Source organism: Cryptomeria japonica, chromosome 3, assembly GCF_030272615.1.
Source record: "Cryptomeria japonica chromosome 3, Sugi_1.0, whole genome shotgun sequence".
Taxonomy (NCBI): Eukaryota; Viridiplantae; Streptophyta; class Pinopsida; order Cupressales; family Cupressaceae; genus Cryptomeria; species Cryptomeria japonica.
In genome coordinates, this window is record NC_081407.1 from 404,836,749 (window position 1) to 404,908,837 (window position 72,089).

The window sequence follows — 72,089 nt, forward strand, 5'->3', positions numbered from 1 at the left end:
TTATTTGATTCAGTGTTATTTGCAAAAAATGATTATCAATGATGTTTCCTTTCTCCAAGAATTGTCTAGGATCTTTCCATCAGATAATATGTAACATCGAATGACTAAATCTTTTCATTACAAATGCTTATTTTATTTAATTATTATCTAAGCATGAATTAAAATTTATATCTGTACGAAAGCAGAACATACAAGTTGAAGAGTCTCTTGCATGCAAATTTCCTAAAAGAAAGCAAGTAGACATTATCTTGAATGACATGGAAACAAGCTCATCAGCTGCCTAGAAGAGAGCAATTGGAGAATTGCAGAGGAAAGTGTTTAAGGGTGATAAATAGATAGATAGTATGCAATACAAACAAACAATGTCTGGAGTGTCTGATGTGACATCTCTAATTTATGTCTAAAGGGTCTAATTGGTTTTGGAGTTCCTGTGAAACCTATTGGGCCATGCTTGGAGGAAATCAATGTGTTCATGCAAGGAGCACCTTTTTTCTATTATGAGAATGATACTTTTGCTCCTAGGGATATTTGGAAGTCAATATCCAAAAATTTCTATAGTGTGGAACTAGAGTTGGCGGACTCGAAGTATAATTGTCAGCTTTCAGAAGACCAAGAGGTTATGTACACAATCTCCCAATAGAAGAGCGACCACAAGAATTACCTCTCCCCCCCATGACTATTCAGGAAGCACTTTCTCAAACAAAGGACTATTGGCCTCCATGGGATCAAAGAAAAAAATTAAAGCATAGACTCTAGACGATGTGGTGGTGTCCTCCGTGAAGAACTCTACACTATAATTGAAAATTCATGAGGGAAACTGCAAGATAGTGAAGAGAAATACAGTCTTGAAAAGTGGGAAGAATGGATCTTGGTTTGGGTGGGGCCAAGTCAGGTGGCTCCTCTAGAGGTTGACGAGATAGAAATCATATTAGGATTTGAAAAAGATCACACTCGTGGAACTTCGTGTGCGAGTGATCGATTGTGGTGTTTGGGTAATGCATTCCAAATAGATACAGTTGCATGCCATCAAGACATCACCCATTTGGACGAGTAGAGGTGGGTTGAAGCAGATCAAATTTATAGCGGAGTTTAGTCATAAGCGAAGGTGGTTCACTACCCAGCTATAGCAATCCGATCAACTGTTCGGATGTTGATGGTTCTACTGGGTCGATAATTGCAGGATCAACAACATTTTAATATCCAACTCGATCCGCTTCTGGCAGATCCGCTTGCCCCTCCGCCATTGGATATGGATATGCTCGATCAGCATCTGGGGGATATGAAACTGACTCTGCATCTGGATCTACAACTGGAGAATCTGCTGAATAGAGATCATATCTATTCGAAATCAACGCTCGAGTCCTACTAGAAATGAATGGTGATCCCGAGCAAAGCAAGATAAAAAGCCTTGAAATGGTGATCCCGAGCAAAGCTTCTAATTCTCCGTTGGCATGGGCGCAGGTGTAAAGCTCTGTCAACATCCCCTAGCCTATGCGAAAAATGGGAGCTTTGAAATGGCACGCCGACTGTTTGACAGACTGCCTCACAGAAATTGGAAGTTTTTGAACAAGGTATGAACACCTATCATAGGATAAATAATAGAGGAATTTTGTTACTCATCCAAAATAAAGCCATGTTAGAGTTATGATCTTCAATACTTTCTCTTAGACAAGAGATAAAATTAAAAAACCACATGATTACTACAATAAATTTATTTTCTTATTAAAAATATAAATAATTACATTAGATATATATTCCACATAAAGAAAAGAAATGATGAAAATCATTTGTGCCTTAAATAATGAGATCAACAATTAAAAATGGGAAAATAATATCCTAATTACGACTCCGTAATTAGTATAAGATACTATTTCCAATATTATACTAAGGATAAATATTCAAAAAGTATAATAATTACACTAATACATATATCACTCTCATGCCTTCCTTAATTTGATATAAGGTCCCTCTATCCTGTTAATGCATGAAAGCCTCGGTAAGATAAATGATTGAATGAGAGATAAATGAAGTCTCATTCAATCATCTATCCTATCGATAAACTATGATGAAGAATTCAAGCTATTGTTCCTTCATTTGATGATCATTCTTAAATTTGTATATATTCAACCATACTTGCAAAGTTCGATCAATGCTTAACTACCGATAATCATTGGTTGTAAATCTTGTAAATCTCATAGCACAGAATACCGATTCGTATCGGTTTATATTAAAACCAATGCACTCCGATTAATATCGGTTAACATATTAACTATGAACACCGATTGTTATCGGGCTTAACCAATGCACTCCGATTAATATCGATTAATATATTAACTGTGAATATTGATTGTTATCGAGCTTAACTAATACATACTGATTAGTATCGGTTATCTTGCATATGATAGACACATCGATTAAGTATCAGGTGGTTTGTTAAGTGATATACACCAATTGGTAAATACACGATAATTCAAAAGGTGCGATCAAGTAATATCTTGATCAGTCATGTCTAATAGACATGACCGGTCAAGGTATTGCTTGATCCTCCTTGCTTATATATATATATCAATCGGCATTTGTGAGAAGGACATTGAAATCGATAAATGTTCCTCTCATCTGCAACATACAAGACTATAATCAAATTTACCATATTAAAGATATAACACACATTTGAAAGAAAAGATAACCTTGAATATAAATTGCATCTTGAATTGAGAATTGAATAGCATTTACATATCCAAATATGAAGTCTCAAGGGAGTTGTATGTGTCAATTATTCAAGCTTCTTCTAAATCTATTCCAACCTCTTCTTCCAACACATGTCTTGATGATGGTTGAGGATCTTTAAACTTTGAAAATATGAATGAACACACTCCTCTAGTTATGATTTAAATACCACATTTAATTATACACATGGATGCAATGGACATGATTTAGGATGTGTGCAATGAAGTGTGGAGGTTCATGAGAAATATACATTACATTTTTCTAAAGAAGATTTAGGTTTCTATCCTCCTCTTTTGTTGAAATCCCCTCCCCCATTGTCTAATATATCTATGACTTTTCCAACAACTTTTAATATCACAACAAGAGATAATTTTGTATGAGTTTCTTAAAGCCAACTTTATTACCCTCCCCTTAAAAAATTGAAGAAAAAACCATAAACAAAATTAGGACAATCCTTTTTTCAAGCATCATCAACTATTCCACTAATGAATGTCATGATTTGGAGATTAAAATTTAACAACTTATTGTAGTTCTAGTAACATTTAAATAATAGGTGACAATGAGTTATACACTCATCATATCCCTTCTAAATGACATTTATAACCTATTATGCTTTTATCTTGCTATATGACATTGGTAGCTTAATTACCTATTAGGGGCTCATTGTCATTCATGGTACTACGATTCATGTGCAATCATACTTGGGAGGCAACGTAATAGCCTAGTTCTTCTTGTCTCTACATTGTGGAGCAAGAATAATAGTTGTCAATTGTTCCTCTTTTTTAAGGATCCACTTTACCTTTGTTGATTTTTATCTTTTATAACTTGATATCCTTTCTTGCATAGAATTGTCCTGAATCCAAATTCTCTCCTTGCTTGGATGTGTGTGTTCCTTGATTAGGATCTCTTTCATTTTTTTGTAGGCAAATAAACAAAGACATCGACCTCTCCTCTCTACTTATACACAAAATGGCTAATTGAAACCACTTCATATACACAAAATGTCTCCTTGCACTGATCGAGCCTCAAAAATGTGACACCCTTGTTCAACAAGGGTTGATACTCTACAACATGATGCCTATCATTCATGAGCTCAAGGTGGTTGCTTTCATGCTCAATAAAAATATTATCAAAACTTTTTTGTAGTTTCACCACCATCATAATATCAATTTGCCATTGTTAACATCATACATCCTCATGCTACGCTGGCAATTCATCGGGCTCTTCAATTTATTCACTCTTTATATGTTAGTGACTACCTTTAACTTATGAACCTTCAAATAAATCATCATAATGGCCACTTCACTATCTTGTGTTGAATGAAAATCCTTCAACTGGACTGCATTGTATAAGAATTTGGTGTGGGTCTTTCATTCTTTCCTTGATTTGCCATTTTTTTTGTTCCGCCCTACAATTTTGTATTTGAGGTATGTAAAATAGTTGCTCTATAGAGTTTTTTGATCTCTCTTCATTTTTTTGGTTGCCTTCATTTAAATTATGTTTAATGTTTCCATAATATCTCTATTAAAACTATCTCTTTCTTTCTTATAGCAATGAGGCATGTACAAGGATCTTTCTTCCTAGCTTGGAATGCATGTATGTTTATTAAGGGTATCTTCTTGGTGTTGAAGGTGCTTATCGGCCTTGATCGCTATCTACCTTAATATATCAACCTAGAGGTATGTTGACATCTTAAGGGGAGGCATATGAGCTCTCTCTTTTTCTCGTGTTAATTCATTTATTTTGTATCCTCAAACTAGAAGTGTTGTGGTACATAGCGCCCCCTAGGGCATGGTTATTATTTTTTTGAGATTCGTTACTTGGAATAGCATAGATTAATGCTAGTGTGACCATTGTTGTTGTTTACACCTTTGCAAGTGTTGCTTATTATTGTTGTTTGTGTTTTGTGTCACTACAACAACCATTTTGTAGTAGAGTTTTTGGATTGCCTTGCGAACAAATGGTTTTGTTTGTTAATCTTCTCTATCGTGGATCACCTAGCATAACACAACTTGCTAGCCAATGAAATCCATGATGTAACATGAATCACCCAATACTACATAACTTGTTATCTAGTAGTATTCACGTTTCTTCTATTTTCTCTTATCATATGACTAATAGTAAGTGTAGACGTATAAAAATGACCATGTTCCTAAATGAATATTTGAGGGACATTGTGAGATAGAGAACCATGGGACCAACCTTGGGAAGCTGAGTAATACTTCATTACTCCATAGCTTGCACCAAGAAGTCATGTGTGTGTGTGTGGACAGGTTTTTTTAGAATATTTTCACATATTGAGTTCTATCGACCCGCTTTTCCCGCATACAGTAAGCATCTCCTTAGTAGACCTAGAAGTCATATCTCTTCTCCCATGACAGAGTGTTCAAGTAGAATTGTTGGGACTAGGAGGTGTGGATCGACCAAATCCTCCACTTGTCGAATGTAGACAAAATGAATGCTTTTTGGATTAGGATGGTACACAGAATCTACTATCAAAAGGTTGTCAAAAATTCTTGGGACTAGGAGGTGTGAAATGGCCTACTCTTATGTTTTTCATGCCATCAAAATTTGAGTTTGATTGTCATCATTTACTTTTCCAGATTCTTCACATGTAACTCCTGAATCAATTTCCTACACACAAAATGATGAAAAATAGGTTTGTTGATGGGGGCTTTCCTAGGTCAAACCTCGAGTTGTGAATTAACCTTGAAGTATAATGTTTTCCTTTTGAGGGGAATGATAGATCTAATCTAAAAATGCTTAAAATTGAACATGATACCTTTATGAATCTTTCTTGAATCCTCACACAAGGTTTTAGGATGTCATGCAAAATGGTGTGCTTTAACTTGAATTCTCCTTCAATGCTTGATGAATGCTTGATTGCTTGTTCAGTTGGAATTGAATTGATTTTATAATTAAGAGATAAGTTGAATTGTAGGTAAACCCCTTCAAATGACAAGGTAGGCTTCCTTTTATACCTAATATATGTCTTGAAAGCATTTTATCCTGATGGCTTTAAATTAAAGTACTTTCTCTTCTATCTGGTATTGGTGGAGTAGAGGTTGCATTGCATCGACCTAGGATGTTAGAGTAATTGGGTCTTTACTTGATTAATTAAATAATATTTGTTTAATTCTTTAAGTTCCCTATTATCTCTTTTTACACTTAAGCTAACATTAGGTGCATAATAATTAATTCTTTTATTAATTATTATGTGCAAGCCTAGGGTTTTCCCTTTTAGGGTTTCTTGACCTATTAGAGGTTAATTTTCTTTTCTTTGTATTATTATCTCATTACACTTTTGGGTGAATATTGAGCTCTCATCTTTTGAGCATATTTTATGTGTTCTTTGATTTCCAGTTATTTTGCTTCCTTGCTTCTCCTTGTAACAGATTGTTTTAGCTTGCAAAAGATCTTTAGACTCCTGTGGTGTTGTGTTTCTCAACTCTCACATGGTATCAAAGCTTCAGATCTGCAGCTATTTGTTCTTGTTTTGAGAATTTTTGCATTGAAGCAGATCTGGGGTTTCAAGAAAAAATTTTGTACTTAAGGATAGGCCTCTTTTTATGAGCACTTTGGGCCTAAACAGACCTCACCATCGTGCTTAGAAGGCCCAAAAACCCTTATAGTCATATAAAATTTTCCTAGTTTTGACTCCTGAGCATCTAGGGGTAATTTTTTCTCCAAAACCATGTCGTACAGCACTGGCACGCAAATCGAGAAAAAAATCAAAAAAAAAATTTTGCCTTTTAACGGTATGCAGGTCGAAATTTTGATTTTTAAAAAAAAATTAAAAAAAATCATCAAAAAAATCAGAAGTAAAAAAAAAGGTGAAAAAAATCAAGGGCAAATTTTTTTTTTTGAGTTTGGGTTTGCGCAGGGTACCGTAGCCCTGACAGTCCAGTCGTTGTACGACGACCGGCCCTGTCAGTCCAACCCTACCTGCAGGCTCCCGCCGACCTGGCCCCTAGTGGCACACCCTCCGACTCCCGCCGGCCAAGGCCCCCGCTGGCCCTCCAATCACCGCCGCTCGGAAATCTCTACCGCCGCCCAGCCCAGCAACCTCTGTCGCCGCTCGGCCACCGCCGCCGCCGCCCGGCCAAGTCCTCCTGGCTCCTCCACCGGACCACCACCCTTTTCTTTTTTTGAGGGGGGGTTCATTTTTTGGTCATATCTTGAGCATCTGGAGTCGGTTTTTGGAAAACGAATAGGCGTCGGAAAGCAGGTTTCGAGCCAGACCTCGTGGTGTTGAATTTTTTTTTCGAATCTTCTATTTGACTGTACTTTTTTCTAGTAAAAGTCGGGACTCTTTTCTGAACCTTCGGGGCCGTAGAATGGGCAAACGGACTCCGTTTTTCGAAAACAAATAGGAGTTGGAAAGCTCTCAGCAAGCTCTATTCAAATTTGTGATATTTTTTCTCAAAATTTTCATCAGGTACATGAGATATCAGTTTGAAGTGTTTTTGCTTATGCACTACTTCCTTCTCATCAGTATGTACTAGGGTTTGGGTTTATCTATTGTGGGGGGTGTTTTTTCTCGCATTCTGTCATTTATATCAGAAATAAAGAACACCAAAACTCTCAAAACAAACAAACCCTTCTGCATCTTCTGTCTATTCTAAAAGATCACATAATAAAAAAAACCAATAAGCAGGTGCAGGTGCAGAGTTTTGTTTTCATGGTAGATCCTTCAGTTGAGTTGTTGACTTCACACAACTATCACACCTGGAAGCCCCGCATCACGAGGCTTCTTTGGGCACGAGGGTTGTGGTCTTGTTTGGATGAGGTTCAACCTATATTGCAACATCCTTATGAGCTTCTTCAGCACAGGAACAAAATGGATGAGGCCATGGGTTTGCTCTCCTTGCATGTCTCTAACAATCTTCTGTTTCACCTTGATGAGTTGCTCACTCCTCGGGCTATGTGGTTGAAGTTTGATTCTCTCTTCGGGAGGGTTAATGAGATTCAGGCATTACAGATTGAGGCAGAGTTGGTTTCCTTGTCACCTGATTCCTTTCCCACCATTGAGGATTTTTTGAACAAGTTCAAGACTACCAGATTTGTTCTTCATGGATGTGGCAAGATCAAGACAGACACAGAGTGCATTCATTTGATTCTTTCGAAGCTTCGAGGTCATTTTCAGTTTTTTGCCTATGCTTTCTACTCCACCATGGATGGCTTGGGTGCCCATTTCAACATGCCTACCTTTGATGTCTTTTGTGAGCATTTGTCTCGTGAGCAGTCTCAGGAGCAGTCTCAGGCTCATCTTTCTCAGCTGGATAAGCTCTCAGGCTCCAAGAACAAAGCATTGGTTGCTCAGTCCTCTAAGGAGAAGCAAAAGCAGAAACCAAAGCCCAAGAAGAATTCTGTCGGTAGTGAGTCTTCCTCCAAGCCACCTCCTAAGTCTGATTCTAAACCTCCATTTCCTCCAAAACAAGGGAAATCTTCACAGTCTGGTGAGTCTTCCTCCAAGACTAAGAAGAAATCAGGAGACACTTGCAGTTTTTGTGGCAAGGAAGGACATCCTGTTTCTAGGTGTTGGAAACATTTAGAGGCTTTAGAGGAAGCCATGCAGCAGCATCACATCTCCTTACCTCAGGCATCTTCTCCTTCCATAGGGAAAGGTCATTCTCTCACTGCTCAAGCTTCAACCTATGAGTTCACATGGATACTAAATTTTGGAGCTTCTCACCATATGTCACACACTCGGCAGTTGGTTACTTCTCTTGCCTCTTGTGGTATATCACAAATTGCAGTGGGTGACTCAGTTCATCTTTCAGTCTTAGGTTCAGGTTTTGTCTCTTTGGATGGGGGTACTCTATAGGATGTTCTGGTTGTCTCTGACATTGCGACGAACCTCTTGTTGCCACTTTGGCTCTGGTAAGATAGTTGAGTTCTCACCACATGATGTGGTTATTCGGGACCTCCATGATCCTAATTTGGTTGTGGCTACTGGGAGTGTTGATATTGCATCTCGTCTCTATAGATTTGATCAATTTGATCCCCCTTCGGGTACAGGTTCATCTCTTATAGCACATACAGATTCAGTGAGTCAGCTTTGGCATGAGTGCTTGGGCCATGTCAATTACAGATATCTTCAGCAGATGAGTACATAGGCACTTGTTCTTGGGCTCCCATAGATTTCCTGCACTGATGGTGTTTGTAATGGTTGTGTGCTTGGAAAACATCATAGAGATCCCTTTCCAAAGGGAAGAGCCTCTCGTGCTTTGGAACCCTTGGAGTTGATTCACAGTGATCTCATGTCATTTCCCACTCCTTTTTTTGGGGCCAAGTACGTACTCACTTTTATTGATGACTTCTCCAAACGCACATGGGTGTACTTTCTTAAGCACAAGTCTGATGTCTTTGATTCCTTTCGAATCTTCAAGACATTTGTAGAGAAGCAGTCTAGTTGTTCTATTCGGCGGATACGTATAGATAATGGGGGGAATATGTGAATCAGGCTTTCAGAGATTTTTGCACTGAGCATGGTTTGCAACATCACTTTAATGTTCCCTGCACCCCTCAGCAGAATGGTGTCGCTGAACGCAAGAACAGAACTTTACAGGAGATGGAAAATTGTATGATTCAGTCCAAGTCCATGGATTCGTCTTTTTGGGCTGAGGCTATCAATTGTGCCAACTATATTCAGAATCGGATGCCTCACAAGGCGATTCGACATATGACTCCGGAGGAGGCTTGGTCTCATGACAAGCCTGATGTTTTTCTTTTTTTCGAGTGTTTGGCAATCAGGCATGGGCTTTTATTTCTGATGCTCAGAGGAAAGCCATGGAGCAGAAGAGTCGACCACTTATTTTTGTTGGCTACTGTGAGGATGTTAAGGCATACAGGTTGTTTGATCCTGATTCCAAAGAGGTCTTGTTTCGACGATATGTTCAGTTTGATGAGTGCCTTCCCACAGTGGATACCCCGACTCCAGTGTCTACTCCTCTGCCTACTCCTTCCACTGCATCTCTTCAGGATATTTTTTAGGATGATTCTGATGATGGTGTTGATGATCCACCATCCCCACCTCCACCTGCTCCACCTCAGATGCCCAAGTGGGCTCGCCTTACTATTGAGGCGGCAGGTCCTATGGTCGATGATCCTTCAGATACTCGTCACACCCATTCTCATACTGTGGGTTCCAGTCTTTTGATTCATGCTATTTTAGATGATCCTCATAAGTTTCAGAGGCTACTGGACACCCTGAATGGGATTGTGCTATGGAGGAGGAGTATTCTTCTTTGATGAGGAATCATACTTGGGATCTTTTTCCTCTTCCTAAGGGTAGAAAGATGGTTAGGTGCCACTGGTTGTATCGCACTAAGTATGTTGTTGATGGTTCCATTGATAAGTACAAAGCACGTCTTTTTGCGAAGGGTTTCTCATAGGTTGAGGGTGTTGATTTCTCTGAGACTTTTGCCCCTGTCGCCAAGATGAACTCTATTCGCTTTGTACTATCTCTTGCAGCTTCTAGGGGATGGCCCATTTTTTAGATGGATGTGAAGAGTGCCTTTTTGCATGGGGACCTACAGGAGGAAATCTACATGGAGAAGCCTCAGGGATTTGTGCAGGAGAGTTCTTTGGTTTGCAGACTTCGACATTCACTGTATGGTCTCAAACAAGCCCCTCGAGCTTGGTATGAGAAGATGAATTCTTTCTTGTTTTCCACTAGGTTCACCCGCAGTCATTCTGATCCCACAGTGTACATTCAGCTTCTTGAGGGTACGATCCTAATTCTTGTGCTATATATTGATGATCTCCTCATCACAGGTAGCTCATCCTCTATGATTCAACATACTCAGCACGCCTTGATGGACCAGTTTGAGATGACAGATCTTGGTCTTCTGCACTATTTCCTTGGTCTTCAGGTGATTCAGTCTTTTGATGGGATCTACATATACTAGCAGAAGTATGCTATTGACATGCTTCGGCGCTTTGGCATGCTTGATTGCAAGCCTTCTCCCACTCCTTTTCAGTCAGGGGTTATTTTGATTACTGCTTGTCCCACTCCTTCAGTAGATTCTACACTTTACAGGCAGTTGGTTGGTAGTTTGTTGTACCTGACTCACACCCGTCCTGATATTTCCTTTGCGGTTGGCCTTGTCTCTCGATTCTCCCAGGATCCTCATGAGAGTCATTGGCAAGCTGCCAAACGTATTTTGAGGTACATTCGGGGCTCTAGTTTTCATGGCATTCACTACACATCAGGGGAACCTCACATTGTTGGCTAAACTGACTTAGATTGGGCTTCTGATGTCACTGATCGGAGGTCTACTTCTGGCTTTGTTTTCTGTCTTGGCTCTGGTCCTATCACATGGTCTTGCAAGAAGCAGACTGCTCATGCATTATCATCTACGGAGGCTAAGTACCGTGTTGGTGTGCTCGGCAGTCAGGAGATCTTATGGCTACGACAGTTGATGACTGAGTTTGGTTTTCCTCCTAATAGTCCCACTGTTCTTTGGTGTGACAATCAGAGTGCTATTCATATTTCCTGCAACCCGGTAGAGCATCAGCGGACGGAGCACATTGAGCTTCACATGCATTTCATCCGCCAGTTGATTCCGGATGGTGTTCTCATTCTGGAGTACATTCCCACTTTTGAGCAGGTTGCAGACATCTTCACGAAACCTTTTCCATCATTGCGCTATCTTCAGTTGCGCTCTATGCTTGGGGTGAAGGAAGTTGTCCTTGGGGGGTCTTTATGAGGCCTTCCTTCCTTCTTCTTCTTCTTTCAACATGTTCTTTTATCTCTTTTTGGAGAGGAGTTTTTTCCCACTAGGTTTTCTCCTTTGTCTCCGTTTCATAGAGATTTCATTGTATTTGGGTACCCGATTAGGCCTTGTTGTCGGGACCCATCTTTCCTGCTTTCAATAGTTGTTCTAGGTTTTAGCTTCTCCCTAAGTCTAGCTTAAGGGGGGCTGTTAGAGTAATTGGGTCTTTACTTGATTAATTAAACAATATTTGTTTAATTCTTTAAGTTCCCTATTATCTCTTTTTACACTTAAGCTAACATTAGGTGCATAATAATTAATTCTTTTATTAATTATTATGTGCAAGCCTAGGGTTTTCCCTTTTAGGGTTTCTTGACCTATTAGAGGTTAATTTTCTTTTCTTTGTATTATTATCTCATTACACTTTTGGGGTGAATATTGAGCTCTCATCTTTTGAGCATATTTTCTGTGTTCTTTGATTTCCAGTTATTTTGCTTCCTTTCTTCTCCTTGTAACAGATTGTTTTAGCTTGCAGAAGATCTTTAGGCTCATGTGGTGTTGTGTTTCTCAACTCTCACTTGGAATACATATTTCCGCAGATAAAACACAAGTTAAATGTATCCCAGGTCAATGCAAAGCAACCTTTGCTCTAGAGATCACCAGAAAATAAAGAACTTTAATTTAATGCCATCAGGATAAAAGGCTTTCAAGACAGATAAATGGTATGCAACTATATCTATTTGGAATGCATTACCCAAACAACGCAATCGATCAGTCGCCTTTGAAAAGAAAGTGGTATGATGAAATCTTTGGGCATAAAATAGATGAAATGCACTCTACTACTGTTGCACAATATTTTGGTCGATGATATTTTAAAAATAGTAAAGGAAGGTTTATGGAACTGGCCTACTCTTCTACTTTTCATGCCATCAAAATTTGAGTTTGATTGTCATCATTTACTTTGCCAAATTCTTCACACGTAACTCCTGAATCAATTTCCTACACACAAAATGACGAAAATAGGTTTGTTGATGGGGGCTTTCCTAGGTCAAATAGGTTTGAATATACCTTGAAGTGTGCAATATGGAAGGTTTGTATTCTTAATCTCCTGCCCATTTCTTAATTTAAAAGATGATATCTTTATTAAATATCTCCTCTATTTTTGGAGGTAGACATCTTTAGGAAAAGTTCTCTTCCTCCCTCTTTAAAATGATCCCTTTAGACCTAATCTAAAAATGCTTAAAGTTGAACATGATACCTTGATGAATCTTTCTTGAATCCTCACACAAGGTTTTAGGATGTCATGCAGACTGTTGATCATGAATGTTGTGCTTTAACTTGAGTTCTCCTTCAATGCTTGATGAATGTTTGATTGCTTGTTCACTTGGAATTGAATTGATTTTATAATTAAGAGATCACTTGAATTGTAGGTAGAGTACCCCTTCAAATGACAAGGTAGGCTTCTTTTTACACCTAATCATACATAAAGTGTTTGAATTTTTTCTCACCCATTCTACTCACAAGAATTTTATTAAGTCTCAAATATAGGGATCATAACTTATTAATGATGCAGTGAAAGTCCTTCAAGAAGGACTTCTAGAAGTATTTTTGGATGAGTCTTTGTCAAGTGAAGAGAAAAAACAATTGATGCTTAATGGATTTAAGGAACATTCTTTCAAATTGGAAGCCAAAGTTTAATTGAAGGATGTAGAGAAGAAGGTGGAAGAGAAAAGACTAGAAGTTTTGGTGATTAGATGTGCAACAACACATATCCAACTACAAGAAAGCATAATTTTCTTTTTAGAAAAGTGTAAAGGATGTAGTGGTGGCATACATGTTTTAAAGGCAATGGCCCAAATATACTAAGGATATTAAGGGTCACATAGATATTATAGCATCACAAATTGTACAACTATCCAATACTATAAACATGAAGAATGATGCAGAAGGAAACGAAAAGCTTCAAATAGAAAACTTGTACATGCAACTAAATCCATTGACTAATCAGAAGAACAAAATTAAGAAACGGTTCAATCATCTAAGAGATGTTGTAGACTTGCAACTCACCAGCTACTTAGTTTTTGCGGGTAAGAATTTTTTTTGTTTTGGTTATGGTTGTGGTGTTTGTAGGGAGACATTTACAAATTTATATCTATTTTCACTATTTAATGGTTTATGGGTTTGTAATGGTAATTTAATGTTCTTTCATATTTTTGTATAGATTCTTTATAATAGCCTATTATAGTGATTTGTTCTATTATGGATAATGTTGTGGGTCAGACGGCTTTGTCATTGGTGATGAAAGCATTGAACTAGTTCTACTTTTAAAAATTGTATAAAACATTTTTTATTTATTTGATTCAGTGTTATTTGCAAAAAAGGATTATCAATGATGTTTCCTTTCTCCAAGAATTGTCTAGTATCTTTCTGTCAGATAAAATGTAACATCCAATGACTAAATCTTTTCTTTACAAATGCTTATTTTATTTAATTATCATCTGAGTGTGAATTGTAATTTATATTTGTGCGGAAGCAGAAGATACAAGCTGAAGACTCGTGCACAAGTAAATTTCGTAAAAGAAAGCAAGCAGGCATTATCTTGAATGACATGGAAACAAGCTCATCAGCTGCCTAGAAGAGAGCAATTGGAGAAAAGAAGAGTAAAGTGTGAAAGGGTGATAAATACATAGAGAGTATTCAATACAAACAAACAATGTCTGGAGTGTGTGATGTGACGTCTCTAATTTATGACCGGAGGGACTAACTGGTTTTGGAGTTCCTGGGAAACCTGTTGGGCCATGCTTGGAGGAAATCAATGTGTTCATGCAAGGGCCGCCTTTTTTCTATTATGAGAGTGATGCTTTTGCACCAAATGATATTTGGAAGGCAATATCTGACAATTTCTATAGTGTGGAACCAGAGTTGGCGGACTCGAAGTACTTTTCGGATTCTAGAAGACCAAGAGGTTATGTACACAATCTTGCAATAGAAGGGCAATTTCAAGCATTACCTCTCCCCCCATGACTATTCAAGAAGCACTTTCTCAGACAAAGGACTATTTGCCTCCATGGATTCAAAGAAAAAAATTGAATTGCTAGACTGTAGACGATGTGGTGGTGTCCTTCGTGAAGAACTCTGCACTATAATTGAAAATTCACGAGGGAAATTGCAAGATAGTGAATAGAAATACATTCTTGAAAAGTGGGAAGAATGGATCTTGGTTTGAGTGGGGCCAGGTTAGGTGGCTCATCTAGAGGTTGACGTGATAGAAATCATATTAGGATTTGAAAAAGATCGCACTCGTGGAACTTCGTGTGGGACTGATCGATTGCGTTGTTTGGGTAATGCATTCCAAATAGATACAGTTGCATACCGGATGATTTGTGGCTTACTTAGAGATTTTAGAATATTTTGCAGATTGATTAAGAAGTTTGAGTTATTTTTGTTATACATTCATGGAAATTAATATGAAAAGTAGCTTGTAGATTGCTTGATCTACGTTTATATTCTACCAAATTGTTTTGTGTAATCTGGTAACGTCTATTATTTGGAGTTAACAACGTGGTTTAATCTTTTTGTCTATCACTTTATGAATCATATTGCGCACGTCAGTGGTGTATGAGAATCATTGTGATAGGTCATATTGTTGATGATTTTATTTCCATAGACTTGTGAAATTGATGATTTTGCAGGTTTTCTGGAGGTCCGTTGTTGAATGCCAACTTGGATAATATTTGATAATTGCTTAGATTGCAGGGAACTAATTGAGTAGTTCATTAAGTTGTCATTATATTGGTCTTTATTGTTATTTTCTTGTTTCCCTTTACACTTCGCATTTTATTTCCCAGAGAATCTTAAACCATAAAAATACAAAAAGAAAGGAAGTGCAGTTATCCATAACCAGCGAGGTTTAGTTCTAACCAGCAGGCCCCTTTACAGGTATAACCACATCAACCATTGGGCCACCCATCACCGTCGAGACCCGACTATAGAGACCTTGGAGTAGTGAGTTTTTCTAAACTCGTTACTTTTCAGGAGAGGTGGTGAGTGTTTGCATAAACTACTTGACTGTTGGTGAGTGTGTCAAAACACCCATCAACAGAAATATCTCTAAGTAGGTCCCAAATTTTAATGGTATGCAACTGTATCTATTTGGAATGCATTACCCAAATAGTCGATTGTGTTGTTTGGGTGATGCATTCCAAATAGATACTGCAACCGTATCTATTTGGAATGCATTACCCAAACAGTGCAATCAATCAGTCGCACACGAAGTTCCACGAGTGTGATCTTTTTCAAATCCTAATATGATTTCTATATCGTCAACCTCTAAAGGAGCCACCTGACCTGGCCCCACCCAAACCAAGATCCATTCTTCTCACTTTTCAAGAATGTATTTCTATTCACTATCTTGCAGTTTCCCTCATGAATTTTCAATTATAGTGCAGAGTTCTTCACGAAGGACACCACCACATTGTCTAGAGTCTATGCTTCAATTTTTTTCTTTGATCCCATGGAGGCCAATAGTCCTTTGTTTGAGGAAGTGCTTCTTGAATAGTCATGGGGGGGAGAGGTAATGCTTGAAATCGCCCTTCTAATGGGAGATTGTGTACATAACCTCTTGGTCTTCTGGAAGCCAAAAAGTACTTCGAGTCCGCCAACTCTGGTTCCACACTATAAAAAAAATTGGATATTGCCTTCCAAATATCCTTCGGTGCAAAAGCATCATTCTCATAATAGAAAAAAGGTGGCCCTTGCATGAACACATTGATTTCCTCCAAGCATGGCCCAATAGGTTTCCCAGGAACTCCAAAACTAGTTAGTCCCTCCGGACATAAATTAGAGACGTCACATCACACACTCCAGACATTGTTTGTTTGTATTGCATACTCTCTATGTATTTATCACCCTTTAACACTTTACTCTTCTTTTCTCCAATTGCTTTCTTCTAGGCAGCTGATGAGCTTGTTTCCATGTCATTCAAGATAATGCCTGCTTACTTTCTTTTACGAAATTTACTTGTGCACGAGTCTTCAGCTTGTATCTTCTACTTTCGCACAGATATAAATTATAATTCACACTTAGATGATAATTAAATAAAATAAGCATTTGTAAAGAAAAGATTTAGTCATTGGATGTTACATATTATCTGACGGAAAGATCCTAGACAATTATTGGAGAAAGGAAATATCATTGATAATCTTTTTTTGCAAATAACACTGAATCAAATAAATAAAAAATGTTTTATGCAATTTTTAAAAGTAGAACTAGTTCAATACTTTCATCACCGACGGCAAAGTCGTCTGACCCACATCGTCTACCATCGGAATTCCGACGAGAACTAAAGAAACATCCGACAAGGATGTTGTATATCCAATGTCACTTCCTTGTCGGACAGTCGTCGAGGAGCAAACATAGCATCCGTCGGAATTTCGACGGTAATTTATGTAATTTTTTGGCCGAGGGAGCAAATATAGCCGCCGTCGGAAGAGTTCATAACGTTGTCGGAATGTCGATACCAATGGCATCGTCAGAAAGACCGACGACGAGTTTTCGACAGTTAAATTTGTCAAAAATACGACGTGGTGTTGTCGAACTACCGACAATTGTCCGTCAGAAATTAGGCCCAAATGTACTAGTGTCTCTACTCTGTAAGATGGGAACCATCTTCATTGTTTAGTAAAGTTGAGTAATATGAGACTATTCCTCTCTTAATCCCTTCAGGGTCCACTATAGATTGGTTCTTATTCAAATCCAATTTTGAGATCCTATTCATGCTTTTGCGAATCTTTGTCACATTATGGAAGAACTTGGTATTCTTATCGCCCATCCGAAGCCAATATTCTTGAGACTTCTGCTTCCAGAAAATTTCTTCTTTGGATAGAATATCCTCATATTCCATGAGCAACCTCTTTTCTTATTCAAAGGAATCTTGATCCATGCCTTCAAAGATATTTTTTGCATTTAAATCAGCCAACCTCTCTTTTAAAGATTTTTTGGAAGAGAAAATGTTTTTGAAGTGTTGGGAGTTCCATTGCAGCAACTCTGCTTTACATACTTTAACTTTGAAATAAAGCAATAAAGTTTAGAGCCTTCAAATGTTTCTTCATTCTACCAGTCTTCTATCAAGGTTAGGAAGTTTGAATATTTCATCCACATGTTCTCAAATCTAAAAGGAGGTTTGGAGATGTCTGAGACCCCTTGAAGGGATAACATAATGGGAAAGTGATCAGACCTTGAGCAAGCTAGGACCTAGCACTCCAAAGAGAAGGGAAGGGAGTTGAGATCCCCCAACCAGAAAAATCTATCAATTTTGTCTAAAATGGCGCTAAAACCTTTTCTCCTATTTGTCCATGTAAAAGAACTGTCTCCTGAGTCAATATCTAAAAGCCCATTCCTATCTATCCAATCATTAAAATCTTGTTGAGATCTGCCTAGCCTGATAATGCCTCCCCTTTTATCTGATGAATTCCTAATACATTAAAGTCTCCTCCTATGATGAGTTGTTGATCCAAGAGTTGAGATATGACCCCATCAAAGGTTAACCAGAGGAGCCACCTGTTTTGAGGAGATGTTGGTCCATAAATGTTCATGATAAAGAAGGATGTATTTGTTTGCAAGTGTGTGATCTTTACTAGCATCCAGTTTCTGTTAGAGGCAACACCTTCCACTTGAACTTGAGAAGGCTTCCAAATTATCATTAGACCCCCCGAGGCCCCTTCTGTTGCAACTGATGATTGAAGAGAAGCCTGAAAAAGAGAGTTGATTCCCAAACCAAAGGAAACTGCTTGCTAACAATCTAACTTAGTTTCTTGAAGGAGGGTGACATCTGGACTGACCAAGAGAATCCTTCTCTTAATCACCCTCTGTTTGTTAGGGGCATTGAGGCCCCTAACATTCCAAGAAAGGATTTTCATTGTTGTTCAGGAAGGGTATTACCCTTCCCTACTTTCCAAAGGTCTGTGATTTTAGATCGGCTCTCTGTTGCCCCTTCTTGAGTTCTTACTTCATTCAAAGATTTGCTGCCCTTCTTGGGAGGAGAAAGGCCATAATCAAGTTTCACCTTTCCATCTATCAACTGGTTTAATCCCAGTTTCCTTTTCTCCTTGATCTTCGAATACATTACAACTAAGGGAGTATCCAGAACAAGATCCATATCCTCATCATCAATCATATAATCCTGGAGAAGACTCTGAGTCTTTTGGTTCATGTGCATTTCCAAATCAGGTGGCATCATAGAAGGCGACATCAGAAGAGGGTTTGAAAGTTTAGAGGAAAGATTAAAGCATTGTTTTGAAGATAGAGGCTCTTTAGTGGGGAATCTGAGCAATCAGGATGCACCTTTGAGGGGATCCTCTTGAAGGGAGGCAGAGGGATAAGAGGCAAAATGGCTTGAGCTCTATCTGAAGAAACCTTTCCATCTGAGAGAACGAGATCATTTGCATCCTCCATGTCTTCTACTATGTCATTAGCAATAATTTCCTCCTCCTATAAAATATTACTTAGGGATGTGAGTTTTCCTTTGCTTGTCTCTATTGAAGTTGGAGCACCCCCTTCTCGCTTTCACCTAACTCTGTTCCTTCTTTTTTAGGCCTTTCTAGGATTCTGAGCAAAAATATTGAAAACTCCCCGAGTCAGAGAAGGGGTTTTCTTTTGGCCAAACAGACTCCTCACAGTCTTGTTGCTTTGAATCTTAACAATCGGAGACAGGATAAGCGGGGGGATGGATGGAGGAGGTTGAGGGGAAGAGGGTGAAACGAAACCTGGAAGAGGCTAAGATTTCAAATTCTCAATCAAAGCATCAGAAAGCCGAGAGGGCCTTGGGGTTTGAATATGGCTTGGGACAGCAACTACAGGGGATTCTGATGGAGATGCCAATCCTTTGTTCCCCATCTCAAGGTTCTTATCATCGTTTTTTAGAACTGCAACTGTTTGATGGGGAGAGAGTGTGCCTCTAGCAGCAGCCATAGAGCAGTTAAGCACTATTTGGTTTCAGAGGATGCATTTGCCAGGAGTCTCCTTCCCCAGCCTCTGAACTTTTTGCTTCCATCTACGAACCTCTGAGATTATCTCTAATTCGCTATAAAAGCCCTATTTTAAATCTATTTCCACATAGATATTAGCCACATCACCCTTGAGCCCATTCAGGAAGTCTTCCTCAATGCCCACTAGAGAACCTAAAGCATTTCCTATCTTCAGAAGGGCCTCCAGACACCAAAACTTAGAAGGTAGACCAACTAAAGAAAGCCATACTAGAGATTTATGAAAGCTATGATTAGTAGGGCCGAAGCGTGGTTTCCAGTCTAAGAAATGGAAGGTCGAACCCCGAAAGAAGAGAGGGCTACCATTATTGATGGCTTCTTTCAGGGTGGAGTCCGCACATTCTAAAAAGAAAAAAAATCATTCTACAAAGGTCTGATTGAGATCATTCCTGGGAACGAGGAAGTCCACCAAGACATGATTTCATTGATATCCCCTCGACAGCCGCACCATTGAGTAAATAGGGCATTCTCCTTAAGGTGAGCAATGATTGGGTTTAAAGAATCTGAGGGAAGGACAAAAACCCGGCTCCCCATACCTTTCCTTTTCCATTTTTGGAGCTTATGATCGAAAGGAGGGACTTGTCGAGGAAAGGAATTTTTGAAACCCAAAGGCCCATGGTCTCTACGACTAGCCGACTCTCTCAGAACACTGAAATGAGTATGGAGGCGTTGAGATTGTGTCTTCTTTTGGGAGAGAAAAACCTCTTTGATCGAAACAAAGTTGGGCTTGCTTGTTTGAAGAGGAATGCTATTGGGACCAGTAGCCACTTTGCTTTGTTGGTGTTGGAAATAAGCCACACCCGGACCGACGATGGACTAGTCCAAGAGGGGCCAGTATCTCAGTGGTAGAGCACTCCAGTAGTGTATGGAAGGTCCTAGGTTCGAGTCCTAGCTGGTCCATGTCTCAACATGGTATCAGAGCCAAGTTCAGGCTAGGAGCCCCAAGCACACGAGAGGTGTGGCTTAAGGGGGGGTGTTGGTGTTGGAAATAAGCAACACCCAGACCTACGATGGACTGGTCCAAGAGGGGCCAGTAGCTCAGTGGTAGAGCACTCCAACAGCGTATGGAAGGTCCTAGGTTCGAGTCCTAGCTGGTCCATGTCTCAACATGCTTGCCCAAGAGTCCAAGTTAGAGAACTTGGAAGAAACAACATTCTGGTAAAGCTGAGACCTTGAGTGTCAAGAAAACCCAACATTACGAGGCATATCATGGTTCTGCCATTTCAAACTCCTTTTGTTTAGGCCTTTCGCATCTCTGTTTGTCCAAAGACTTTGATTATTTGCCCGCCAAGGGCGAGGAAATCTTCGACTCGGGGAGGAGCCCTTCCAATCCGAGCGTTGAGGAAGGCCTATCTCGTTCCATGCCTGTTGGTTTATATATAATATAATTTTATATTATTATAGTATAATTACGAATATTATTTTATTATATATTATATTATTTATAAAAAAATCATTGTGAATAGATATCCATTTTGTTACTATGGATATCAAAAAATGCAATACATGTAACACATCATTTTATTTGCAATTGCTTGCAAACACAACCCAAGAGAAGAGGAAAAGGAAAAGGAATGGATATCCATGTAAATCTTGTATTTCCTAATTGTTAGATCTTATGTGATTGCTTTATTGTGGTTATAAAATTTTAATGAATAGAACTTATATTGATTCACCCCCTCTCAATACAAGTGTGCACTCATCAACTCACACCCTTACAATAGTCTCAAGAAAAAAACAGCACTAACAAGAGTTTACACAAGTCATACAAGCACAAGATTTATCTAAACATAAAATAAAATAAATCCATTTCTAAAGGCAAAGGGTGTGTGTACCTAGTGAAATTTTACACAAGTCATACAAGCACAAGATTTATCTAAAAATAAAATATTTCTAAAGTCAAAGGGTGTGTACCTAGTGAAATTTCCCTTGGATCTCCAAGTAAAATTGACCACAAGGTCTCTAGTAAGTGCACACCCTATGAATGCTTTTCCAAAAGAGGCAGTAGGTACACTTCTTTACCACGCTCTACAAGACCCTTAGAAGAGGGACACTTCTTTAGCGTGCTGTACCTACCCGTGTTCATTTTTAAGTTGACATAATTAAGTTCTTAGATTCAAGAATTCATTACACGACGCACAATTCAATTGCCTCCAACCTAGTCCCCATTAGTTGGGTGCTTTGACATTCTTGATTACATATTTTAAGCAATGCTTCTTCAATATATTGCCTCCAAACTATGTCCACACTTTTGGAAATTGTCCAACCTAGTCCCCATTAGTTGGGTGCTTTGACATTCTTGATTACATATTTTAAGCAATGCTTCTTCAATATATTGCCTCCAAACTATGTCCACAATTTTGGAAATTGTCCATTTCAATTTTGGGTTGGAGACAATATAGGATCTTTCCAACAATTAAACAAACCCTTTTTAATATATCAATTGATTTTCTTTCATTGTTTGAACAATTCCTTTTCCTAGATAATTAATAACTTGAATATTCAAAAGAATTATTAAATCCATTCCCTCCATCAAACAAAATTATTAATTCCTTTTCCCACATAATTAATAACTTGTTCAAAAGAATTATTAAATCCATTCCCTCTATCAAACAAAATTATTAATAATGCATTCAGGTGTCTAACCCATGGGGATCCAATATAAAAATTCCATAAGTTTCATAACACAAGATTAATAAGGTGAGATGACTAGTAAAATCCATGTCAACATTCTCCATGCACCAACAATGGCAGTTATAATTATCATGCACACAGAGTTCACAATTTAATTAAATCATCCATTTACAAAATATAATCAACACATGATATCAACTAATCTCATCCAATTTGTAAAATGATCTATCTTAATGCATAGTCAAGAAACCGATACAAATATGAAACCTCATTGGAATTACCTTAATGATCATACAAAACATCCAGGACGATGGCACAAGCCTCAACGGAAAGTTTCGCACAATCGCTTGGAGCAAATGAATCATATAATACACTAAACAAAGACCCAATATAATATTAAACGAATCAAAAATTGCCTGCGTGCCTGCTTCAGAGATTTATTTGTAGACACTATGCATGACATTCAATAACGAGGGCCAAAAATCATCCTGAAAACTGCCAAATGAAGATTGACTTTTTTGAGTGGCAAATATTTTACCAACTTCTAAATGACATGCTCAGGTTAGTTCATAATTCCAGTCAAAATCTCCAGTTCAAATGCCAGAAGATCCGCTTGTTGCCCACTGATTACAAGGATGCAGCTGATTTCAAATAGGTCTAAAATTGTCCGTGCCAAAATTCTCTACAGTAGCAGAGAAACTAATACCACACCAAAAAAAATGGAGCAGAAAACCAATGTAATCAAATGTAAGACATTTCGATATATACTAAAGTCCATTTTAGATGCAAGGACTCAATAATGCATTCTCATTTCACACTGAATCTGATGGACCACAGATAATTGCAAACTGACCAACGGGGTGGTTTGTAGCAAAAGAAGGATGCAGATTTAACAAAAAAGAACCTAGTTTCGAAAAAAATGAGATTGCCTGAGGAGTAAGATGTGGCTTGTCTTATGCATGCCCATATCTGGTTTGTATAAATACTTCTTAGTGAGTATATTAATGGCGGGCCTAGCTTAATCAAATCAGTTTTAAATATTAATTATAAGATCAGTTAAACCATTTTACAAAGAGTAAATGGGAACAATCCAAGAAATTATGTTCTCTCCAAGATCTCCACATGAGAACTGCAAATGAAACCAAGGCAATTTTCAAGCTCAAAAAATTGCCCACTTACCTGTTCCATAGTTTTGTCGTTTAAACACCATGCATGACATCCCTTGATGAGAGGCAACAATCTAATTTGACAAAAAAGAATGCAATTTATTTCTTTGGCAAATCTGTAACCAATTTCTACATGACAGGCTCGAATCAATTTGTAAGTACACCAATATTTTTCTATTTAAAATGTGCATTTCTTTGTCTGTGTATTTCAAATAAAAAAAGCACAACGACATGCAACACATTGCACCTGTAGTCTTTAGAGATCAACTCGTAAAAGAAAGCAACTTCCCTTCACGCGTTATTAAATTTACACATATATTTTTCAAACTCATCTAGCTACCTATATGCTTCTCTGATTTCAAGTCATATAGATCTCATAACATTTTATCTGGTAAATACATATCTAACATTAATTTTTGATAAATTTAAAAGAACGTGACAATAAATTATTTAATGAGCTCTCTCATCAAGAGTGCCCTATCAGTCATGTTCAAAAAGCAAAAACCTCGGGATAATTAAAAAATGAAACGATATCTTGGCCTCTATTTTAGAAGAGGATATTTAAAACCACCAGTTGCTTCCTATTCAAACAAAAAATGCACAAGTAAAATACACCTCCTATTTAAATAAGATACAGTTCATTATGACCTCACAACTTTAAGACTAAAATCTCAGAGTAAGTGACGATTTCTTTATAATGCACGATCATTAGAGATAATTCATCACTTGATTTAGACATTTTTTTGAACACACAGGGAATACTTCACAATATCAATATCAACATGCAGTAACCAGAACTTATATAGCTTTATTCTTATTGTAGCTACCAAATTTTCACACAATCACAATAGAAATTGAGATATCCTAGACTACAGATCAATAAAAATTCTTAAGAGCTCAGCATATCTTATGCTTATTACAGCATATCTGATTGAACATTTCTCTAAGCATGTTCTTTAATGGAACGACATAGTGTCATTTACCCTTCAACAGATATCTTACTTAGTCCACCACATAAGAACATCCTTGCGCCGATGAATTTTCTTCTGCAACTGAAGCAGACCATAAAGCAAAGCCTCTGCAGTAGGAGGGCATCCTGGAACATATATATCAATAGGAACAATTCGATCACAGCCACGCACAACAGAATATGAATAGTGATAATAACCTCCACCATTGGCACAGCTACCCATAGAAATAACCCAACGTGGGTCTGGCATTTGATCATACACCCTGCAACAGAAAACAAATAGTCAAGAAAGCTCATCAGATGCAAGATATTAAGAGCTCTATTTATTGGTAATGAATTTGCTTGTTGATACCTGCTTGTCCGTGCAAGATTATTTTTTAACTTATCTATTTGTTTTTTTAATATTGCTAATTGTTTACGAATATTCTGCTTAAATGAGCATCAACATGAGATTAATATCATCTCCTTTTCAGGAACTACACTGGAGTGATATCAGCTCCTTTCAAGCAACCTACCTATTTGTTCAGTGATAGAAATGGAATGTGATTGATATATAAGGTGGCATTTGATAGCATCAAGTAATTTTTGACATCATGATAGTAGAACTAGAAACACTTAAATGAAATAAAAAAAATTCTCAGATCCAAGAACATATTCTCTGAAGATGAAAGAAATGTGATCCTGATGATGGTTCTCAGATCCATGAACATGTTCTCTAAGGCTGAAAGAAATGTGATCCAAAACGTTGATGCAAAAAATTAATGCAATCTAATCCAGAAGCAGCAACAGTTGTGAAATAAATGCTCCTAAAATAAAATCCAAAAATCATAAACAAATAGTCAAAGAAAATCATCAAAGCTGACTTACCTAAAACACAAAATGTAATCAACATGATTTACAGAAGTACCTTTCCGTGAAAGGTACAACAAACCATAGTTGGACTACTCGCAGAAAACTCGGCGAGTTTCGCAAGTTTTTTCTGCTGACGAGTAATTACACCATTGACTCGCCGAGTTTTTGCCGAAAACTTGCCCAGTTTTTGTCAAAAACTCGCCGAGCCCATATTAAAAACTCGCCCGCACTGCACTATATGCTGAAAATGTCAAAAGAAGTGTTCATTTCATCATTTTGTGTTTTCTAATTTGCTGCTAAGGGGAAAACACCCTCCCAAGCATTTCCAATCTGATTTCCAAGAGGGCTTTCCACAATGCAATATGTAACCAAACTAAGTTATGTCGCATGATCAGTATGATTATAACCAACAACCCAAATGGCGATCAAAGGCATTGAATAAAGGTTGCCGAGTTTCAAACTCCACATAATGCAAGTCGCCCAATTAGCGCAATCAACAAAGAGATGGTAACGACTTTGATAAATTCGAGTTTAAACATTTAATGACGTCACCTTAATTTTTGCCCGAGGCAACATCTGCGCCATGACCAATGAGGATTCTAGACTTCAATGAAATTAAGTCGAGTGATAAATGGAAGACGTTCGTTAAAGGTGGTCCCCCAATGCAAGCATCTAGTATCAATGACTCAGGCCGCCTTATGCAAATTGGCAGATGTGATGATGAGACTGTTCGATAGTTGCAATTTATTAAATGCAAGTGATTCCATAACAAAATTCGATGCCCATGTGAAGGTATTATTGGTTACGTTTAATGGTAATCACTCACCAATGCAATCAAGAGTGACGTAATTCGAAGTTAACGAGGTGCTATTATTTTCTAAAGGATGCCTTGATTTAACTGATCAGAATGATGGTATTAAGAGAGATGAGATCGACGAGTCCATTCCCTTGCACTCAAATTAAATCAAACACACTGAATACTTAAGATGGAGTATCGAACTTGGGTGAACGACTAATTCAAGTGTTGATCATTGCATTTGATCAACATTTGAATTCGATTTGTGATTTCACTCTCACAAACCTACGATTTCAGCTTCCAGAAATACAGCAAACTCTTTCATGTATAGTTGCGATTGGAACTGTGAGTTAATGTGATCAGTCAGGGCAACGATTTTCACTTTGTTTACACAGGCAGAATCGCTAGAGGCATCAAAACTAATCACCTTGGACAGCAATGCGACTTCAGTGCTGGCGATTTTGTTTATAGTTCAAGCCATGTGTAGACAGCCATTTTGAAGATATACCAGTAGTTTGACAGTGATTTCTATTTGAGACAGTGATCTTGACAGCGAACTGTGCCTATTTTGATCACTGTGTTTGACCAAACTATTTGGAGTGGGTGATCGAATTTTCATTTCTATCACATAAGATTGTTGTTTCTTTTTGTTTGATTATCCGATTATGTCTTGCGTCGATTTATTTTAGGATTCTTACATGATCTTAATTGTGACATCCTCTTTATGACATTTTAAAGAAGTTATGGTTAACTAAGGATGATTATGTTCAATCAATGGTTGAAGGAGTGACTTAGAATTACACGATTTTTTTTATTAAGGTTTTCATGTCTAGATAATCGATTACATATTCGCAAGCCACTACCATTGCATGACACTAACTTAGTCAATTTTTGCAGGTACGTAATGGTGGAATCGCGACAGGCGCTTATCAAGGAGGACTTGAAGAGCGTCATTGTCGAGTCAAAGATCAAGTCATATTGGAGCAATATAGGCGACGACACAAACCTCGGACGCATCGACATAAAGAAATTTCAAGGCATGCTCTACATCACCAAGCCAACAGGACCTGCGGATGGAAAGTGGCATCGTCAAGGCAGTCGACTTCTCTTTAGCAATGCAGTGCAATGAACTCATCATTGAATGCGCGAGACACTATGATCCAGATATATGAAAGTCGTGACAACACGAAGGCAGTCTACGACAACAATCCAGGTGTCTACAAAACAACTAATGGGATCGTCACGATCACAAGCTCATGCAAGGCAAGCATAGGAGTCACTCCAAGCGCGACATGCACTTTGAGGCGTGACGAGGATCATGTATAGGCAATGAGAGGGTTTAATGCAAGCAATCAATGTGACGAACAACTATCAACATCAAAGCAAAAGATATGCATCAGTGTCACACACTCAAGAAGATTTTTTACAATCTTGAATTTCCTTCGCAAATGCAAGAATCTTTGCCAGTATAGCAAGATGAAGGCTCGCGAATGTAGGTGATCGCGAATGCAGGTGATCAAGACATGCGATCGTTCCAGAAGAGTTAATCAAATTTAGAAGGTCGACATGAGCGGAGTCATCGCCACATCAAGCGCTCACACGTGTTGAGTATCAAGAGATTTGCCACATTCAATTGCACACTTGTGATGAGTTACAGAGATCAAACAAGTTGAGGTGGCACCTATTCATCATTACATCCAATCACATTATTTCAAGGGAAGGTGTCTAGATTCAATGAACCTAACAAGAAGATAATTACCACATGGGCACAAAGTTCGATGTACCTACCCTTGTCGCTTATTGGTCAGATTTTCCAATGACATGTGTCCTCTCAAATGTAATCATATCATTGGTCAAGCATTAAATGCTTTGTAATGGGTTCAACAAACCCTAATTAGGGTTTCTATCGTGTAATCTTGGCCATTGATCTCAAATTGATCTGAGCCATTGAAATGTAATGAGAGCACTATATAAGGCCTCACTTCTTCATTTGTAAGGTTAATAGTTAGAGAATAGTCAGTAGTCAGTAGTAGTAGTTCAAGAGCAATTAGCATTTTAGAGTAGAGTAGAAAGAGAAGACAAAGATTGTTGCCAAGACATTGTTGGAAGACATGTAAACTTCATTGAAGATATGGTGAAATTGAAATGTTGATTCAACAATTTGCATGGTCTCTACTTCTCAATTTTAATTTCATGTTATTAGATGAATGGAAGAAATTTGTATGATCAATGGTGAAATTTGTATATCCATACTACTAACACTTTGCCCATGGTAACATGCCTTGCGTAGTCAACTGGAATCATTCAGCTTAAGCTTAACTTCAATTATCTCTTCTTCATTGATATTCATCAACTTGAAGGTGTCTATGTTTGTAGTGGTGATTTGAACATCATAAAGCTATCCTTAGACGATCGCACTAGCCTTGTGGAGATGTTCATAGCATGTCAAAGCAAGACTTGTTGAATTTCATCAAAGATTGTACATTGCTCCTACATTCTTTAGAGTTAGATTAGTTTCCTCAACCCTTATCTTTTTTCTTTTTTTAATCATTCGAGCATTCAGGTATTCAACGTAAGCCCCCTCGTAGGTACAACAAATCACATCAATACCATTGAAGCTATCCAAAAACACATTAAGACCTAACATAAGAGAACCTTGGAGTAATCTCAAGTGATCCTTCGCAGATCTTCAACATTTGAGAGTCTTTACTCAAGAGAGGATAGAGTACCATTGGTATTTTATTTTGTGTTCGATAGTGCATCAAAACACCATCAATAGATAGTTTGCAAACATTTTTAACTAAAATATTAACTGTCTTTTCACTTTGTATGTGTAGGTTAACAGTTAACTATTAATTTATAATGGCAAATATAGGTGGTTCAGCTTCAACTTCAGGGTCTACCCCATCAGTAGATGCATGCCCATCTGGATATGTACGCACCCGTCCTAAAGGTGCTAGAGATAGGGCTTGGAAGTATGCCTTTGAAGGACCCGAACTCGGGTTGGTGATATGTGTTAAATGTGAAAGAGTATTTCATGGATGCATAAAACACCTCAAATACCACCTTGCAAGCAGCAAGAAGCATGACGCTACGGAATGTCCTGGTGCCACAAAAGAAAAAAAAAGAGATGTTAATGCCATACTTGCAGCTGGGGAAGAGAAAAAGTTGCAAAGGGAGAGGGAAAAACTAGCCGTGAGAGCAGCAGCCATAGCTGAATCTCAAGGTGCTTCAATTGACCTTGAAGAAGAAGAAGAAGCACTTCAAGGCATAGTGGGCTCTCATCGTGGCCCACATATCCACAAACCCAGCACCACCTTGGCCACCACTTCTGCTTATTCTAGTAGAGCACATGTTGCATCACCATCTGTGCCACAGTCTATAGGTAATTATTTTGTGCCCAGAAACACACCTGGAGCACAACCATCATTAGAGGCAACTAGATGAAATAGGGAGGTGCATGAGAAAACAGAAATTGCATGTGCCGATTTTTGGTACTTCAACAACATCCCATTCAATGTGGTAGACAGTACTTCTTAGCTTAATTTGGTTACCGTATTGACAATTTCAGGAAAAGGATACTAGGCCCCTTCTCGTAAGGACTTGGGTGGGAGGATAGTAAATAGTCCACTTGATTTCATTTTTAATTTTCTTCCTGTTTATTAAACCAAAATTGTGTACTAAGACCTAATTTCACTTTGTAATTGTAGGTTGCTCACAAATGCAGTTGACAGGGCAAAAGAAGTGGTGTAGGACCAAAGAAAAGAATGGAGAAAATATGGCTACACTATTCTTTCTGATGGGTGGATAGATGGCAAAAATCGCACCATAATAAATTTTTGGTTTGCTTGCAAGAAGAATGTGGCGTTCTTGAAATCAGTGGATGTCTCCAACAGGTGAAAAATGCTAAAACTTTGGCTCTAATGTTCACGGATAATGCAGCAGCATAATCTGGACACCTTGTGCAGCACATGTTCTTGACTTTCTTTTGGAGGACATAGGACCAAGAATGCTTTGCAACGATTTTCTTGTCGTTGCAAAGCATTCTTTGGTGCATTGAAGGTTTTGAAACAAATGTTTGTGAGTCGAGCATGGCTAGACTGGCCTTATTCAAAGAAGCTTGAAGGAGAGGGTGTTGCATGCATAGTCTTCAACAACCTGTTTGCACAAAGAGTTGCATAGGCTGTGAAGGTATAACATCCCAAGTAGGATATGCACTATAATTCTGAAAATAATTTTCCTGAGTTCTGGCCTATTAAATGCAAACATATATATGGAACAAATCTGAACCAAGATTATTCAGTTTGCTGCTACAAATCAGAAATTCTGAACATGCAATTACAATCAAATAGATAGGCCAACATGTCCAAATACATCTCAGAAATCTGCTATTACACATCAAACCTATTGACCTATCAATAGGTTTGTACATACCAAAATGACATAGAATGATGCTTAAAACCCTTCTGGCGATATTACAACCTGCGAAGATATAACTCTGAAACTCTACGAATCTATCCAAACTGAACAATGAAGCGCAACTGTGAATTCTGAGATGAATTCACCAAGTGGATTGATCTGGGTTTTCGTCCTAACAGCCAAAACCACCAGGATTTCCATCCTAGGGTTTGAGAACAAAATCTACAGAGAGAAAATTATAAAAAGTTTGTCATGAATGTCCTCCTTTTTGCATCAATCCTCCTTTTATAATTGTTTGCCAACCTTAGATACATTGCATCTAGACACTTCCATACTTAGGCGATTAATATAAAGTTTACATTAATTATTAAATATCACCCCATGAAGACATCGCCTAGACATTAAATGTTAAGTCTTAAATGGCCCCCTTTTAATGACTTAATGAACAACTATAATGATTCCCTTTTAATTATTTATTAACTCTAGCCAAGGGAATTAAGAAGCTAGAGTTTGACTGCCATTTGCCTGTCAAAATGATGGGAACATTACAGTCCTCCCTTCCCGGCAAGCAATCTGCACCTTCATGCTGAAAACAAATGCCTGGATCCCATATCAATCTCAAGAACACTGCTCCACCAAAATGTTGTGCTACTCTGATATCAATGCCAATACACCACAAACCGTGAAGCAATGCAATGGAATCCATGTGAAACAATACATCCAACCGATCAATACCACTGTTATATCTCAGACCAGCAACAAATATGATGCCAATGATGCTCATGAGGATTTCCCATCAAGTAATCTGGTTTCCACACACTCCAATGCATACCCATAGCTGATGTAGACCCAAACAATTCTGAAAATGTAGTGAGCAGCCATGTAGGACAGTCATTTGTCACTAAACAACCCATGTCATTTGGCTCAAATGCCAACCAATAAGCAGCTGTACCATCACAAGAATTAGGTGCCAACATCAATTTTGCAATGTAGATGCCATCACCAACACCCAAAGTCAACTCATGAGTGGCTGGTCCATTAACAGTAACATCCATAGAATCATTATGTCCACCACTAATATTGTCAACATTAACAAAAACTTTAGTATTAGAAGGCTCTCGCTCATCATCAACTATGGAGTGGTGTGTATCTCAAATCTGTTGCAGGAGAAACTTGCGTTGTTGGGCTATCAAATTAGCTTCCTTTGCCTTCTCAGCTCTTTGTAACCACCCATCACACATATCTTGTGTCCTTTTAACATCTTCCATGGTATGATGTAGAAAATTAGAACCTTTGTGGCTTGAATCCACAATATATACTTCATGTTTGACACCTTCAACTTGAGTGCCAACACTGGAAGACTCAACAATACCGTCATCTTCATGTGTAAGGGCTGCTAACTCATGATTCTGCATAGGTAAGGGACTGTTCCGAATCAGGGAATCTGTCCTTTCTTCATGCATTTGTGTGATCTCTTCATATATCTTAATCACCTCTCCTTTCATGAGTTGATGATCATCAACAAATGCTGGTTCACTACATACTGAAAATTCTGAATTGCCTCCACATAGCTGATCAGTTATTGCTGGTTTGGCAAACCCCGAGACAGCCCTGTGAACAATATGTAATTCCTCTTTGCCTAAAATCATATGGCTGAAGTGAACCTGTGGCTTCTTTAATCTCTTGGACAACTTTATGCCTAGTCAAAGAATCATGATGGTTTGATGTCAAAACATAAGTAGACTCTTTCAATTCTCCTTGATTGATTAAATGCTTCCTCAAATCTGAATCAGTTATGTTTTTCACCACACATTCTTCAATGGGATCCATTGTTTCCACCTCCTTGTTAATATCCTCAACATATGTAGATGCATGCTCAAGTAACAATTCATGCAAAATTATTGTACCGCTGTTATTATGCATAACCAAATCAGAATTAACTTCCTCCCTTTCAGCAGCATTACCATAGCTGCCACAAGTCTTATGTGCCTCTTCTTCAGTTTGTCTAGGTAGAAAAGTAGGGTGAAGAGGTCTGACAGAATGTGTGACTGCTATCCTGACAGCATTAGAAGTTGCCCTGTCTTGATTTTCATGTCCAGCATTGCCTCTACTATGTACACTAGTAGATCTTCTTGATCGGGAACAATCCATTCTCATTTGTCCCATAGTTGTGATCATACAATCCTTGAACTGTTGCATCATTTTTTGTTGCTGTTGTGCAAGAGCTGTCAGAAAGTTATTCAATTGATTATTCAAGTCCCTTGGTGGGCTTTCATTTCTTCTTTCACCCATCTCTGCTTCAGCTGGGTTAATTTCAGCTTTTTAATGTTGCCCTGACCTACTCCTTGTGTTATATCTATGCGATCCTGACTCCCTAGAGTGCATAGAACCAATTCAAACTGACATGCAACAGATTATGGGTAACATGCAACCTTCAATTTTGACATGCAACTGATTAAAAGCAACATGCAACACAAATCTTCTAACCAGAATTGCTCAGATTTAACATGCAACTATCTGGGTAGCCGCCAAACTGACATGCAAGATCTGGATAGTCGCCAAAACTGCCATGCAAGTTCACTAAACTAACATGCAAGATCTGGGTATCCACCAAATTGACATGCAACGCTGAAACTCCAACAAGCAGGCAAGATCATTAGCTCTGATACCACTGTAGCATCCAAGTAGGATATGCACTATAATTCTGAAAATAAGTTTCTTGAATTCTGGCCTAATTAAATGCAAACATATATATGGAACAAATCTGAACCAAGATTATTCAGTTTGCTGCTACAAATCAGAAATTCTGAACATGCAATTACAATCAAATAGATAGGCCAACATGTCCAAATGCAACTCAGAAATCTGTCATTACACATCAAACCTATCAATAGGTTTGTACTTTGTACATACCAGAATGACATAGAATGATGCTTAAAACCCTTCTGGCGATATTACAACCTGCGAAGATATAACTCTGAAACTCTAAGAATCCATCCAAACTGAACAATGAAGCGCAACTGTGAATTTTGAGATGAATTCGCCAAGTGGACTGATCTGGGTTTTCGTCCTAACAGCCAAAACCACCAGGGTTTCCGTCCTAGGGTTTGAGAACAAAATCTACAGAGAGAAAATTATAAAAAGTTTATGTCATGAATGTCCTTGTTGTATCGATCCTCCTTTTATAATTGTTTGCCAGCCTTAGATACATTGCATCTAGACACTTCCATACTCAGGCGATTAATATAAAGTTTACATTAATTATTAAATATCACCCCATGAAGACATCGCCTAGACATTAAATGTTAAGTCTTAAATGGCCCCCTTTTAATGACTTAATGAACAATTATAATTATTCCCTTTTAATTATTTATTAACTCTAGCCAAGGGAATTAAGAAGCTAGAGTTTGACTGCCATTTGCCTGTCAAAATGATGGGAACATTACAGAAGGTAACTTCAAAACTTGAATATTTAATTATTCTTGATTCAAGTCTCTCATTATTAATTTGTAACTTCAATAATTAATCTTTTTGTAATTTGTATTTTTCAATTGTAGGTGTCAAAGCCCTTGGTAAGAGTTCTCTGCTTGGTAGATGGGGATCAAACCCTGATGGGGTATGTTTATGAGGCCATGGATAGGGCCAAGAGTCTATGAGGCCATGGATAGACTCAAATTTGATCTCATCTAGGAGATTGTTGATAAGAGGTGGAACAATCAGCTCCACCAACCCATTCATGCAGCAAGGTGCTCAACCCTCGTTTTAAGTTAGAGGATTCTTACTCGGATCCTAATGCAGAGGTCATGGAGGGACTCACTACATGCCTTCAAAGGATGATACCTGAGGTTGAGGTGAGAGACCTCGTTGTGGCCGAACTCCAAAATTATGAGGAAGCAAGGGGTAAGCTATTCTCTTCAAAATTGGCCAAGAGACGAAGAACCAATCAAACCCCAGGTATAATATTTGCCATTTGGATTTTGGAGTCTAAAGTAATTGATAATATGAAAAAATATGTTTTCACTTTTCACTTTGCTTTCTAACTTTTCAATATTTTATTTTGCAGATGCTTGGTGGCAAAGTTGGGGTGGAAATACCCCAAATCTCAAAAAAATTGCCCTCAGAATCTTATGTCAGCCTTGTAGTTAATCCAGTTGTGAGCACAATTGGAGCTTGTTCGAGGCCATCCACATGAAGAAGAGGGGCAAGTTAGCTCAAAAATGATCAATGACCTTGTTTTTGTGCAATATAATCTACGGTTGAGCATAAGGTAGAGGAAGCACCAACTGGTCCAATTGATTTGGATGATATAGATCCTTCCAGTGATTGGACATTGCAGGAGCACCCTCCATTGTTTACTGAGGATGACATCTATGATTTGGAGAGGCAGGCTATGGAGGGGGGTGGATTTGGATTCACACTGGATGACATTGAGGAGGATGAGGATGATGAGTCATTTCCAATGCCAAGATCAGCTAGAGGCAAAGCTACATCTAGGATGGAGGTCGAGCCACAGCCTGAGCCAGTCATACCGAGCGAGGAGGCACAGCCACAGTAGACTTCTAGGACTAGACCCTCTAGTTCTATCTCTCCCCTAGTTTTTACTAGAGCTGGGAAGAGGAAGATGTAATTGTATTGATGTATTTATTTTTAGTTTTACAAAAGCTATTTACTATTTTGCTTCCAAAGCATTCCTCATGAGGATGCGCTTTTGTACCCACTTTGCATTTAATTCAATTAAATATATCTAGACTCAGCTCGTTTCTTTTGTGTTCTCATTTATTGACTCATCGGATGCATCTCCTCATTGAATTTTGCAACAAAAAAATGCATTTCTAATTAAATTTAAGCAAGTTTTTAAGTACCTGAGTTTATTGCCAAGTTTTTTTTCCAGGCCTTGGCGAGTTTTTGGTCAACTATGGGTACAAGTGTGGTAGTGCTAGGTAAATATGTCAAAGAAATAGTGATGGCTCAATCATTGAATGTGCATCTAGTCTTTGTTGAGAAAGAGAGCGCAGTCAAATCTTGAATAATGAGGTATACATTCAAAGCATCCACACAAGATGCAGGAAAAAGAAAAGACAAAGTTGAATAGTACGAATACATAATATTGAGAAAACAATTTATAAAGGATCCAATAAAAATTAAGGTTCCTTTTTATACTTCAGATGGATGCTCAACAAAATGTCAACAGAAGAATTCAAAAGTTCGACTCATTAACTCCCTTTCTTGGTTTACTACATTTGATGTATGAAGTTTGAAAATATAATACATTTATGTGGTTAGATATTTTACAACCCTTTGAAAATATAATGCATTTATGTGGTTAGCTCTTTCACAACCCTAAATGAGATGAGCCTTGGTTAGAAAGTATTAATAGAAGACTAACTCAGTAATAATTGAAGGACACAAACGCAATAAGACTTTGCTACAACTTTGACATGTGAAGCAAGGATAATAAGTGCATAGGAAAGAAACTTTACTACATTGTATCAGAGTTCCCAAACTCGCCGCGAGTCAGGCGAGTTCGCCGAGTTGGCGAGTCAAGCCAAGCTCGGCGAGTTTTGCTGACTCGGGACTCGGACTCGGCGAGTTTTGACCATAACTCGCCTAACTTGCGAGTCAGGCGAGTTATGGCAAAACTCGCCGAGTCCAAGCTCCAAAACTCGGCCACCACAGGGCAATGTTTTGACTTGTTTGACAAGTTAGTATCTTCGTCAGGATTCATATATGGAATATAACATTTAAGTATAAGTGACATTTCCTTATGTCTTTTCTCTTTCTTATACTTTAAGTTATATTCCATATATATTGTCAGGATGTTTGAGAGTGGTTTCAGACCTCCATGAGTTATAATGCAAAATCTAGTTTTTGGAGGATCCTTCAAATTTCCAGACTTAGTCAAATTTCAGGCCATTTCAGGATCAGGATGACATTCCAGACTTTTAAGGCGAGTTCACTCTGACCATGATGTAAGGGATGGGACCTAGGAGGACACTATGCATTCAACCAAGGTTTGATTTAGCAACTTGAAGCGTGACCAGATAGTACACAAAAACCCTAGGAATGATCTAAATAACCCCTAATCACTCAACTGACCTAACCTCCTTCACTCCACCTTGAGGAGATCCACCTGATTGGATGACCTTTGAGAAACTCAATCCCTTCAATGCAAAGGCTAAGACACTAAAACGACCAACAACAAAACTAAAAGAGCTAACCCTAGAAAGCAAAAAGTGGGGGTCTTCATTTGCAATGGGGCGATGTGTGAGTACCTCACAACAGGGATGTTTCTTAAAATTTTGAAAAAAGGGGGTGAGTTGGGGATATTTCCTACCTATCCCCACATACCAAAAAATCCCCCCATGGGGCACAAGGTTATTTTTGGCAAGGGACATATCTCTGAGGAGCATATTTCAAACCCTTTTGGCCTCACAATTCCCCCTTCCATCCAACATATATATAGCCTAAAAACTAAGAGGTCCAAGAAAGACCAAGGTCAACTATAGTCCCAAGGTAAAACCTAAGTTCAAAAAGCACACTATTTAATGCTACCATACACAAGCATTCCTTACAGTTTCCAAGTGAAGATGTTCATGATGTCTCATGTTGGTGCTCCCAAAATTTCAATTTGGCCAAAGAAAATACTAAACAGAAGCCCCAAACAAGTAGATACTCTACTAGCATGCCTTTCATGGCATAACAAGCTAGCACACATTATAATTGGGCTTTATTCAATAATGGGTGCATGAAACAAGTTTTAAATTGTTAAAAATCTCTTAATTTCAAGGTTTTTTTAATTTTGCCGAGTCATTGCCGAGTCGTTGCCGAGTCATAGCCGAGTCACGAGTCGAGTCGGCCTTGCCGAGTCCGAGCCGAGTCCGAGTCTGGGAACTTTGCATTGTATATGATCAAGGAGAAATGAAGAAGGATATCACAATAAAGTCCCTCTTCCATTACATAAGGCCACACACCAACGAGACATGGAAAACCCAACCATTGTCAAGCCGTGAGTGAGGAGACCAATTTAAACTTTATAATTACCACGGTATGTCAAAATGTACGAGATGATCATATTGATCATATGTGGGAGACCTCATAATTATATCAATCATGAATTGGCTTAATGTCTCAGTTATTTTATGTTTCCAAAGTTGAATTTTAAAGGGCAATTGCTAATGGGGATTGAAAAATGCAATGGGAAAAAAAATCGTCTGCAATCAATATGTTGTTCCTACAGATGGAGCTGATGTATCTTAGGGGTTCAAAGGTTCAATTCACTAGGTGACATGAGAAACGACTTCACTTGTCATGCCATTTCAACCAAGGGGATAGGGATATGAAGTCAAAGGTCTTTAAGATCACCAATTCAAGTAATCAGCTCACATACAATGAAGATGTTAAAAACAGAGCTTCAAGAGTTGTTGAGCATTTATTGTCCTTAAAAGCACACTCAACCAAGATCCACTCCTCTGTTGGAGTTTTACATTAATGTAGGTTAGTTTTAAATTAAATAAACAGATAGTTATTTTGGGGGTTATTCCCATAAGGGAGTTTTGGTAGTTATATGGGCAAAACAATGGCTTTATATAGCCAAAGAACATCAAAGTAAGAACCATCAGAACGAATAAATAATTATCAAGCTCTATTTTATTTGCTGCAATGGTTTGATATCTAATTTCTCTCACATTTGGTATCAGAGCAAGATGAAGATCGCTGTGCATGTGTGTTGCCTGTGAAGATTGCTTAAGAGACTAGAGTGAAGACATTTAAAGATCCACTTATGTGCTTGAGCGTGTAACAAAAGCTGGCAAATGCCTTTGACTGCTAGGCATGACATCTACATAGCATAAGGAGGATCTAAAATATGCTGGGATGGAGAAACCGATTTGCATTTAGAGATATCACATAGTAATATGTATAATATTCATCTCGGTGTGAAAAGTGTTGATTGCGTTTGGGAGGCTGTGTTGATATCAAAGTACGCAAAATATTCTAGCAGCAAGGCATTAATATTTGCAGTTTGAAGGGGTTTGGAAACAACCGTTTCTTGAACATAACTGAAGAATAATTTCCTTCGCATTGGAAATCTGCATTTTGAAGGGGCTCTAAAATTGACTGTTTCTAGAGAGATGGGGAATTGCAATTTGATAAAGCAATGTGAGATCCAAGACATGTGAGAAGAAGCATCTGTATTCACTAGAAATAGAAGGCCATTAGAGACACTCGTTTGGAAATGAGATGAGTATGCTGTGCAGAAAGTGTTTGAAGGGTGTTGGGTAGAAGGTTTTTGAAGGCCCATAGATACAAAACAAAATTCATTTGAAGCGCTCTTTTTAAAGGGAATTGGTCTCTTCAAAGCAATGATCATGTTTGTTTAATAGACTCTATGAATCTACGTAAGTAGATAATATTTTTGGTTTATAAACCAAATTTTATATATAGGACCTTTGAAGTCTTTGATTGGGATTTAGATCAGATCATAGACTGAAAGCATTGAAGAGTGAATATGGGTATTATGTAATTTCAATATAAGGTATATAAAATGAATTAATGTTTTGAGGAGTGAAAGAGTTTCTAATCAGTTGCAAAAGGAGATTGTAGCAAATAAAACAACCGGATCATAGGAGGAGATTGAAAGAAAAATTTGTAGGAGTTTATTTATGTTTCATAATAGTATATTTAATAATTTGTAACAATGGAGGTATAAGGTTAACTAGTATATGGGTTCATCATGGCTACACATATCAAATACTGCTTGTGCTTTTGAGGCCATCTTTGTCACACATGACAAGTTTTCAAGGAATCACATGAATCATCAAATGAATAAAGTGTAATAAGGTCCAATCGGAGGTTGGAGGCAATGGAGGCAGGAGGTTTTTTATCATCCCAAGCTAGCTTCTCGCTTAGGGATGATACATTGCATGAGAAGCACCACATTTGTCCCTTCAAGGAGCAAGGGGGGAGGGCAAAATTTCTTGTGGGTGCACTTGGTGTATTCACATTTGATCAGTGATTTGTCGAGCACTTGAGGAGACATTAGACACACTCGGAGGAGATGTGGACTTTCAGAGGAAAGGTGTCCCATGTGCAGATATTTGGTTGATGATTTGTGCAGCAGAGGAGGGATGTTTCCAGAGCACTTGAGGAGGCATTAGACACACTTGGAGGAGATGTGGACTTTCAGAGGAAAGGCGTCTCATGTGCAGAACTAGAGGAGGCATTAGACACACTCTAAAGAGATGTGGAATTTCAGAGGAAATGTCTCATTGTGCATGGATGGTGGGAACACTTTTATGTTCTGTCATGTTGTGCAAATGGTTGCAGGTTCTACAATTAGGAGATCCACTGATGCGGTCAGTTTGGTGTTTCCTGGGTGAGCAAGGAGGATTGGTGAAGGTGCTTCATCAAAGTCTCCAGAAGGGTTGGGTTCAAAACCCTTGCAATGTTCCAATCTTGTTCAAATTAATGTAATAAGAGGGGGAATGTTGGAGTTTTACATTAATGTAATAAGGGGGGGAATGTTGGAGTTTTACATTAATGTAGGTTAGCTTTATTGTCTTAGATTAATAAAAAAATTAAATTAACAGTTAGTTATTTTGGGGGTTATTCCCGTAAGGGAGTTTTGGTAGTTATATGGGCAAAACAATGGCTTTATATAGCCAGAGAACATCAATGTAAGAACCATCCGAATGAAAATTTGGCCCTACTGCTCTACCTTTAAGCACATAAATGTCATTCGACTATGTCAAGCACACAAATTGCGAGAACCTCGATGTTGGGATCATTCAGTTGTGAAAACCTTGACAATGGGATCATTCGACTATGTCATAGTTCTTACTCTTCCCTTCAGTTATGGTGCACAAAAGGATACTTCTTCATACATCTGTCTTCATTATTGAGAGTTAAACCGGGTCACCATAAATGATAAAAGTTTCCTTTACATGTAATTGATGAACTATCAAATGGGTTGTATAGGGCTATATTCTTTCCTATGGTCTTACTAGATGGTCATGGAGACAAGAATATTATCATATAAAACAAGTACATGTTTATGCCTTTCCTTTGGAAACTTATGCTTGTCTTCATTGATAATATTCTTCTCCAGGCTCTTTGCTACTGATAGAGAGCATGCAATGTTCTTGTTTGTCAACTGGAAAATCGACTAAATCACAACAACTATCAGGTTCAGGTTTAGGCAGGATCTTATTCCAACCGACCTTGTAAAACTTGGTAAGAACATGTATATCATGTGGATAAGATCAGAAGGCATCATGTGGATTCCAAGCCCTTCAAATACTCTTTTGAACTCGAGAGCATCAAATACCTCAAACATGCTAATCTACTTTGATGGTCTCAACAATTAAAACAATGGTAGATTTGTCACTTCCAAAGAATATAAAGGGTCTTATTGGATTCCTGTGTCCCAATGGATTCAGCCATAAGTTTGAAAAGAATTAGGACCTTATTGCAATTTCCCTTACAACGCTCCTCAAATAAGATTGCACTATATGAACTTGTAAGGCAACTCAAGCATTTTTGGCCTTAAAGTACGTATTGTGTACTACTCGTGTTCTTGCTACACCTAAATTCAAGAAAACTTTAGTATAATATGATGCTTCAGATGATGGAATGAAAGATTATATCAATGCAGGATGACAGACCAATAGTACTTGAAACTTGAAAGTCAATAGTTGAATAGAAGGTGTTTGTCTAAATCCAAGCGCAAAAAAGAAATAATAGGACTCCCCATGTCCAAATGTACAAAAAGATCATGATTGTAATCAACAAACTCACTATATCTGCTCATTTTGTGCCTTATCCCATCCATTCTCTATGAAGATGGTAGCCATGCCCCATGGTCGCAATATTAAAACAGTGTGGGAATTTTAAAAAATACTCAGTGACGAGAATCTGGTTTTCACAAGCAATTCTTGGATCGACACGTTTGGAATTCTCTATATTAAGTTGGTACACATCTTTTCTCACCACCAACAATCATATGGAAAAACATAATTCTTGCTTCATCTCTCCTTAACAATCTCAATGGGTCCAATGGTTGTCTCAAACTAAACTTGGTAAAACATTTCTTTCCACAGCAAACAAAATGATGCAAATTTGAAACGTCGTACAAATATCCCTCATGTACACTCCTCTATACCTAGAAATTTACACCAAGATCCACATATTATAAGATCAATTCAAAACAAGCAATTGTGTTGTGAATTCTCATGGATAGCATGTGTAAGCCGAACATCAAGTAGACAAAATAGAAGTAAATATAATCTTTAGTAAGGGGACTAGATTTTTCTACATTTTCAGTCACATTTGTGCCTACAAAAGGGAAACAATTATCTCATAAATTCTATGGCAGCTACAAGGTACTACCCAAGGTTAGAAGCCTCACAAACAAGTTTGAGCTACCTCCATCCTCAAAAATCCATTTGATCTATCAGATATTTTTCTTGAAGCTATTTGGGCACAAAATCTTGAAAAAAATATACAGTTACCAATGTTAAACAGTGGGGGCCAATTGATATTGGAACCAAACAAAGTGAATGACAGTCAAATCAGGCAACTACACAAAATTACTACTAGGGTAATTTTTCAAGGGGAAGAGCTCATCAATGTGGGATTGGACATGGGATCAACCATTTCATTAAAAAAAACCATCAATTGCCATGTTTTGAGGCCAACACCTTTGTACAAAGAGGGGCACATTATACTTCTAGTTTTCCACCTCATATGTAGAACAGGTTACAAAGTAACCTACATGTTGCATGCATAACCCTTTATCTTAGTTAATTAAAAATTTCTAGTTTCTAGTAATGGGCCTCATTAGGGTTTATAAGGTTGCTTATAGCCTAATTGAGCTATAAGTAGTAGTTAGAGATTCAATTGGACATCGTCAGCTATGTGAATTCTCTATGGCTACATAATTTGGGAGGTTTCTCCATCAATGCATTTCTTTCTCATTCTATTACTAAGTAGTCTAGAGCTCCATCCCTGCAATTCTAGGAATTGCACCCCATCTCATTGCTTATGTAGTGAAAGATATTGCTTTTGCGGGGGGTTATGTTGTAATTCTTGTGTTAATACCCTAACATTTAACAATACTAGAAGAGTATACATGATCTATAACTCCCAAGGAGTCCCCAAGGGGCAAAACTTTTAAGTTGCATGAATCTAGAAATGTTATACATGGAAATGATATTGACCATGTTAAAATTTGTCATATACACAACAAACCTGCCCAAGACCTAATGCCTAAGAGTTAATCAACAAACTAATAAATGAACAAAGAATTTCTATATTCAATTTTATGGAACATAATTATAAAGAGTAACATACAATATATAAACCTCTTGGGTCCATGAAAACAAGGAGTGACATGTCCAAGAGGTATGAATTAAACTCCTAATCATAAGGGGAGTCAACTCACTCTAACTAGAATGACAGATAAAGTATGACTCAACCTAGACTGGATAAGTGTCAATCAAGTGCATAAATCAAGGCACATGACTAATTGACACAACTACGTAATTGTGCTTAAATATTATGGATAAATAAAATTTACACAGCGACCTAAGTGTGCTTAAGTATAATAAATAAATAAAACATAAATGGTGATTATTCAAGCCTATTGAGCTAACATGAACCTAGACTAGTTAGAATATTTTATTATTCTATCAAGCCCTTAAGTACAACTTAGGGAGAGAGAATATCCTTGAAGATAGGTTCAACCAACTATGCCTGTTCAAGTACCCAACTGCAATGTGTTCCACCTCAAAATAAGAGAAGGAGAAAACCTATATGATAAAGCTCCATCCCAAGGAGAGAAAGATGAATGAATTTGGAAGTTGCTTGTGTACCTTGATGCCGATGCTAAACTGTGACTAGAACTGAGCAATGGGATCAAGTACCATGCAAGGTTCAGGGATGGTAACCACAATTAATGGCTCTCGATTTGAGATGTGAGCCAGTGTGAATTAAGATGTATCAAGTCATACATGATATGTGGTGAAGAGAGAACATACAGATTCATAATAGTTGATGCAACTTAATGTGAGCTTTCATCAATAGATGAAGGTTGAATCATAGTGCATGTCAGGTGACTACAATGCTCATCCCATCCCACAAAATGTTAACCTTGAAAAACGGAGTTGTTCTAATCAAACAGAACATAAGCCCTATAAGTAAATCACATTAAATTGATAAATATGGACAAAATGATGGTGGATACTATCTAATTTGACTATTTTGGACATAATGGTGAGCTCAAAATAACTCCATCATTTGCTAGTTAGGCCAATGACTAAGATCTACCAAACTCCATTACCCAAAAATGGACTAATTCTATGACATCATGGCTACAATACCATGTTTGAATTTGTCATCTATGCAACAAATCTACCTAGGACCTAATGACTATGAGATAATCACAAAACCAAGAATTGAATAAATAATTTCTATATTCATGATTATGGTTAAATACAAATAAGTAACATACAAATATATAGACTGCAAATTTTAACTCTCTAACTAACATAATCGATGGAGTATAATTCAACCTAGACTACATAAGTGACAATCAAGTGCATAAACCAAGGCATTTGACTGATTGACACAACTAAGTGTACTTAACGGAATCAATAATTATTCTAGCCTAATGAACTAACATGAACCTAGACTAGTGAGAATGATTTATTACTCTAACATGATGGACAAAAATTAGCAAATAAAGAATTGTGCAAAAAATAAAACAACTAAAACAAAAAATTGTACTAATCAATATGTTGTGCACACACATACTAAGGAGTAAGGATAGATTTGTGCGATTATCTATCCTCTAGCTGCATCTACACTAATGACAAAATATAACTTCTCTGTCACCTGATATTATGAATGGATATGATACATTTACAAAATGATCAATTAAAGGAAGTATACTTAGGAAACAATTGGATTTCATTGAAGAATGATGGTTTGCCTTCCTATGAATGTGTCGGTTAGCCCCCTAGGTAGATGTTGTATAGTCAAGTATGTTAACACGGTGCAAGCTTAGGAAGCACAATCTAACTTGGTGCAATATAGTGCAAAGGTCCAAAATGGCTTGTGAGACATACAAGGATTATTGAAGTAGTTTGTTGATTGTAGTCAATCAAAATGAGTTGGCCATGGATTCAATCTTTAGGATGACAGCATTGAGCTAAGTCTTCATTGAGGATGACATGACACCCATTAGGTGTTGGCACAACACAAAATGGCATGGAACTACAAAACATTGCTAATCCTTCTTGTGTGAGGACATCGCTTGGTGTGAATCATTCACCCTATCTTCAAAAACAATGGTCTCCATTGTGTCTTCAATCAATAATGGAAACTATGTTCTACGTTGTTTACGGTTATACCACTTAGCCTCACAAACATATTGTCTAACCTTGACCACACAAAACAATAGATGTGTGCCATGGGAAGTATGCATTGTGGTAGTCTCTATAATTTAATCCTTTAGCACTAGATACAAATGTTTACGATCCAACTCTAGAGGATGTTGAGTTACAAATCACTCGAGCAACAATGGGAAGTATGGCTTAAGGAAATCCACGGTGGACACTAAATGAGGACCCAAGTATGCTGGCACATCAAAAACAAAAGCATTGTCTTTATGCACAATATGATCCAAGGAACATAACATAGTGATGATCTTCTAGTGCAGACCCTTGAAACACTCATTCTAAAGATGCAACTTTCTCACCTACTTTGAACTTGTGACATGGTATGTGAGTATCATGACACACACTGTATTTATATTGTTGGTGCACAAGTAACTACTAAACTAGCTAGTGAAAACATTAACGTTAATTATAAAAACTTTGATGTGTTTGTTGACTTCATTCTCTTATTGATGTGGCATTATACCACGTCTAAAATGGCCTATGCCCCATAAAAACATGCAAAGCTCTATGCTAGGAATGTTGCATGAATGGCAAATTGTCATCTCAAGTGTTTGGGTGTGCACTATTGTGCATGTGCAACAAATAGGTGACCAACTTTTTCTAAGTGTAAAATACTATCAATTCAATTGTGTATCTAACATATCCCACAAGGCTTACCAGAATGGCTAACAAACTTTGGTCATGGTTAGACATAATACATGCAATAATTTCACGATGCATGCACACATGATAAAATAAGAGATGCACTACATTTAGCATGCTAATGTTTTTCTTCGATATAACAACTCTAGCCATCTTTGCAAATCTACCCTTGACGATAGACACTATTATTTTTGTGCTTGTCGTTAGCAGAATTGATCAAAAATCCATGTTGGTGGCTTGACATAGCCTAGTTGGAATTGAAAATGATATAAAAACCTAAGCTTCTTGTTGGTTAGGCTAGCAATAAAGCATGAAATATATAATTTGATATTGCATTCAATGTTGTTGCACATGAATCCAAATGAAACTTTGTTGTGTAGACAACGTCTTCCTTATCGCATGTTCTTTTATTTTGGAATAGTGCACCTACCAAATAAACTGCTAGCCAACTACCCCTAAAATCCAAAACTACCTTGTATTTACATTGCTCAAACATGATCAACAACCTATTCACCCTATGTGAAAGTAGTAAAGGCTTGCACAAAATCTTGGTTAACAAAGTAGTTATAAACCCAATTTGGGAAGTTGTACCTCTCATGTCATTATGATGCACGTCTGAACAAGAAGACAATTAAGACAGTTCACAACTTCTTGTCTTATCCCTCCTTGTGTTTATTGACCAAATTGAATTGATGCAAGCATGTCAACCGAAGCAGTTTATTATCAAAGTGAATGGTAGTTTTATTACCTAGATTTTACTGTCATCATTGTTTTACGTGTATGGCAACATCCATTTTTTTCCATGGGCAAAGTACCATTGAATTGTATCACTATATGTTCAAGAGAGTTATGCAGCCACATGTCCATGGTGGATATACCAAGTGCATTATCTAATGCTATGCATGGTGGATATACCAAGTGCATTATCTAATGCTATGCTATAATGAAATAACTTGCACAAATGAGGAAGATAATAGGAAATATACTGCAAATACGTTATAATAGCTGAAAATAACAAGCCACTTCAGTAGGGCAAAACTCCAAATATCTACAATACAATACACAATCTGATGAACAGATAAGACACACAACCTCCTATATATACCCTACTTATGCCTAGGATATCACCCAGGCCAACTTAGATAGCCATATATAAGCCTTAGGCAGACTTAAATAACCAGGTAACAATATAATAATGATAATATGATTTTATTAAGAGTTAGTAGCTACAAGCCGACTACTCATAACCCTATGTATAGTGTAAGATTAAGGGCGTAGCAAATGCACTAATCTCAAACTCAAAGTGTAGTAAGATGTGGATAGCCAATAATAGTGCTGCATAAAGGAGTTGCTTGAGCTTCTTAAAAACTTGTTGCTGGACAAGCGTCCACCAGAAAATAGTCTTGCAACATGTGATTTGATTCAATGGCTAGAATTGTGAGAAAATCAAGAACAAACCTTTTGTAGAAATTTAAAAGTCCAAGAAAACTATTGAGCTCTATGAGATTGTGCAAAGTTGGCCACTCTCAAATGACTTCAAACTTTCCTATAGATTTACTTGTATGTCTAGGCACTCAATGGTAGTCTAAGAATTGTATGTATGCAATGTCAAATCTACACTTGTTCAAGTTGGCTTAAACTTGTGTGGATGCAAGGCATTTAGAAGGCATGCAACATGTTGTATGTGCTCCTCTTGAGTCTTGTTGAAGATGAATATATCATCAAAGTGAACAATGAAGGAGTTGGTGAAAGGTTTGAGGGTGTCATTCATCAAGTATATGAATGTAGTTGGTGCATTGCTCAAACCAAAAGGCATAAAAAGCCATTAATATAATCCCTTATGTCTTGAGAGTTATCTTCTCACCACCTTCAACACTAACAAAAACATGATGAACAAACTTCATATCAATCTTATTGAAATAATGTGCATCTCAAAGTTGGTCCAAAAGGTTATCAATACACCACAAGGGATATCAATTCTTCATTGTAATCTTATTAAGTGTGCAGTATTCTATGCACAAATGCCATTAAACATTTTTTTGGGTGAAAGGACTATCAAACTACTACATAGAGAGAGAGTTCAGATTGATCCTTCCTTGATCCATGAGAAATTGTATTCGACACTAGATCCTGTTGTTCTTAGGTCAAAGTAAATCTGATACTTTACCATGAAATGTGCTCAAATACCTTTGAGTTCATTGAAGACATCTTTGTATCGTTCTTGTAATCGATCGATTTTTCATTGTTCCCATGTGGTGGGAGGCTCTTAGCAGATTGCCAATATCAGTTTACTATGGCACTTAAGCATTGTAGCATTGCATTTACACAACATTGACATAGCAAACTAAAAGTGTAAATGGAATTCAATTATATAGAATTAAAATAGGAAAAACATCTACCAAATTAAAAAATTTTAAATATTCAAAATGAGGTAGAAATGAAACATCAAGGATTTATAAGTACAAAAAAAGGTTTGGAGAAAAAAAAGGGAATAATTTACAAGTTATTCAATAACCTATTTTACACATGGCTTCTTAAATGCTTTGTAGGATATTCCCCTTTTATGGGTTTGACCAAGATTTACAAAAATCCAACAATTTGGTTTGACTCAACATGACATAGGTGTTGGAGGTCATTTACCCACGATTAAGCATGTTTAATGCCACTAATCTAACTCAAGTGTGTATAGGAAAACCATAAGCAATTCAAACTTCTCCATATGTAACTTTGATCTTTGGAAGAAGAAATAGACTCACATTTAAAGGCCCAAAGATGTTTAGGTCGATAAAAACCATCAATTCATTTATGCATGTCTTGAATGTCTTTAACCCATTACAACTAGCCCTTGGGTTATGACTATAAGTGTTCTTCAATTGTGAGGCCAAGGTGCTGCTTGACTACATCTTGTGTTCTAATGGTTTCTTCACTCCCATTGATGATGAAACAAAAGGGCTGACCTTTGATCAACACTTGGCAAAGAAGGCGCATTCTCATTCCTATGAGATATCAATAGAAGAGGCACTAGCACTTAGACAAGTAACATCAAGATTAAAATCCTTTGCTTGTGTGGATCCTATGTAGACTACACAATTAAGGATTGTTGCATGCAAAATAAATTGTGGGAGTTTATGTAGTTTCAATGGCACCAATCATTCCTTCCTTCTTCTTGCATAAGTTTAATATTGTAACAGTTGAAGATGATTTGTTGTTATGCTAATGGAGCATTTTCCCTAGCAAGGTCTTTGTTGCTCTTGCGCATGAAAGTTGTTCAAGTGTATACTGATTCTTAAGCATGGTGCTAGATGAAGACAAGGTGAGCTTCTATTTGATCTTAACTTTTGTTTCAATATGAGAAAGCATGGTGATAGGCTTACTCCAATGTATTAGTAGTGACGAATTCCATCTTGGCATGAATACGAAGGTGACATCCAATAATGTTCCATTACACCTTATTCTACAATCAATAGATGCCAACATTTAGTCTTGAACTCATAAATATAGTCTTGCACTAATTGATCCATGCATTGGTGCAATTGTTAAGATGTCATGTACTTGCCCCTAAACAATGCTAATAATGATCTTCACATACGAGTCTAACTCACTTATACTAAGTGTCTATGCACTCAAATTCATACTAACACATTGGGTATTTTAGAGTCTTAGACTTCCCACCACCATGAAACCGGTGTGGACATTTTCAACACTACAAAGGTTGTCTTCTTGGCATCAATGAGGCAATAAGTAGAGACATCAACTTCAATTTTTCAATTCATTCATCCATTACAATGGCATTGACCTTACCTTGAAACATGGGAGTGTTTAGATTCATTTGGACCTTGAATGGGTCTTGGTGCCAAAAAGGTGTGTTGGCATGTGAGACAAAAGGATGTGTTGAGGTCAAGGGACTCGGTTGCATCATGAGTTCAACGAACTAATTGAGGATTGTAGTACACTATTTGTTGAGATCATCCTTCACAAGTTGTTGGATGTCTTCCAAGGCATCAAAAGTTATATTATGGGAATCAACCATCTTATTCTTTCATCATCATTTGTCAAAGCACTTTGATAAGAAATTGATTGTGTTCCTTCATTTGACAACCATAAACATCAACGATCTATTGCACACAAACATTGACAAACGAACAATTTGAAGAGCCCTAAATTTGAGCATGAATTATTCTGCAATCCCATTGTTTGACCCTCATTAACGGGTTAAGGGTTGTAAACTCTGCAATTAACAAAAAAGTTTCTATGTATTCCCGAGTATTGGGGAGATGAAGCTACGAAATTGAAATTTGACAAATTCATTTATCAAGGTGATATGGCTATAGCAAGTGTTGGTTTCTTAATTTGGACGTACCATGGAAGCCATGTTGATGGTGGATCTCTTTCCTTGGGTATCAAAAACAATAATGAAGTGGAATGGGAAGGAGTGGCTTCAACAACTGCACCAATGGGCGTCCAAAATTTAGTTGTGAAAGGGACTAGTAGGTTCTTATCAATGCTCTCGGTAAGGGTTCATTATCCATCTAGAAGCTAAGGAGGTATGCAAAAGAGGAGCTTTCTCTAAGCCAACAATTTATATAAGTAATTTTCGAACATTATTATAGGACAGCTAAGCAATAGCCAATTTTTTGTCCAAGGCGTTGAGCAAGACTCTTCCACTCTTTATAGTGATTTTTAATCCTCTTGGGATGGTTTGGACCTCTTTTTAAACTATAAGCCACCAAACAATTGTTTCTATTTCCTCTTATGACCATAGGGTCCTTTTGAATTACAAAGGTGCATTGTTATCATTGGTGTTATGTTTTCAATCATGTATGCATGAGCTAAGCACTCTCATGTGAACTGAAGAAAAGCATTTATTAGCAATGCATGGGAAATTTTATTTAATATTGGTGTGATTTGGGTGTTAAGCAATTAGTTTGGAATTGGTTGGTGCAATGACAAGGAAAAGGAATCCCCACAAGGCCTAGGACCCTTATAGGAAAAGTCTTGGATCTCCATCTTCAATTGTCACAACACAGCGGCTTTAGGGTTTGAGAAGTTTTTCCTTGGCCAAGATGGTATGAGGTCGAAGTAACTATCATGCTCCAAAGCTTCCATTAGACAAGACTTTGTTTCTAAATCGGCAGTGGTCATGCCAAATGCATCCCAAAGGATTTGGCTTCTCTATATGCTAATACATGGCATTTTGATGGTATGTATGACTTGCAACTAGGGGTCGTGGAAGAAGTTTAGGGTGAAGTCAAGGCAACAGATGAAAGTTCTCAAAACTAGGTCAATGATTGTTGGTGGATGTTGTAGTTGAAAGTGACAAAATGAAGAGGATGAGGAGACGATTGTTGATTCTAAGGGCATTTTGTGCTATATTGGCAAGGTGTTGATGGATCTGTTTCATAATGACTCATAACAAGAGCTACCTTGAGATTTCTAGTTATATACTATTCCTATTTTTTATGGTGACAGAGTGCATAGATCTCAACAGAGGGAGGAGGTCTTCCATGGTGTTTGATTCTTATCCCTTAATCCTTCTATAGGTGGGTAGGCTTCTCAACTCTCTAATGCCATTAAGATAGAGGACATGGTTATATGAGTTGTAGTAGAGAAATCAGGGATTTTTGGCTAGTTTGGTTGGGGTGCAGTAGCAATGGTCTATGGTGTTCTTTGTTTCTATACTTAAGTTGTGTTTGCATATGCTCACATGTGTCCTCTTTGCTGTTGTTTCTTTTAGTGACAATTATGGTTATTTTGCTCATGTTTATTGTAATATTATCCTTCTATTTTTCATGGATCAGGGGCCCAATCTATACACCCACTAACTAAGCTTTGAAATAAATGCCACACTCTATCATACATTAGCTAAATATTTATCATATGAATGGCCATATCAAATTCATTGATGGGCTATATATTAAACATGTCATGAGGAAAATTATGCATCTTAAATATTCTTAAGCTAACCTATTTGTGGAATTGAACTTACATTTGATGAATCAATCTCTTTGTATCCAATTTATTGGACGCATTCTTCGGCAAGAAGTTGATGCACAATTTAGGAATTACATCCTATTGAGACATTTATATATTTTTTTAAATATAGAATCGATATTCACTTTGATTGTGTGTTGTCTAAGTGATGCTTTGACAATCAAATAGATGTCCAAGATTTTGAGTCACTTTGTACATACAAACATTCAGAATTTACTTTTTACATTTGAAGCAACCTCCCAAAAGACAAAAATAGAGTTAAAATGGAGGAGGAAAAAAGCAGGCCTTAGAGCAATGCAATTAAATTCAAGGACCTCCTCACATTAGAGGAAAGCATTAATGTTTAGGAAAGAAGCGCACCTATGTTGATCACCTTCCCTATGGAAAAGATGTCATCTATGCGAGAACAAAGTTTCATGGAACTTTGACATTTCTAAACTTGCAAACAAGGTGTAAGTGGTTCCCATATAAAATTTGGTTTGGTGTTAACAGTCACGTTTCCTATTTCAAACATCTCTTCAATTAAGAAACATGTACAGTCATTTTTGCAAAGCGCATATTATAAATAAGTAGCATACACCACATACAACCTACCTATTATTTTAATGATTTTCCCAAGTAACAAGGCCTCTATTTTACAATTAACAGGGCATATTTTTATAAATCAAATATACAGCCCAATCAGGAAGTAATATTCATCAACCATACCTTACAAAACCTGCTAGCTACTTATATGCATTTTTTTCCATGCAATAAAAGCTATCCTTTACAATAAAATAAGGCATGTGTGATGTCCCCATCTAAACAAACAAAACATGATAATGCCCGCTCTAAAATAGAATTTAATAATAAATAATAATACAATTTAAATATTAAATATAAATATATAACCAAATAAATGAATAGAATAAACTAAATAAAATCTTAATAATAATAAACAAGATTTCATATATAATTTATATTTAATAAATATTAATATTAATTTCATATTTATCAAATAATAATATAAATCTTACAATATTATATTGTTGACACTTGACAAAACACAAATAAAAAGTTCCCAACTCACCGGTTCCTTGAGATTGATTGCTGCTGCTAGCATATCAAATGGTAAACTTTGGGCAGACCAGATCTGACGCATGTCAAAATGATCTCCCTTGCAACAATATATTTTTATATTAGCTACTTCAAAGGAATGCTAACGATTACACATGACAATTCGTAAATAAAGAAATATACAAAAAGACATCGAATATCTGTTAAGAGTCAAGAGACTAATTAATAAATTTGTCCTTGTGTACAGGGATTAGCTACTACCGAAATTAATCTCTATTTTGATATATAGTGGCATTCTGAGATATCATGATTAATAGGGAATCCATGAGGATAGCGATTAAGGAGGGTTAAAACGGTTATCACCATATTAGTAGTAATTGATTAAGGAAGAACTACCAATCGATTAATCAGCAAAGGGTGCGATTAGTCTGAAAGGAAAGATAGGAGATTTGGGAGATATCGTTTGAAACGCAACTCTTCATTCATTCGGCAAGATATATAGAGGCATCGCTCTATATTGAAGAGAGGGGGCATATTCTAACAGGATATAAAGATGGGTTATAGAACAAGTTCGATATCAGGAGGAGCGCAGCCCTGGTTGTAATCAGGTCCAATCAGAGATGGCAGCATATCATTATGAATGATATTATTTTTTGCATACCCCGATCGTTATATCAAGAACGGAAAAAAAATCTTTTAGAGAGATAATCACATAGGTGTAAGAATTAGAATTAAACACACCAAAGACATCATTAATTTTATCTGTAAGTTTATAGACAAATCGGGAATAGTAATTCAATCATTGCTAGAAATCGGGAATAGTAATTCAATCATTGCTAGAAGTGTTCGATATAGTGATCAAAATCATCTGGCATATTCCTAGTTCATGAATCGGAGATAGCAGTGATATTAAAATTAATTGTGTAATATAAAAGAAAGATCTAAGAATCCGTATGTGAATCTAATTACGTCAGTTCATATTGTTCCTTGGTATCGGGAATAGATGGTGATAGATAGCGATAAAGGGAAGTGTTTATTGGAATAAAAAAAAGTTGTGACTACTTGTTAAAAGAGATGCCTCTAATAAGCAATACGAAGATTTGAAACCAGGTCTATAGTAGTTCAAAAAGGTTCAGTTGAGCAGCAGCAGGTTATAACATTGAGACACAGATTTCAAGCATGCAAATTAGAGAAAGTTTTGAAGATAAGTTCTATCCTCTAAACTATTCTTAAAATATTTTAAAGTAAATATTATAATGAAGCATATTTAGTTCTGATAAAATTATAGTTATTGATTACAATTCTCACTTTATTTTAAAAATTGATGTCGCGGCTAAATTAAGGCAAATCCCAAATGGGGACATTACAGCATGTGGCATCAATAAAGGCTTAAACCACTAAAGATACACTCTCGTGTCTATTGGTGTAGCTGTTTGCATTATGCTAGATGAAAATCATAAGTGCAACTTTTCAATCGAATCAGATCCACAAAAATCTTGCATTAGAAATTTCAAGGATTAAACCAACTAAATAAGATTTTCATTTAGTTATTGAACAAATTTGAACAGTCACAATTAATATTGCATATAATTTACAAAATTGTCAATCAAGCAAGTAGCTGCATCTTATAAGATTTCTGAAACTCCATCACGTATGAAACTACTGTGCCTAAAGATTAAGGATTACGCACAGAACTAAAGTTGCATATAAAAATTCCATGATCCTACCTTTATGGTGCCCTAAAAGCATAATATCAATTTGAAATCAATCGAGGTTGCAGCCATACAAACAAGTTTTCATAATTACATCCAACATTTTATAGACCTTGCAAAATTGTGAAATCTGAGGACTAAGAAATCTTAGAACTTGGTTCAAACTGTTGTTTGTAACTAGGGTTATGTATGGGTTCGGATTGCCTTAAGGCAACATCCGAACCCCTTTAGGTCCGGACCCTATCCTAGGGTAACGTGACCCTAATATATGCCCAGCCCAATATCCACGCTATGCTAAATACACGCCACCTAATATATTGGCGCCAAAACTCAAGGAGGCCGACTTGCAATTAAGGATTAAAGATGTGTATAAATAAGAGACATTTTGCAAGTCAATACACACCAATCCATTCTGCAAGCAAATGCGAAAACAGCTCTGCTAATAAGGTGCGAATTCATAAGGGAGAAAGCGAATTCATCCAGACTTGTGCGAATTTGTTCAAGAGGACATAGGTGGTGTTGTACAAACTTGGAGAACTTAGAAAGAGCAGATCTGCTATACAAAAGGATCAGATCTGACAGAGAAGCTAAGTATTGTATTTGTGCATTTAAGAGGAGAATATATAATCTGACCTGTGGGTCTTTCATGCTGGGTTTTTCCTCCTTGGAGGTTTTCCCAGGGTATGTGTGTTTGTCTACTGATTACTTACTTTCTGATTTTACTGAATGTTAACTTATTTGTGACAAATCTAATTACAATCTAGGGCATAAATAATAGATATAAGTCTGATTAACAAACCTAGGGTATAAAATTACACAAACTAGTGTTCAAAAGGGGCGTGCCCTCCCCTCAAAATTGACATCTCTGGAGGTGGTAATGTCCTTGAGACTTGGAGGCTTAAGGGAAACGTTCTCCCACCACCCTCAATAGGGAGGAGTCCCTCGAAGACTGGACATTTCAAGGATGTCCCCCCTCGTGGGGTTATGATGTGAGGAGATCTCAAAAACCCTATGGAAACTCACCTACAACTCTTAAAAGCTTGTAAAAACCCATCCCATCCCCCATTCCCGAATGGTCAAAAAAGTGACTCTTTTAGAAACGGATTTTTTTTGAAAAGTGGGCTACTAGCCCTAATCCTAAAAATTTTGTTGGCCCCACCTACACCTTAAACACTCGAAAACCTATAAAGGGAAAACCTGCTCTAAATCCAAATCAATATCAAGTTTTCATTACATTAAGAAAGAACTATGAATTAGCGCAAAGTTGCTGGAGAGAGAGCAAGAGGAAGAACAAGTCTTCATTGATCAACAATTCAAAACATTCATCAAGCATTCAAGGTAAGCCTCAAGCCTCCTACTTTGACAACCAAGTTAGCCATCTGTCTGTTGTCCTAGAGTTTTAGTTCTTTTGCTGCTGAAAGGAAGCGGTCTAATTATAACTCCATCCACTCTATCAAGAGAAACAAGCTTACCTCTAAGAGGGTGGAGAAACTTGCTGTACATCACATCTTGTGTCTCATTGACCGCAACATGCTTATGTAAAAGGAAAATCCAGCAGCACAATGGGATATAGAGCCAGAGGAGCCGGCACAGGTTGATGATGATGGAGCACAAATAAGGGTTGGACCGTTGGTTGGTATTGGTTTAGAGTAGCTTGACCTCAAAGAGACCAGCAGTAGGGATAACTTTAAGAAACCACCCTTTTGAAAAGTGCATCTCATGTTTTATGCCTCTGAGCAGGCAAAGTGGGTAAGTTTATCAGGTTGCCGTCTAGAATTCGGTCTTGATGGGCTCTGAAAGGAAATGCTTTCACAACAGTTTTGAATGAAAATGGCACATTTATAATCATGCATCCTAAACTATACTAAACCAGTTAAGGAAGGTTAGCAAAACTTATCATACTTAAGAAGCTTTTGCAGATTGAGAAAGAAGTAATGAAGCAACTGTAGGATGTGAGATATGTACCACTGTTTCTAATAGGCTGCTTGATACTTTGCTTTTCCTAGGCATGACCTGGTATGCGTGATTTTATTCCAGCCACCTATTTTTCTGAATAGTGTGCATCATAGATTGAAAACTCACCGTGTACTCTCAAGAAAATATCACAGCCAAGTACCTGGCACACTTCACACCTATGACAAGTTTTGCCGATTTAATGAATTTAAGTATGTTTTTAATTGGCCGAGTTTTGCCTAATTTTTACCCAGTCACTGACTCTGAGTCAAAATTCGATCTGCCAAGTTTTTGGTGCAAATTTTAAAACTAAGGCGTGTACACTATTAATATGATAATATATAGCACTATGTCATCCCAAAAAATATGTATCTATATATAAAAGTAAAGCATAACGTGAGGGCATACTTGCGAAGGGCAGGTGCCATCTTGTTGGTGAGAGTGCCAGCGACAATCATACAGTCGGACTGTCTAGGGCTGGGCCTGAAAATGATACCGAACCTGTCCAAGTCATAGCGTGCAGCCCCCGTGTGCATCATCTCCACTGCACAGCACGCCAGGCCGAACGTCATGGGCCAAAGCGATCCCTTCCGAGCCCAATTCACCAGCGCATCAATCTTCGATATTACGTATTCTGCGGCTGCCGGCTTCGGTGTGACCGCCGACAAGGAAGAAGAGCCCTGTGCCTCCGCCATGCCTGCGGCAATCCCCGTGTGTAATATTCTACTACCAGCAACCATCGATAACCCTGCGCTTCTCCGAATTAATGCCATTTCTTCCTCTTGTCCCTACAAAAACCCTAACATACCACGCCAATTAGGTATTGTTGATCCACAAATCGAATACCTGCTCAATTCAACTGCGGCTAAATGCTCCAAATCTTCACATATTGACAAAATTCCAACTACCAATAAGAAATTGTTCATCTAACATAGGGATCACAGATATGAATCCTTCGGTTCTTAAGGGTAAAAAACATACAATTCGGACATCAAGATCCTTGTGGCCTGGGGATTTATGTTGACAGAAATTGTCGTTTTTCAAGGAGAATTACAATTTAGCCCTAAAAAATCTTGAACTCACCGTTTAAGTGTAAAAAAGAAAACCATAAATAACTCACCTGAGTTGCTCTGCCTGTAAAACTGTCCTGAACTGTGTGGTTTGATGTTATGGGGCAGAGGTCGAAAGAAGAGATTACAACTGTAGCACAATTCCAATAGGGATGGAGGCGTGTGTATCAGATCAGAGATTATTTGATCTGATACGTAGCTAACAAAATATATATATATATATATATAGTTAGCTATGTAACAGATCAAATAAAATTTGCATTAATCGGCATTTATCATTATCATACACGGCCTCATTCTAATGCGACACATATATATTCGTTTGGTATATCCAGACCAACTACGATAGGATCATAATTCTCCACTTTCTCTTAACACTTTTCACACAAAACATATAGTTAGAAAATGGAGTAAGATGGATTGGGGCTTATTTGGAATTTGATGTATTGCTGATTTTGACTATTGAGATTTTGTAATTAAAATTTGTAAAGTGAATTTGGGATTAAAGGTTTTCATAAATGAATCATGAGTTTTTTTTTAATGTGTTAGTGTGTTTTTATCTAATCTATAAGATTTTGTTTGATATAGAGTTTTAACAATAAGATCTATGCATTATTAAGTGTATTGATGTATGAGAAAGTGTAGTGCTAAAGAATATCATTAGAAACTTGTTACATCTATAAAGACATGTGTTCGATTTCTTGATGATAATTAAGTCATTAATTTTGATTTGACAAATTTAAAAGAAGGACAAACTTAGAATGGATGTTGATATGGTTGTTTGTTATCTATCTAACAAATTGAGAATAATGTGTGTACTTTCATAAATCTGTAAATAGTCTATGATGTGAAAAAAGGCATAGGATGGTGTCCTTAATACATAACTCTATATAAGAAATTTGAAACTATTAGTGTCCATGTTGATAAGTAACAATCATATCCTAGGATTATCAGCCTTGGAATTGGATCATGCCAACAATTCAATCTAGGGAATTGTAAATTCTTGAATTAGAATGGATTGATATGAAATATTTGATAATGACTAAGAACCTTTAACAATCTTAAGTGACATTTGTGAAAATAAATATGTAGCATTTGATATGTGTATATAATGTTTCTTGTATGAATGCTTTGCTCTATTATATTTTATGTGGATTTGAATATAGTTAGCCCAAATCTTCTTTGTATAGATTAGTGATTATATTTCATTTTACATATTGAGGTGAAAAAGATGTATTTTCATGATTAATAATACCTTCAACTTGAAGAACAATGTCAATATAATAAGATCCTAGATTTTACACTTGGGTATTATATATCTACCCATATATATGTCAATGTCTTATGATAACAAAAAAATAATTAGCATTAAAACAATGTGGAACATCCTTTGATGTATCAATATGTTTAATGATAACTAATGTGATGAGTTGATTTTGTACTAATTGTCCTAGCACTACAAGTAGAGGATTTGTCAATCTAGTGAACTTTCTAAAGTCTTTTGGTTATAATTGTCCTAGCACTACAAGTAGAGGATTTGTCAATCTAGTGAACTTTCTAAAGTCTTTTGGTTTTAATTGTCCTAGCACTACAAGTAGAGGATTTGTCAATCTAGTGAACTTTTTAAAATCTTTTGATTTTAATTGAATGTTGTTGACATAAGAATCATTGATATTGTTCTTGAACCCACCCTCATTGCTCAAACTTTCTAAATTTGACTTTGATTGCAATTTATGGGAGTGGGGAGTGCTAGAGATAAAAAGATTAGTTTCTAACAATAGAAGCTCATGATGACATATACTAACACATAATTCAAAAAAAATGAACAATGATTATTAAAAGTTTTTTTTTCCTGGATTATGTTGTAAGAGACTTGATTAATAAACATTGAAGCTCGTTTTTTTATGGTTTAAAAGTTAATTGGGATAACATGATTTAATTTTTTTTAAATTATTGATTATTTCATGTGATTTGTGTTTGCATTGTGTTACTTGCACTACTATCACTTTAATCTTACCATTGTGTTCAAACTGGGTAATAAAGCTATTGGATAAGTCTCTAAAGGAATTGTAATAAAACCAAGTAAATGTGTAGTCCTTTAAGATTCATGAAAATAACTTGTCAAATAAATGATCATCATAAATGGAGTCTAAACAAGTTTCACTGAACAAACATGTGTGAGTTGAGGGGTCATCTTTACTTTCATACATTATAAAATTAGGGGCTATAAATCTAGTTCTAAAGGTTAAACCAATATGTCTTATTCCAATGGATCATGAAGTGTCTTGATTGTTATATATCTATTAAGAAACTTTCATATATCATTGATGCAATAATTTATCTTTTAGAACTCGCTCATGATAATAGCCAAAATCTTGGGTAGTGTGTCCAAGAAGCAATGGGAATAGGATTGGTCAATGGAGTGGCAAACATAAAAACACTTGTGGGTGAGCTAAGGAGAGATAAAGACAAAATGTGATGTGTGTATATATGATAACGACCAAAGTGGGTGTAAATAAGCGGTTGAAAGGGTTTTGTATGCACTTTTCTTCTCAACATTTCCCCCCACTTTAGCATGCATGTGAACTAAATAAAACATGAATGCTAAAATAAATAAGACAATAATCAAAACAATAGTCATATCAAAAAGGACATCTAATTGGATGATGCCTCATATTTTTTTCATGATATTAGTAGCATTGAATGTCTAAAATTTCACTTGCAAATTTATTGATAGAATTTGGAGAAAATGCATCAAATCTATGTAAAATTATTATCAAAAATTTATATATAACTAAAGATGAAAATAAAACAACTACAAGATGACATTAATTTAAGAATGAAGCTAAGTGTGAGAATGAAGACATGGAAACATGGTAACAAACTAGCACATAATTTTAAAATAAATTACATGTTTGAACTTAGCTCATTGTTTTTTTTTTGTTTTTGTTTTTTTTTGAAAAAAGGGGTAAAGATTTATTCGGAAATCACAAAAACACAGTTGTAAAATCTGTTTGACCACAGAAGCTAATTGCCAACTCACATCATTCAAATTTTGTTTGTTCAACATGTCCACAACAATCTGAGAATCTGACTCACAAATAATCTTCCTCTATCCTACAGAACAACCTCGCTCAACAACAATCTTAATAGCTAGGGCCTCCATAAGATTGTTAGAGTGTTGCCCATTATAAATAGAGAAGAAAAAAATTGCACAACCATCATCACCTCTACCTATACCTCCAATACCTGCATGTCCAAGATTCCCACGGGAAGAGCCATCTATATTAATTTTTAAGATTCTCACAGGAGGGGGAATCCACCTTCCATCTCTACTTATCCACTGCTTTGCATGTCGAGATCTATTTCCAGCAACATAGTCCATTTTAATGTTTTCCAATTGTAGATTCCTTACAATAGCATAATCACCCGGATCAACATTTTCAGACAATTTGCACTTAGCCAAGATTGTCTCCAAAAGCCTATTAACTATCTTCTGCCACAGCTGAGGACTCCCTATATGTGAATCACAAAAGACCCTATGATTCCTTTCCAGCCACAAATTCCAGATAATAAGGGTTGGCCCAATATCCCAGGCCACTTGAAGAAAAGAGGTCTTTGTTGGGGGTCTACCCAAGCTATCCCAAAATTCAATTAAGAAGGTAGCATGAAAACAAGCATGTTGCCAAGCCTCCCACCACTTGTGCCAAATCTCCCTAGAGAAAGGGCATAGAAAAAACAAGTGGGAGCAGTCTTCCTCATTATGCATACAAAGATAATAGATAGATGGTCCATGGAAGCCTCTCTTACGAAGATTCTCCCACGTGAGGCATTTCCTCTGAGCAACCAGCCATAAGAAAAAATTACATTTCAGCCAAAAGAAGCTATTCCAAACCTTCTTCCACCGGGGAACATCTATTGGCCCATGCAATTGCCTATCAAGCTAAGCATAATCTTCAGCAACAGAAAACTTGCCTTTTGGATTAGGACCCCAAGCCAAAATATCTCTCTCCTTGAGGGAACTACATAACCTACCCTCCAAGATATTAACCAACACCACATGAACTTCATCTGAACCACCCAAGGGCCATTCAAGAGGATCCTTCCAACAAGTCACCTCAACCTGTCCAATGCTCCTAACCATTTTAAAATTATCCACCTTAACCCATCCAGCATCAGTGAAAATGTTGCGAAGAGGCTGAAGTTGTGGATAACTAGACAGAATAGGAGGGTGACCATCCCAAGAGTCCTGCCAAAAAAGAGCTTCAGAGCCTTTACTACAAATCCAGAAAAGGATCTTTAATAAGTTGGGTACCTTTTTTAAGAGTATCCCAGATACAAGAGCCCCTACCCACTAAACTAAGACGAGGAACCTCATGATCATTAGCACCAGGAAGATACTTATGGGTTAAAATCTTGGCCCAGTCCTGATCTTGATTGTTATACCACCTCCAATATAGCCTAGCCGCCAAGGCCTTGCTAACCAAAGCAATAGATCTGAGGCTAAGACCCCCAGTATGTATCGATCTACAAATAGAGTCACATTTAACTAAACTCCACTTAGAAGAAAGAAAACTACCAGACCAAAGAATTTGACGGGAAAGAGCATCGAACTCTCTCACAAAGCTGGAGGGGGGAGCCTGCACAAAACACCTATAAATGGGAAGCGCTTGCGCCACAGTCTTCAAAAGAATCACTCTTCCAGCAGAGGATAACCACCTATAAGTCCAATGATTAACCTTACAACAAAATTTATCCAAAATTCCTTGCCAAAAATCTCCGCACTGAACCCCCAAATCTAAATGAATCCCGAGGTACAACAAAGGAAGGAACCCTGTCTGAAATCTGAGGATCCTGGCAATCCTATTCTGAATAAGCTGAGGGGTATTAAAGAAATATATGGATGATTTATCTTCATTAATTTTCTGACCTGAGGCTTTGCAATAGATATCCAAAGCTCTCCTGAAATTCACTGTCTCATTGATTTTGGCCCTACCCATCAAACTTGTGTCATCCACAAACTGAAGATGAGAGTAAGGAGGTAGATCATTACTCCAACTCCAGCCCTGAATAAGACCATGTCTCACTTGGGAAGTGAGAAATCTACCAAGACCTTCAGCCATGAGAATAAATAAATAGGGAGATAAAGGGTCCCCTTGTCGAAGCCCCCGTGAAGCGCTAAACAATTCTGAGGGTTCCCCATTAATAAGAACTGAGAAAGAGGTAGAATTCACACAACTAAGAACCCAATTCACCCACTCTTCTCCAAAACCAAAAGCCAAAAGGATCTTTTATAAGAAATCCCAACTCACCCTATCATAAGTTTTGGCCATGTCAAGTTTAATAAACATAACCTTCTCCTTAGAGGAAGCCATTGAATGAATAGCCTCCATTGCTATCACAACTCCATCAAGGATCTGTCTTCCATCAATGAAACCACCTTGCTCCTTACAAACTAAAGTGCAGAGGAGAGGTTTGAGTCGTTCAACAATCAATTTAGTGATTACCTTGTAGACAACATTACATAAAGCAATAGGCTTATACTGATCCAAGCTATTAGCCCCCTCCTTCTTAGGAATGAGAGCCAAGAAGGTATAATTCATAGATTTGAGCATTTGTTTATTCCAATGAGATTCTTGAACCACATCTAGAAGATCATACTTTATAATCTCCCAGAATTCTTGAAAAAACTCAATAGGAAACCCGTCAGGGCCAAGAGCCTTGCCTTTTTTCATTTGAAACACAACCCCCTCAAGTTCAGACAACAAAATGGGGCGCAAGAGAGCATCATTCATTTCAACAGAGACGAGGGGGAATATAGTTCAAGATGGCCCTCTCTTCCACCATAGCTTTAGGATCCTCTTTGGTAAACAAATTAGAAAATAAATTGATAGCTTCCATAACAATTTCTTCTTTAGATGAAAGATTAACCCCTTCTGAAGAAATGAGAGAGGTAATAGAGTTACCATACCTCCGAGCCTCAACAGAATTATGAAAAAAGCAGTGTTTCTATCACCTTCTTGGAGCCAATCCACACAAGACTTTTGTTTCCAGAAAATCTCCTCACACAACTCCCACTCTTCTAAGTCCTTTAGAGCAAGGGACTCGGCCATACTAAGCTCCACAGTCATCCCTTGATCCCTAATTTGATGTGTAACCTCATCCATCTTGGATTGAGTTGTCATCTTGTGTCTATTCAGGTTCCCAAAACATTGTTTATTCCACCTCTTCAACCTGTATTTTACATGTTGTAATCTCTTCCCAAAGGATTACATAGCTCGCCCGTGAGTAGGCACCCCTTCATACCACCAATCAACCATAAGATCCCTCAATGACTGATCGCGAAGCCACATCAATTGAAATTTAAAAGAGGAATTTTTGGAGGTTCTAAAAGATGTAATAGAAAGCTTAATAGGCCAATGATTAGAACCCCTCCAATCAAGAATTTTTTAATTGGTGGACCACCTATCATGCACCCAATGGCAGGAAACCAAAAATCTATCAAGCATTTCAGAGATAGCCTCAACACCACTCCTCCTATTATTCCATGTAAAGACACCATTAATTGGCTTCACATCAATGAGATTCAAGAGACCACTATTATCTCTGAGTAAATTTGAGGAAGGATCAAGCCTGAATAACCCACCCCGCTTTTCCTCCAAACTAGTAGCGACATTAAAATCTCCAGCCAAAATCCAAGGGAGAAAAGGATCCTGAGCTCGAACAAGATTGATGTGAGGCCAAAGATGAGACTAACCCACAAGGTCAGTAGGAGCATAAATATTAGAGAAGAGGCATCTTTCTCCAGTCTCAAAGCTAGAAGCGACAATAAAAATGGAAGACCTGCTAGAAAACCACCACAAAGGAGAAACTTTCCTCAGGGTTCCAAAAGCAAGCAACCCCCCTTGAACTACCATGAGATCTCACTCCCTGCCAAAGGCCCTGGGGCCAGACACGCAAAGCACAACTGGCCAAACCATCCACTAAAAGCTTGGTTTCCTAAATAAAAACAACATCAGGAGACTCAGAGTCAATTAATTTGCGAACAACCTTTTATCTAGGGATGTTGTTCAACCCCCTTACATTCCATGAGAGCACAATCATTTACGTGGTTGAGAGAAGTGGGAATCAATGCGCATCACAGACCCCGACTCAACCAAAGTATCACCAATAAGCTTAACCTTTTCCTGATCCGTTTTTCGTCCACTCCTTAAAGGTTTCTCTAAAGAACCCTTTTTGATGGTCTTCTGCTACAATTCTAAAATAGGTGGGGCTTTGTTACTCTTCGTTGAACCTGAGGCCACTATAGTGGAAGGAGGAGTAGATGCCATGACCACTGCACCTTCAAGGACCTGTGACTCACTAAGATCTTTGTTGTCCTGAACATGGGAAGGCAAATCCATAACCATTTGAACATCATGTTGATTCTCTAAAGATAGGGCCTGACCCTCTTTCTTGGAATCCCCATCCAACACCTCATGCTGAAATTGGGCACCCAAGGACATTTCAACTGTAACTCCTTCCTCTTGGACCAAATCCTCTAGAACCTCAAACCTATTTAGGGTGACATCATTTTGCCTATCCAACCAGGTTCTCTTCTTTCCCTTGTCTTTATTTTGAGGTTTGACAGGAATGAAGCCATCTTTATCAGCAGGACCATTAGGCATAGGGGCTTTCCCCTTATCTTCCCCCAAAACAGAGTAAGGATGATCGGAAACAACTAGTTTAGAAGATTTATTTCTGGGACATCTCCATTGTAAATGACCATATTCATGACAAATTCTGCTTCTAAATCACAGGGTCTCATAGTCCAACTGTTGGATCGAGGAAGATGCCCCCAAACAGATTTCCATAGATTCTGGCAAAGGATTATTTAAATTAACTTCTACACATATACGACCGTAGGAAATTACCTTTCGATCTTGAGTTTGTGAAGCCGAACCCACAGGTTTACCAAGAAGCAGTGAGATTGAGTGGAGAATATCTTCTCTCCAGAATTCCAATGGAAGCCTCAGCAATCGAATCGACACGGGCACACAAGAGGGAAGCTCCTCAGTAGAATTAAAGCCAATATGTCAAGGTCTGATAAAGAGTCCCACCTAGTTGAAAAAATAAGGGCCACCCTCAAAAGCCTTGTTCATGTCTGCCAGGTTGGGAAAAAATAACCAAAAAATAGTTATTGGTTGTCATAAGTAGCTCCATGTCTCCTTCAGGAATCCAAACACGGTGTGCCCAAGACTCTAAAATAGGTATAGAGAGGCGAGGACTGATAAATTTGCATATGAGAGCATGATTGCACCAGTATTCAACATCCTCTGAAATTTGCTTAGGTTGAATAACCAGAACTGGACAATCTTGGGATCTTTCCAAACAACCATTCACCTTTTTCATGTGAAAGGGCTCTTTCGAAGAAGACACGCATGCCCCTAATTGGGAATGACCAATGTTTTCCTTTCCACATGCATGCATCAAATGAGATAGATCCGCCATATCCAGATCTCCAGAGACCATCTGAGAAGAGGATAATCCTCTATTCTCCATGGATCCAGAGAAAATACCAAAAGAAGAAAAAGAAGAGGGGTGGAAAACCCAACCCCAAAATCCCACACACCCCAATGGCAACCCAGAGAAGAATAAACAGAAAAGGGTTGCAAAAAAAAATAGTGCGGCAGCCGAGAAAACCCGACCACAGGCAAGCAAAAATCGACCCCCAGCAAGCAAGAAACCCCCCCTGGAATGAAGCAAGCAGAGCGTAGGACACAGGCTAGGGCATGTCACCCTTAGCACGACACCCACGCACACATAGAGCCATCGAACTTAGCTCATTGTGAAAGTTTCAAAATTTTGTGAATTATTTCATAAGAACATACATAATTTTTTTTAATAATAACATGATGATATCACATATTTTGACAGAGATTCACAATCAATGAAGTATTAATTCCAAATCCCTTTAACAAATATTTATAATACAAATCCATTTTAGGACTATTTTTCCATACAAAGGTTTTCATACATAGATAATATTCAATCTCTAATATAAATAATATCATTTAATTTAATCATTTTCTTTGAGTTAAAGCATTAGGAGTTCTATCAACTTGCATAAAAGGATAGCATCATCCAAGCACTTTAACTCCAACCACAAATCGACTTTCCCTTCGCATAGTTCCTCGCTAAAAGTTATCTAACCCTTTAACAAGGGTGACATATAGTGGCATTTTCAAAAGTGCCATGGTAAACTGATAACCAAGTATAAATAGTACTAATACTAGCACATGCAATCAATCATGTAAACCCTAGATACCCTCTAGGTTTAGACCACATGTAACTAGCATGAAATCGTGTAAGCATTATGAACTGACAATGCATGCAAAAAGCATTATTTTGGCAAGAGCATTCAAATAATAATACTTTGTTTGTACATAAATATGATTTATCTATTCGTAATGCTACTTTCTCTTTCTTGACTCGAAATAATGATCATAAAATAACTTTAAAGATAAAAGGTACATTTTAGAATACAAGTTTTCATGATACCATTTTATTTCCCATATTGGACTCTAAGAGAGAAACATATTGCCTAAATATGGTCTACTTATAGTTTCAAATATGTAAATTCATATAATAGATTCATAAGAGGATTATAAAGTCTTTTATAAGGTTGTCCGTAGGGTCTCAACTTACCCAAATATAAGGACAATCATGCGTAAGGTTTTTGTAATCTCATTTTCCAAAAATGTAATGCATAATTGATCCAGTATATGTTGTGTTGAATATACCTCAATGATAAGTTTGACAATTGAGTATAATGTTGGTTTGGAGAGTGAACAACACAATAATAAGTATACAATCAATTATAATGTTGTTTAAGAGAATGAATGACCCAACAACAAGTAAATCAATCAAGTATGATGCTTCTTAGGAGAGTGAACAACCCAACAATAAATATACAATCAAGTACAATGTTATTCTAGAGAGAGAGTGACCTAATAACAAGTGAAACAATCAAGTATAATGTCATTTTGGTGAGTGAATAACCTAAAAATAAGTATAAAAATTAACTATAACATTTTTCTAGAGAGTTATCAACTTGATAATAAGTACGCAATCAAGTATATTATTGTTTTAGAAAGTGAACAACCAAATAACAAGTTAAACATTCAAGTATAACATTGTTCCAAAAAGTGAACAACCCAAAAACAAGTATAACAATAAAGTATAATATTATTTTCAGAGAGTGAATAGCCTAATAATAAGTATACAATCAAGTACAATGTTGTTTCAAAGAGTGAACATCCCAACAAGTGTAATATTAATTTAGTGAGTCATCAACGCAATAATAAGTGTGTGTGTGTGTGTGTGTGTGTGTGTGTGTGTGTACACATACATACATACATACACATATGATATATACGTACATACATATGTATATATGTATGTATACATATACATATATATACATAAATACACATGTGCCTACATATATATGTATATGTATATGTGTATGTCTCTTGTTATCCGTGTTTTTTAATTGTGAAGCAAAAACTAGATAACTCCTATGAATTTTTATTCGAATTCATTCTCATTTCTCTAAAGTTTGTTTTTCGAGGCATTTTGTTCACCTCATTAGTCTTTGTGAATCTTTGTAGTTGTTTCTCGATTTTAGTTTTGTTAGTTAATTCAAAAAATTAACTTAAATAGGTATTTTATTCTTTTGGTGCAAAGTCGGACTTTAAGTCCGATATTACACCACCTTTGGTATTTTTGTGCAAGGTCAGAGTTTAACTCTAACACTGCACCCTTTTAATATTTCAATGATGCGATTCGGGCTTATGAGTCTGAATTACAACATTTTGGGTCTTTTTGTGTGAATCAAACTTATAAGCCCAAATTGCATATTTATGTCACACAATCTAGCATATTTTTTGCTTGAGGTCTCCGAAATCGTTTTGATTTCTTCTCCTTTTATAATCTCTTTTTGAGTTCTTCTTACCCTCATTTTTTTATGCTTGAGGATTGTGGTGGTTTTTGGAAGCGTAGTTAAGGGCCAAACATTTCCTTTTGGACAAGTTCCTTTGTTGTTCTTTCTTTTTCTTTCCTTCCTTTTCATTCAAAAGGCTTATTTCATTTTCAATGTATTTTCTTTGGTGTATGGCAACCCTTAATCCCGAACATACATTGTCTTTAATACCCTTTTCCAAGTTTTATATGGAATACAGTGGATGTCGAGCTTGTAATCCTGGCATACACAATATTTTGCATGGTGGATGTCGTGGTTGCAAACCCGACATGTATCATTGATTGTATTTTTTTGCTCACGGTGTATGATGGGGTTATGACCCCAACATACACCGAAGCCCCACCTTACAGTGTATGTCGAGGTCGTAGCCTTGCATCACCCTTCACTGTTATTGATATACACAATTTTTACCAACTGTTGTTTAGCGGTGTATGTTGAGGCCGTAACCCCGACCTACACCATGGTTCTTTCCTTTGGTGTATGGCAGGGTTACGACCTCGACATGCACCAAACATACTGTTATATCCTTTTCTTTTTCAATGGTGTGAATCGGGTTTGTAATCCCAATTGCCACCACTTATCATTGTTTGGTCTCCCTTGGTGCAAATCAGGTTTACAAACCCAATTTACACCATTTTATGTTTTTCTAAGCCTTTTCAAAGTGTAAATTGGACTTGCAAGTCTGAAATGCACCTTATCTTTCCTTACACCAATGTTAGGTATAAATCGAGTTTGTAAGCCCAATTTGCACCATATGCACACACGTGTAAATCGGGATTACAAACTCAATTTACACCCAAAGGCATTCTTGTTCTATCAATAAGTTAGGGTTTTTTTTGAAACCCTAATAATGTGATTATGATGAGCTAAAGTATGGTGGTGATCGTTTCTAAATGTTGTAGTTGCAATAACAGTCAAATGATGGAGCCATCACCAAACAAAAAAGCTATGAAGTTCAAGAAGCAATACCCTCATCCAGTCCTCTTGTCTTCATCTATATCATCTAATATTGACAACATTAGGGATACAGAGATATGACACATAGATCTTGAAGAATTATTAAAGAGAGTTAAAGAGCCACCAAAATAGTACAAAATGGAGGCAACCATTAATAGTGGCATTCATGTGGTAGTGACTTTTCCAATGTTAGCACAAAATCTTGAGTTTGTGTTAGCGTTAGCTAACAGATATGATCCCGTAAGTAGGTTCGTCGGGGATGCAGAGGGGAAGAAAACTCAAATCAAGTTGGATGAGGATTTCTTTGACACTATCTTCAAGTGCCCAAACATTGATCAATATGCTAATATTGACATGCAGTCAACACAAGCATACTATGACAGTAATTCAGATAAGTGTAGGAGAAATATCAATGATAACTGGTTGAAGACTCCAAGGCCTACTATTGCAAGATGACCAAAGAATATTCGTTGGAGTGACTTCATTGAGGAGGTAAATGATCAGATTACTCTTCTTAGTAGAGTAAAGGGACTTCTCATTTCAAATACTTATCATGAGTGTATGTATCAATACATCCATGTCATTTGACAAAATAAGAAGAAGATATATTGGGGTAAGCAGATAAGTGATGCTTTGTGTGAGAAACTAACTAAGGTTCCTACTACTTTGAAGTTCTATATGACTTCATACCTAGTAGATGCAGCGACCTCAATGAGGCATTTTCTAGTATTGTCTACCATAGGAGATGGGAGTCAAATTCTTGTATATTAATCACATTTGACTCTAAAGAAAAATTTACATCATTTCAGGACATCATTTTAGGACAGTGAATGATGCTTTCTTTTATCATTATAGGTGCATGTTTGATAAAGAACTTCAAAAAAAGAGAGTGTCGCATAAAGCTTGGAATGTGGTGAACCAATATGGGTTCATGTTTCTACAATTCCCTATTTTTACCTATCTCATAGTAGAATTCTATGTTGATGAACCTTTCATGCTTCCTAGGTACCCATCAAACAAAATTGTGCTCATGGAATTGGCTCGTCAGATGGTAGCAGTGCATGAATGCCAATCAAGATTACTCAACACTGGTTTCAAGTTCTCTCTCACTATTGGTAGATATTCAATCAATTTCATCTACAATGCCAGAGACATGGATGAAGAGATGAGAAGGGTAACAATGAGGTTATTCAAATCCAAGAAACATTTTGACTACAGAGGAATGAAGAACAAACTTAAGAAGAGTTACACTCACGTTTACCGGGTAGAGGATATTTGGATTGATTGCAGAATAGGAGAGGATAGCAAAAGTCTTGACTATTGTCACCTTACTGTAGAACAAATTGAGAACCTAAATCTTACTAACATTCCTATGGATCTTGAAGATGATGGAGACAAAAGAATAAGGTTGCAGGTTCACTCTTGCCTCTTATCCAATGGTCCTATAAAGAAAACACTTTAATAAGGGCCAAATTCTATAATATCCTTGTCAATACCAAAATCTGGTTGACATAGAAAGGGATTCAACTAAAGCCTTTCCAAACTAGATCAGATGATGACACTATAGGACCATTTGGAAAAAATTATGGGTTGAGAACTAAGAACAAACAATATCCAACAACTTCAAAGGCTCCTAAATTCAAATTCACATTTGGAAAGGGTAAGGATAAGATTCAGGGGGAATCCTCAGCCCAAGAAAACTCAAACACAAGATGAAACTAAAGAAGAGTTTCTTGAAGAAGAGATTCAACAAGAAGATGAGGGAGAATTAGAGAAAGAGCAAGAAGAAAAGTATGATGAGGAGGGGTTACTAGAAATTCCTAGTACTTCTCAATCCGAAGGGACACAAGAAATCATCCCTCCTACAACTCATGATGCTCCAGACACATTTCCCCCTCTAGTTTCAGCTTCTAATCACATTCCTTTTGGTTCCACCATTTCCTATGCATTTAGGACTCCTGATGTAGTGATTCACACCATTCCTTCCACAACAACCAGTGAGTCATCTCTAGATACCCCACAAGATAATATTGAGAATGTGTTCCTCCCAAATTTGTTTGAAGTGCCATGTTCTATGTTAGAAGATTTTGATAAATTCATGTCACTGAGCTTCCTCCCAAGGTTTCAATTTTTGAGAACCCACCTACAATAGTAACTTCCACTCCTCATATCGTGACCGCAAATATATGAAATCAAGAATTCTCATCTCAAGTATTAGCCACACGAGTAGAAGATGATACACCTTTACGACCTTGGCTAGTCTCCAATACTCCCAAGAGAAAGAAACAAGCCATCTCCCCATATGACTTCGACTTTAGCCAGTTGGTTCCTGCCAAACCCAAGGTTACAAAGAAAGCTAAGACCCTATCTATGGTAAAGGTGGATAAGTCAAAAAACAAGTATGTAAAATCGGCAGTGTCTCCTCTAGAAACAGATACAAACAAGATTCAACCTACAGATTATGTTATCAATAGGATTGAATTAGGAAAGAAAACCCATGAAGGAACAATAGAAGATGCTCAATCATCCTTAGATAGTCTTGTGGCGAGGTATAATGAGGAAAAGATCAAGAAGGATAGACTAAAGAAACACCTATAGAAAAACTCATTGATATGTTGATCAAGATAACAAAGTCTTCGAAGATAATTGAACCAATCACCTCATCAGTTGATGAACAATTCATCAAGCAGGCCAAACAAGTTAATTCATGAGGAAGATCAGTTGGTGAGTGGATGGACAGGATACTGAGCCAAGGAGCACATCTCGTTTGTTTTGCAGTTGTCCTAATCAATAATCTAGATGGTGTCAAGTCTGAAATAGATAAAACATTGGATCTATTTTCACAAGAGTTAGAAAAATGAAAAAAGGATTTCAAATCATGGTTGAAATTACAATATTTTCAA

General features: G+C 37.2%; 1 protein-coding gene across 2 annotated transcripts; it reads right to left on the reverse strand.

Moving 5' to 3' along the window:
- Positions 1-24,077: 24,077 nt before the first annotated feature.
- Positions 24,078-57,443, reverse strand: LOC131035082 (uncharacterized). 2 transcript variants are annotated; one of them, XM_057966709.2, is made up of 3 exons: positions 57,257-57,443; positions 56,545-56,935; positions 24,078-24,522 (listed from the first exon to the last, which is right to left on the reverse strand). In XM_057966709.2, the coding sequence occupies exons 2-3, from the start codon at positions 56,907-56,909 to the stop codon at positions 24,288-24,290; spliced, it is 600 nt and encodes a 199-aa protein (XP_057822692.2). In that variant the 5' UTR covers positions 56,910-56,935; positions 57,257-57,443; the 3' UTR covers positions 24,078-24,287. The 2 variants fall into 2 exon arrangements, with proteins under 2 accessions (XP_057822692.2, XP_057822693.2); XM_057966710.2 differs by having other exon boundaries at positions 56,545-56,924; positions 57,257-57,423.
- Between the last annotated feature and the right edge of the window lie 14,646 nt (positions 57,444-72,089).

What these genes read in the sequence shown, in the direction of transcription:
- LOC131035082 (XM_057966709.2), bottom strand. Translation starts at nt 56,909, where the DNA reads ATGGCATTAATTCGGAGAAGCGCAGGGTTATCGATGGTTGCTGGTAGT. An exon ending in ATGGCACCTGCCCTTCGCAA is followed by an intron (nt 24,523 to 56,544) that starts GTATGCCCTCAC and finishes TTTCTGTTGCAG; the next exon opens with GGTGTATGATCAAATGCCAG.